Source organism: Phocoena sinus, chromosome 8, assembly GCF_008692025.1.
Source record: "Phocoena sinus isolate mPhoSin1 chromosome 8, mPhoSin1.pri, whole genome shotgun sequence".
Taxonomy (NCBI): Eukaryota; Metazoa; Chordata; class Mammalia; order Artiodactyla; family Phocoenidae; genus Phocoena; species Phocoena sinus.
Genome location: NC_045770.1, coordinates 101652067 through 101713014, shown reverse-complemented (window position 1 = coordinate 101713014; position 60948 = coordinate 101652067). Strand labels below are relative to the sequence as shown.

The 60948-nt window shown below is 38.1% G+C and overlaps 1 protein-coding gene across 5 annotated transcripts; it reads right to left on the bottom strand.

Annotated features, from left to right (window-relative positions):
• Nucleotides 1-3228: 3228 nt before the first annotated feature.
• Nucleotides 3229-44049, bottom strand: LOC116757935 (solute carrier family 22 member 10-like). Of its 5 annotated transcripts, XM_032640440.1 has the most exons (10): nucleotides 43531-44049; nucleotides 42506-42609; nucleotides 14556-14710; nucleotides 14285-14453; nucleotides 12930-13053; nucleotides 12349-12464; nucleotides 9240-9454; nucleotides 6747-6855; nucleotides 5761-5964; nucleotides 3229-3393 (listed from the first exon to the last, which is right to left on the bottom strand). In XM_032640440.1, exons 1-10 carry the CDS (start codon nucleotides 43930-43932, stop codon nucleotides 3333-3335), a joined length of 1659 nt encoding a protein of 552 aa, XP_032496331.1. In that variant the 5' UTR covers nucleotides 43933-44049; the 3' UTR covers nucleotides 3229-3332. The 5 variants fall into 5 exon arrangements, with proteins under 5 accessions (XP_032496331.1, XP_032496333.1, XP_032496334.1 ...); XM_032640442.1 differs by lacking the exon at nucleotides 12349-12464 and having other exon boundaries at nucleotides 9379-9454; XM_032640443.1 differs by lacking the exons at nucleotides 5761-5964; nucleotides 6747-6855.
• Nucleotides 44050-60948: the final 16899 nt, after the last annotated feature.

Sequence of the window (60948 nt, the reverse complement as noted above, 5' to 3'; positions counted from 1 at the left end):
AAACTTGAGTCTCTTCTAATTCTTTTCTTAGTTAAGGCACTTAAAGTTTATTCACCCTATTTTGTTCACCTTTTCAAAGAATCGATTTGGTTTCACTGATTGTTCTCCATTGTTTTTCTATTATCTCTCTCTTTTTTATCTTTGTACTAATGTTATTACCTTCCTTCTGCTTTTTTTGGATTTAGTTTTCTCTTCTTTTTCAAGTTCAAAGATTGAAGGTTAGATTACTGATTTGTGCTCTTTCTTTTTCTTTAATATAGTCATTTTCTTCCATGTCTTTTCCCCTAAGAATTGCTTTAGTGCATCCTAAAAGTTTTGCTATGTTATGTTTTCCTGTTCATTCATCTTGAAAAGTTCTCTAATTTTCCATGTGATTTCTTCTTTAACTAATGGTTAGGTAGAAGTGTATAACTTAATTCCTCATATTTGTAAATTTCTCAAAATTTATATTGTTGATTTCTAATTTAATTCTATTGTGGTCAAAGAACATATTTTGCATTATTTCCGTCCTTTACTGTGTCTAAAGGCTTGCTTGATGGACTAATTTATGGTCTATTCTGGAGAATGTTCCATGAGCTCTTGAGAAGAATATGTACTGTGATGTTTTAGGTGAAGTATTCTATACTTGTTAGGTCTTCTTTGTTTATAGCATTGTTCAAATCTTCTTTACACTTCCTGACCTTCTAACAAAGGTTCTATCCATTATATTTAGCAGGATATTGATGTTTCCAACTATTATTGTTTGAATTTTCTATTTCTACCTTCAGTTCTGTCAGTTTTTGCTTCATCTATTTTAGGGTTCTGTTGTTACATTTATGCACATTTATAATTCTTATATCTTCTCGATTAATTGACCTATTTATCATCCTAAAATGTGCAGATTTTGCTTTAGTCACAGTTGTTGTCTGAAAGTCTATTTTGTATGATATTTATATAGTCACGCCAGCTATCTTGCAGTTACGGTCTGAGTGGTATTTCTTTTTCTATCCTTTTACTTTCAACCTATTGGTATCAGGTCTAAAGTACATTTCCTCTAGACAACATAGAGTTGGATATTTTTGTTTCTCATCCAGCCAGTCTCTGCTTTTAATTAGATTGTAAATATTATTATTGATACAGTTGGAATCACATCAATTATTTTGATTTTATTTTTCTTTCTGTCTCATGACTATTTCATTCCTCTAGTCCTCTTTTGATACCACCTTTAAAGTAAATATTTTCTAGTGTATCATTTAATTTATTTAAGTATTTTAAACTCTTTTTTTTCTCAGTGGTTTCTCAGTAGTTGCTCTAGAGGTTATAATACACAGCATAAGCTATCAGAACCTACTTCATATTTATACTCACTGAATTCCATAATATATAGAAACTTTACTCCTATAGAGTTCTATTTCCTCCCCCATCCACTTTGTGCTATTATTTTTAAGACATGTTAATATATTACTATATATACTTTCACAGTCTAGAATAGTTGCCCCATGAGTTCTTTCATGGTGCATTTAGTCAAAAGAGAACAGATTCAGTATGCTTACTTTATCTTCTTCAGGATCAGAACCCTCCTCCTTTTTTAAGGGAAGCTCTGTACCACAGCAAACTAGTCATATATGTTTAATTTTGGTATATATGGTGTATATATGTGTCTTTTAAAAACTGTTTTCTGGGGCTTCCCTGGTGGCGCAGTGGTTGAGAGTCCGCCTGCCGATGCAGGGGACACGGGTTCGTGCCCCGGTCCGGGAGGATCCCACATGCCGCGGAGCGGCTAGGCCCGTGAGCCATGGTCGCTGAGCCTGCGCGTCCGGAGCCTGTGCTCTGCAGCGGGAGAGGCCACAGCAGTGAGAGGCCCACATACCGCAAAAAAAAAAAAAAAAAAAAAACAAAAAAACTGTTTTCTGTAGATAATTAAGTTCCGTAATTAAAATTTTTTTAAAGAAAAAATAAAGAATAGGACAAAAGGGAAATTAACAGGAAGCAGAGAAACACATAAAGTTTGGTAGCAAGAGAGAGAAAGATGATGAAGAGGGAGAAATTATGAAACCATGCTCCATAGGATTAATGGAAGCTGGTGTTTAACAGAAATCATTGAATGCGTCTAACAGAGCAGCAGATAAGGGAACAGTTTCTTAGAAAACCCTCTGCTTGTAACCTGCCTTTACTGATTAAGCCTACTTCTTTTGTATTTTTTCCCCTTTCTCTAAATACAAACCCTCCAAACTTCATGAACCCTACATAATTTATCATCAGACTTCTAACCACCCCTATAGATAATACTTCTGATGTATGAGTCACTGTAGTAATGGGGGCTTAAGTTGTTTTCCAAAAATTTGGAGTCAGCTCCTGCCCAATACACCTGGCTAAGACTAGTTGAGCCCACTGACCCTAAAGCTGGGCCTGCACAGAAATGAGTTACTTCATCTTTCCCCAATCTCCAATCACCTTTCCAAATGCCTGAGACCACTCTGCTTCTTTATATCATAAATATCTCAAGCCTCTGGCCTTTGGAGATGCATATCTGAGATTTATTCTCCTGTGTCCTCACTTGGCTACCTCACAAATAACACTTTCTCTGTTGCAAACGTCAGTGACTCAGTGTTTGGCTTGTTGTTCTACGGGCAAATAAACCTGGTTTGGTTACATATTTGGTGAGCAAACCAGGAGATAACTCCAGACAGTCCTTTTGCCCATGGTTCTTCAGCCCCTTACCAGTATTGATAGCCCGTGGATGAGTCCAAACAGCTGCCTGGTAGACACTCCACAGGATTTCCCCCAGACCCAAAAAGATCAGTGTTTTCAAGTCACTTAGGCATATCCCAAACAACTCAATAATATTTTTAGGAATAAAAAGTATCTAGCATCCAAGAAGTTAAGACACAGTACTTGGCATCCATCAAAAATTAGGTAAGTAAAGTTATAGGAAAATAAAATCCATGATAAGGAGAGAAACTATTAATGAAGAAAAAGATAAACTAAATAGCCCTATATCTATTACATGAAATAAATTTATAGTTAAACATTCTCCCACAAAGAAAACTACAGGTATCTTCACTGAAAATTTTACCAAATATTTAAGGAAGACATATTACCCATTTTACGCCAACTCCTTCAGGAATAGAAGAGGAAAAAAATGTTTCCTAACATTCTATGTGGGCACCATTTTTCTGATCATGGAATTACATGTTCCAAGACATCATATGTTTAATTGCAAATTAATGCCATGATTGTAAATGAGATTCATGTTCCAGTATACTTTCTTGCTAGTATGTAAAGATAAAGGAAAACTCCCATTTTCTTCTTCATATTTTTATTTTCCTCACCAGTCATCTCATGAAATCCACTTAAAATTTTGTCACTTTAATGTAGAAATCTTTTTCATGTGCTTCTCTCGAGAAATTTTTGCTGGAAAAACAAAACAGAAAAAACCAAATCAACCAACGAGTTAGCAAATAAAAACACACATTAAAAAATAGAAAATAATAAAAGTAAGTTTGGATGCCATCCGTGCACAAGTACAAACTGATCCTTAACCATCAGCTTTTTATAATCCAGTAAAATCCGTGAGAGATTGACACATCCTGCAAAAGGCTCTGCTGACTGTGCAGACCCAAGAAAGCAGTTAGAAAGTGCTACTCTCACTTGGTCTTTTTAGACCTCTGACCAAAGACACCTTTGGAAAGTCAAGGGGTGAGCTGAAAATCTTAGCCCCATTTGTTATGCAGTGAAATGTGTCCCTTCAAAAATTCATATGCTGGGGCTTCCTAGGTGGCGCAGTGGTTGGGAGTCCGCCTGCCGATGCAGGGGACGCGGGTTCGTGCCCTTGTCCGGGAAGATCCCACATGCCGCGGAGTGGGTGGGCCCGTGAGCCATGGCTGCTGAGCCTGCGCGTCCGGAGCCTGTGCTCCGCAACGGGAGAGGCCACAACAGTGAGAGGCCCGCGTACCGCAAAAAAAAAAAAAAAAATTCATATGCTGAAGCCTTAACTCTCAGTATCTCAGAATATGAGATTGCCATATTTAGAAACATGGTTCTTGCAGATATAATTAATTAAGATGAAGTCATACTGGAGTAGGTTGGGCCCCTAAACCAATTTGATTGGTGTCATTATACAAAGGGGATATTTGGATGTAGAGACATGCCAGGGAGATGCCATGTGGAGATTGGAGTTAAGCTGCCACAAGCCAAGGAACTACCAGAAACCAGGACAGACCTGGAACAGACCCTTCTCTAGAGCCTTCAGAGGGAGCATGGCCCTGCCAACAACTTCAGCTCAGACTTCCAGGCTCCAGAACTGTGAGACAATACATTTCTGTTGTTTAATTCACTCAGTTTGTGGAACTTTATTATTGAGGCCCTAGGTTACGAAGATAGCATATTTCTCATATTAAAAGACTTTTACTAGTTTCTTTTTTCCCCTATCCTTGATACTTTCCATTACTTGTAGTGACAAAATTTGCCTGAATCTTACAAGCACCTACACAAGATTTATTTCTTTATTATCTTTTCAAAGAGAGTCTTTATATTTTTTCTTTAAAAAATTTTTTTAGCATCTTTAATGGAGTATAATTGCTTTACAATGGTGTGTTAGTTTCTGCTGTAGGACAAAGTGAATCAGCTATATATACACATATATCCCCATATCTCCTCCCTCTTGTGTCTCCCTCTCACCCTCCCTATCCCATCTCTTTAGGTGGTCACAAAGCACCGAGCTGATCTTCCTGTGCTGTGTGGCTACTTCCCACTAGCTATCTATTTAACATTTGGTAGTGTATACATGTCCATGCCACTCTCTCACTTCGTCCCAGCTTACCCTTCCCCCTTCCCGTGTCCTCAAGTCCATTTTCTACATCTGCATCTTTGTTCCTGTCCTGCCCCTAGGTTCTTCAGAACCTTTTTTTTTTTTAGATTTCATATACATGTGTTAGCGTACGGTATTTGTTTTCCTCTTTCTGACTTACTTAACTCTGTGTGACAGACTCTAGGTCCATCCACCTCACTACAAATAACTCAATTTCATTTCTTTTTATAGCTGAGTAATATTCCATTGTATATATGTGACACATCTTCTTTATCCATTCATCTGTCGATGGACACTTAGGTGGCTTCCATGTCCTGGCTATTGTAAACAGTGCTGCAATGAACATTGTGGTACATGACTCTTTGAATTATGGTGTTCTCAGAGTATATGCCCAGTAGTGGGATTGCTGGGTCATATGGTAGCTCTATTTTTAGTTTTTTAAGGAACCTCCAGACTGTTCTCCATAGTGGCTGTATCAATTTACATTCCCACCAACAGTGCAGGAGGGTTCCCTTTTCTCCACACCCTCTCCAGCATTTGTTGTTTGTAGATTTTCAGAATGGCCATCATCAAAGAGTCTGTAACTCAGCATGATCTTCCTAACATTGTTCCTTCACTGGTCATCCCATTTCTTTTCCCTTTATATCCCCTGCTCTTAAGGATCTGAGGATCATGAAATACTATCATAAGGGCAGGTAGGATATGCCCTCACAGTAGAGCTAATTACTGTCTCTTCAGCACTAAAACTACCAATGAGAACAGGGCAGAGAGGAATCTCTGCAGTCTAGACTGGGACTCACAATGGTTAGAAATGACCTTGCCACTTGTGAAGGCCATGGCCCAAGATGGAAGTATCCCAGCAGGCTCAGCCTTTCCCGTGATCTAAGGGACCCACCCTGTGTTTTGTCTTTCTCACTCACAGATCCAAAGCACACAGTCTCTCCCAGGGGATGGCTAGAAGCATTACTCACTTATTTTCCACATCCTGGATGGTGTCAAGCAGAGGCAGATTTCTGGTTTCAGGTTGGAAAGGGACAACAAGACTCGCAATAATGGGACATACTCCATAGATGATCCAGGGCAGAGTGGGTAGATACACCACCAGGGTCATCAAGAGGGGAGCCAGTGCTGACCCACACCTACTAGCCATTACATCTAATCCCAAAGCTTTTGCCCTGAAAGATAAACAAGAATACATAATAATCCAGTAAAAATCCACACATGTAACTTATGATCTATTATTTTGATGTGATTATGGAACACACTAAAACACAATTATTACATATGTGGGCTTTACGAAACACTTGTTTTTGTGATTTGCTCTGTGATTTTCTAGCTGTCTTTGAAAGAGTCAAAATGTGTTAAGACCCATTTTCATCATTTTAATAAAAACAGATGTATTGAAGTACTGCTTAGCACGGTACATGGCACCAAGTCAGCTTTTCTGATAAACTTTGGTGATAATTGTTTTTTAGTATATTGTTACTATTACTATTACAAATAATTGCTTTATAATTAACATTTCTTATTATGTTATTCCACAATAAGCATCAATTAGCTGGGAAAGTCCTATTTTTTTGGCCCTGGAGGGATATTCAAAGTTCTTTGTTTTTGATTTTTCATTTTCTATTCTAGTAGTACAGTTTACAGTTATTAGATGATAAACAATAAAAAGTCACTTTTTAGAAAATCCATATCCAGAGTCAACCTCAAGTACACAGTAATTAACGTTAAATCCACTTTTTTTGTTTGTTTTTATCTTCTAATATGTTTGGTGCTTTATATTTCTGTTTTACACTCATAATTGGAACTTACAAATGGGCAACTACTACCTTATTATTAGTGGAATTAGAACATTTTCCTGGTCCCTTTCCTAAATCACAAATTATATTAAACTACTGGACACTATATATCAATCTTTACTCAGGCGTTGGAAGGATATAAAAAATCCTCATACCTGAGGAGAGTGGGGATGAGTTCATTACAGTGGACAGAATAACTGGTGATAGAAGCGGCACCACAGCTGATTCCCACACTTGCCAAAGTCACACACAGGGTCTGCATTTCTAGAGAGAGGAAGACCAGTGAGATTAAGAAAGCTGTGTTGGGCTTCCCTGGTGGCGCAGTGGTTGAGAACCTGCCTGCCAATGCAGGGGACACGGGTTCGAGCCCTGGTCTGGGAAGATCCCACATGCCGCAGAGCAACTGGGCCCGTGAGCCACAGCTACTGAGCCTGCGCGTCTGGAGCCTGTGCTCCGCAACAAGAGAGGCTGCGATAGTGAGAGGTCCGCGCACCGCGATGAAGAGTGGCCCCCGCTCGCCACAACTAGAGAAAGCCCTCGGACAGAAACGAAGACCCAACGCAGCCAAAAATAAATAAATAAAATTTAAAAAAAAAAAAAAAAAAGAAAGCTGTGTTAAAGGAATCAGCAACCACCAAATTTATTCAGGACAAACAACTCTACAGGTTATTTGTATGTTTGAAATAGATTGTAGAAAATATTACAGTAGCAGGATCATGGAGTCTTTTATAAACTGAGAAAGATAAAGTTATCAACAGAGGTTGTAAAATGTACATAAAATTATCTCGGTTAATTGTAGCAAATCTCTCTGTATATCTGAGATTTGCCAGAGAAGAAGAAGAAAAGGTGAGTGTGGCAGAAATTTGCTTTTAGTTATTCTGTCCAGTACTTGCTCTATGCTTATTATAGAAGGTAGGACTGTCATGTGGACAATTACTGTGTCTAAGCCTCAGCTTTAACCTTGAGGACTTTACAATTAAAGAGCAGAATTTAAAGTGACCAGTCATCCTGGTTTTCGTGGGAATTAGGAGGTTTTAGCAATGTGAGATTTTCATTAATAAAACCTGGAAAGTCCCAGACAAACCTCAATGAGTCAGTCAACCTAGTGTAGATACAGCATTGCCATGGGGTGAGTATGGTACAAGAGAGTAACAGAAGGACAGGGCTCTTCTGTTAGTGGACAGGCTGAAGAGAAGCTGGATCTACATCAATGTTAGACATGAGGAACCAAGAATGGAAACTTCTATTTGGAAAAAAAGAATTTGGAACCACTAAAAAAAAATTCAGAGAAACAGTTTTCTGCACAGTATAAAAAGAAATCTAATTATAGCTTTATAATATTGGAAAGAACTCTCGTGTAAGGGAGTAAGCCTGCATCATTAATGATATTCTAAAGAGCAGAGTCCACCCACCTGTAATGCTGTGAAGCATATTCTTGCATTGGGAGATGGTAAAGCATAGAGCTCACTAAGGTTCTACTAATCATTACATATCATTTTTCTATTAACTTGTAAAGTAATCTAACAGGGAATGGACAAGGATTTTTTTAATACCTATTTTAATTAATTTATTTATTTTTGGCTGTGTTGGGTCTTCGTTTCTGTGCGAGGGCTTTCTCTAGTTGCGGCAAGCGGGGGCCACTCTTCATCGCGGTGCGCGGGCCTCTCACTATCGCAGCCTCTCTTGTTGCGGAGCACAGGCTCCAGACGCGCAGGCTCAGTAGTTGTGGCTCACGGGCCTAGTGGGATGTGGGATTTCCCAGATCAGGGCTCGAACCCGTGTCCCCTGCATTGGCAGGCAGATTCTCAACCACTGCGCCACCAGGGAAGCCCCGGACAAGGATTTTAATCTGCTTAAATTCTATTCCTACTGTTCACTCCTTCATTCCTTGAAAAAGGGGGATTTTTTTCATTTTCATTTTTTCATTTTCTGGGAGACTCTCATGAGCAAGAGCTGCAGTCATGGTGACTTAACACCACACTCATATGTGGGTATGTAGAGACGGGGAAGTGACTAGTCATCAAAGCTGGTAATGAAGAACCCAAACAGAGGGAGGGACCATGCTGTGTCCTCACCTGGGGGATCATTGCAAGGCCTCACCCCTCCATGTTTGTTATTTGAAGTGTGAATGGACAAAAGGCAGGTAAACAATTGCTGTCCTAGAGAAATAATCTGGGATAAATTGTACCAGTTTAAGACACTTCACAATGTGATGAGATGAACATATGCCTGATTTGCCCCTCGCTGACCTTTGGTTTTTTTCCCAAAAAATTTTTAGCAGAATTTCTCATAAACCATCAGATTGGTTTGGGGGAATACTTAGCACATAACTGGTACCTCTTTTTTTTTTTTTTCGGTACACGGGCCTCTCACTGTTGTGGCCTCTCCTGTTGCGGAGCACAGGCTCCAGACGCGCAGGCTCAGCGGCCATGGCTCACGGGCGTAGCTGCTCCGCGACATGTGGGATCTTCCCGGACCGGGGCACGCACCCGTGTCCCCTGCAGCGGCAGGCTGACTCTCAACCACTGCGCCACCAGGGAAGCCTCTGGTACCTCTTTTTAAACCTGACTTCAGACAAGTGTGACCAATACAATCCCTGAAGGGTGGGAAAAAGAGACTTTTTTCCCCAAAGTCCAGTCTTCTCTCACCTTGGGGCACAAACGTGTTGGTCAAAATGGAAAGTCCCACCAGGAACATGAAAAGCATCTGGGTTGGTCGACGGCCCATATAATTCAATACTAGAAGTGCAAGACATCGGGCTAAGGCAGTGAGAACTCCAAAGATTACCTGGAACAGGAAAATATTGCTCCCAAAGTGCTGTAGATTGATAAAGATGCCAAAAACGGGTATTGTGCTTGCAAATCTGTAGTGAACAAAAGAGGAAAGACACAAGCTGTAAGATTTAGAGCCAACATGTTGCAGTCGATTATTATATTGACCCAGGCAGCCAATGATCAATGTTTAACAATTAAGGTGTAGTCTGATTTGTATAACACTTCCTTTTAGGGTGATGAAGTTACCATTAAAATAACATGGTTATAAAGGAAAATGATATTCCTTTTGTCCTTCTTTTTTTTGAGTCCCTAAGCATAGAGTTAGCAGTGACGGGCAAACATAACCTGACTCAATCACCAAACTGGATGGTACAGAGAATTTGAATATATAAGCATTAAAACTTAAAATTTAGGGAAATCATTTCTTTTTGAGAGTTGTCTGTATGCTGTGAGTCCTCCCTCTATTCCGCCAACCCCAATACTGTAAAGCATTTCCCTTTTCTCAGCTAGTGACTGAAACTGCAAAGAAACTACCTGTGTCCCCTTGACTGGGAGCATAGTATCCTGGTTTCAAACACAGTTCTGGGAAATTTAAAGTTCATATCAGAGTTCTTGGGGCTAAAAGAAAATGTAAGAATTCAGGAAAGCAAACATATACCAACTGTACCATCAGAAATGGAATCAAAGATTCCCACTGAGGATCTACCTTCTACCCAAAGAGCATCTAAGGGAAAGGAGCCCACATAAAAGATCTATTTCACCCAGAGAGAGACAGATTTAGGTATTGCAATAGAAGAAACCATCACACTAAACAGACATTTCTCCAAAGAAGATATACAGACTGCCAACAAACACATGAAAGAATGCTCAACATCGTTAATCATTAGAGAAATGCAAATCAAAACTACAATGAGAAAAAAAAAAAAAAAAAACTACAATGAGGTATCATCTCACACCAGTCAGAATGGCCATCATCAAAAAATCTACAAACAAACAAAAAAAAAAAATCTACAAACAATAAATGCTGGAGAGGGTGTGGAGAAAAGGGAACCCTCTTGCACTGTTGGTGAGAATGTAAATTGATACAGCCACTGTGGAGAACAGTATGGAGGTTCCTTAGAAAACTACAAATAGAACTACCATATGACCCAGCAATCCCACTACTGGGCATATACCCTGAGAAAACCACAATTCAAAAATAGTCATGTACCAAAACATTCACTGCAGTTCTATTTACAATATCCAGGACATGGAAGCAACCTAAGTGTCCATCAACAGATGAATGGATAAAGAAGATGTGGCACATATACACAATGGAATATTACTCAGCCATAAAAAGGAACAAAACTGAGTTATTTGTAGTGAGGTGGATGGATCTAGAGACTGTCATACAGAGTGAAGTAAGTCAGAAAGAGAGAAACAAATACCATATGCTAACACATATATATGGAATGTAAAAAAAGAAAAAGAAAAAAAAAGGTCAAAAGAACCTAGGGACAAGACAGGAATAAAGATGCAGACCTACTAGAGAGTGGACTTGAGGATATGGGGAGGGGGAAAGGTAAGCTGGGACAAAGTGAAAGAGTGGCATGGACAGATATACACTACCAAACGTAAAATAGATAGCTAGTGGGAAGCAGCCGCATAGCACAGGGAGATCAGCTTGGTGCTTTGTGACCACCTAGAGGGGTGGGATAAGGAGGGTGGAAGGGAGGGAGATGCAAGAGGGAAGAGCTATGGGAACATATGTATATGTATAACTGATTCACTTTGTTATAAAGCAGAAACTAACACACCATTGTAAAGCAATTATACTCCAATAAAGATGTTTAAAAAGAAAATAGAAGAAACCATCACAGAACACAGCAATTGCAAACAGGTCTTCTCTTTATCATTGTATGTACTTTTTTCCTTCCACTCTGATTATCTAGAATTCAGAAACGTACGTCTGTGTCCTAGTGGATATGAAAAGGTCAAAAAGCACAATGTAGTTAAATGAATACGCAGTCTACTAGGATATGTCCGGGAAGGATAAATTATACTATTCAGTAGTCACTTTCTTAAGCTTGGCAGTGGGTGTTTATCGTCCTGTGTGCTTTTCGTCCATGTGTGTAAATCTTCAAAAATTCAGAATTTAAAATTTCTCCTCCTGACGATACCAAAGTAAATACTTATATCCCCTCAAGAGATAGAGCGCGACTTTAACAGAAGCCCTTGTGCTAACACACAAAAAAACTGTATCCAAATTGGAAAGAAATAAAAGTCCATCAGTATTGAAGTACATAAAGAAGTTGTCGTGTATTCATCCAATGGAGACTAAAGCACTAGGGAGGAGAACAACCTACTGTCACGCAACAGAATGGATGAATCTTCATGAATGGGCATGAGGAGAGACGGCCTGTCACAGAACCCTTCTATCATTTATATTATGTGAAGGTCAAGGTCAGGCAACACTCATCTCCAGTGAAGGAGATCAGAACCACTGTTAGGTTTTATTTGGCACGGGAGAGGGCGGTGAGCAGAGAACAGAGTCGGGCAAAGGTGTGGAGGCGGTGAATATTGCTGAACCAGAGAGCTGAGGGGAAGTCTTGGGGAATTAGGATTTTCTATCTTGATCTGTGTGTTGGCTACCTTTTTACATACTGACATATTCATTGCTTTGTAGATATTTCTGACCTCTTCATGTTTCTGTTTGCAACGTTTGCTGCAATTAAAATTGAAAGAAAAATGCAGAAAATTGAGTGCCCAAATCTGTACTGTGATGGAAGTTCTCAACATCAATCTCCAGAGAAAAGACTGATAGTGTGATATGACTAACTAACTTTTCATCATATAATCAGTTTCATGTGAGTGTTATTTGGTGTGATTTCCTCATTTTTTCTCCAAATCAGCGCCTCCCTCTCACAGCACTGTTAAGACCTATGAAATACCTAGATTCATGTCCCCACTCTTTGAATGTCGTCATGCACTGCATGGCGCCCACCTCACACAGAGCAGGAGACAGATCCTCTTACGCAGGTTGGGTGTGCGGAACAAGTCAAATACAGTGGTTTTGGTCTGTGCGGCCTCCAGCTCCTCCTGCATGGTCGCTCTCAAACCCTTCAAGAAGGACAAACGTGTCATTTGCCAACACAGTGCCAGGTATCGCGATGAGCACTGGCGCCCGATAGGAGAGGAGAGATGTGTTCCCTTTCTCTATAACACAACATATTACACATGCAATCACAGGAGTGAACATGGTATGAAGAAGGATGCAGGGAGTTAAGGGAGACTCCAGGAAATTAAACGGCAACAATGATATTTTGAAAATGAGGCCACAGAGGTGGGCAGGGCACCCAGAAGAGTACATAGGGTATAGAGTCAGATCAGGAACTGAGCTATAGGAAGAAGTTCTGTACAGTGCTCACAGCTTCTTTTCTATGAGATGGCCATGAAAGACCAGGGAATTTGCATTCTCAACTAGCTGCCCTTGTTAGAAAAGCAGTTTGTCTATAATAAGGAGAAGGCACGTGTCAATTTGTATCTTCTCTCCAACCCAATAACCACCTTCCCCTTCCTGCTCACCTCCATGTTCAGGGCTGCTTCAGCATTCTTTATTCCATTTCTGTGTGCAACTTTTTTAAGTTCCTTTAAGCCCTTGTCTGGTTTATTGGTGATAATCAGCCACCGAGCAGATTCCACCAGCCACCTGATGAAAGAAGGGCACACTCGTGTGGTCAGCTATCTCTTGCTTATTTGTCCTATGGTTAATTACAACATACGCTTTTTGCCTTCCATCCAATATCCACCACCAACTGAAGTGGTGGATATTAGATGGAAGGCAAAAAATGTACTACATGCATAGGATCACAGACCTTGTTTTCAAATTGCCCCTCTGCTTATTCACCAGGAGATTTTCCAAGAGGCTTATGAAGCTTAAGTTTGAGAGCCCCTCACTTGCATAATTCCCTTCCAAAGCTTAGCATGAGATCTGGCAAATTTGTGCCATAGTATATATTCTATATATAGTATATATAATGTATATTATATATATATTATTATATATAGTGTATATAATGTATATTATTTTGAAAAAAGAAGTCCCCAAATTATGTAAACTTTTAGGCCAATAAATATTGCGAATACTCCTGCCACTACCAGAAGTGTTGGTAACTAACTACATAAATGAGTCACTTATTTACATCTGCTTTAGTTTTCTTATAACTAAATGGAAACAATAAGCACATCTTCCTTGTTATGAGAATAGAATGACTTAGCAGATGAGTCTGACATGGATTACACTCTTCTTTCTCTCTGTACTCATCTCACTGTATAAATCCTGTAGTCATCTTTCTGCGATCTACTAAAGCTAATTCTCCCTAGAGTGGTTTTAAGTGTAGGGATGGAATTATCCATAAATAAATATTTGTTAAAATTATTTAAGGGAAGAGGGAGTGTTGAACACGTAACGTAAGTCATCCAATCTGCGTGTCATTTTCACTTCTGGAGAAATTCTGTTGCTATTTTGTTAAATTGCTCTATGAATAAATTTTCTGCCTCTTCCTTTATCCAATTGCATCTGCAACATAGAAAATCATGGAAAACTTTATTGTACCTTATTCATTCCAAAGCCAAAAAATTGAAGGTATATCTTCAAGTCTATAAGAAAAATAATATTGGAATAACTCAAGGACCACAATACTGGGTAAGACTTAGGAAGAAAATGGCAGAAAATACCTCGAGCTCCCTGGAAGGAAGATCACTGTTACTCCCTATTCTACTTCTCAAATCTCAAATTGATCAGAGTGAACAGATGAGAAATGCTGGTTTAGGTCAAAACAACAGGAAATGGTCCAGGGAATAAGAAAATCAGTACATCCCAATTCAATATGCATTTTCATCCTAGGTTCCCTTAAGTGGAGTGAGAGAGAGGCTCATACCTTGAGGAGAAAAAGAAGACAAAGAATGGTATAGACACCACCAGCTGCAGGGTATGCCAGTCTCGAAAGACAAAAGCCAGTCCTCCCAGCATTATCTGTCCAATACTAATGGCACAGGTTATCAATGTTATTACCATGGCTTTTGACTGGGACCTTGTCCACTCTACAACTGAAAGAAAACCCAGTTGGGATATTAATGTCACGTGAGGGTGAAATTTCAAGGTTAAATTCAAGGCTTGGAAAATCAAGAAAATCAAAACTGTTGACTTACTGAGCATCCAGTTATTTGTTATGATGACCACAGCAGAACAACCTGACCAGAAGCGTAGTGAGCAGTAAATGAGGAAGGTGGGAGCAAAGGCTGCACAGGTCCCAGAGATGGCGAGCTGGAGCAAACACCACCTGAGAATCAACTTTCTCCCAAACCTAAGAAACAGAGAGGCAGGTTAGATTATGGGAGCAATGATAATTTGTGGTAAAAAAAAAATTAAGAAAACAAAGCATACATTGAAATTTAGACAATGTTTTAGCAAGTGATTCTTTGTACCTGAAACCTTGAGTAAACAAGAGCTAAATCAACAACGGAAATCGCTTCATATTAACACTCTGGTTTACAGACTAACATGACTAAAACTTCATCATCCAATCCCCAGGAGGACTCTGACAGGAAGTGATACCATACGAAAGAAACTACAATGTTGGAAATTGGAATATATCATGAGCATTCATTGTACTAACATATGTATTTACCATAGTGGAGAGTCTGTATAGTGAGCTAAAAGTGTACTTTGGTCTCTAGCACCAGACAGGTGAAGATGCAACTGATACAAATGATCAGTGAAGGAATGCATCAAAGTTGTTGAAGATTTATGTAAGAGTCACTCTTTGTTGAATCTGTATTTATAAACCTCAAGTAATGTGCTTTCCTAGAATAGAATATAGGAGCGCCATAACCCAGACAGTGACTATTATATCAACCTCTCACAGGAAAGAATTATGTAAAATGGAGAATGAAGAGAAAAAGAATGTGAAAGACAAATAAGGAAAAGTGAATTTTGTCTTTCATTGGGCATCAAGAAAAGAGGGTCTTAGTAGAGACAACGTGGACTAAACGAGATGTGGTAATGTAAATATAAGCCCATTGTCTGTAATAAAAACAGACAGTGTTTGGTATTAGGAATTCCTCTGCAATATTTTAAAATAGAATCAGATAATTTCCCCCCAAACAGAAAATGGGATACATAAGAACAAACACAACACCAAATAATCATGTTCATAATCACTATCATCATCAAGAAAATAATCTAGAAAGCAAAAAATGAAATGGTAGATGGAAAGAAAATCCCAAAACAATCACATCAAACTAATTGCTAATGACCTAAACACTCCATCGAATGATAGAGATTACCAGAGTGAGTTAAAAAACAGATGTACTGGGCCTCCCTGGTGGCGCAGTGGTTGAGAGTCCGCCTGCCGAGGCAGGGGACACGGGTTCGTGCCCCGGTCCGGGAAGATCCCACGTCCCGCGGAGCGGCTGGGCCTGTGAGCCATGGCCACTGAGCCTGCGCGCCCGGAGCCTGTGCTCCGCAACGGGAGGGGCCACAGCAGTGAGAGGACCGCGTACCGCAAAAAAAAACAAAACAAAACAGATGTACTTTTTAAAACATCTTTATTGGAGTATAATTGCTTTACAATGTTGTGTTAGTTTCTGCTGTATCACAAAGTGAATTAGCTATATGGATACATATATCCCCATAAACCCTCCCTCTTGCATCTCCCTGCCATGCTCCCTATACCAGCCCTCTAGGTGATCACAAAGCACTGAGCTGATCTGCCCATGGGATGCAACCGCTTCCCACTATTTATTTTACATTTGGTAGTGTATATATGTCCTTTCCACTCTCTCACTTCTTCCCAGCTTACCCTTCCCCCTCCCCGTGTCCTCAAGTCCATTTTCTACGTCTGTGTCTTTATTCCTGTCCTTCCCCTAGGTTCTTCAGAATGATTTTTTTTTTTAGCTTCCATATATATGTGTTAGCATATGGTATTTGTTTTTCTCTTTCTGACTTACTTCAGTCTGTATAACAGACGCTAGGTCCATCCACCTCACTACAAATAACTCCATTTCGTTTCTTTTTATGGCTGAGTAATATTCCATTGTATGTATGTGCAACATCTTCTTTATCCATTCATCTGTCGATGGACACTTAGGTTGCTTCCATGTCCTGGATATTGTAAATAGTGCTGCAATGAACATCGTGGTACATGACTCTTTTTGAATTATGGTTTTCTCAGGGTATATGCCCAGTACTGGGATTGCTGGGTCCTATGGTAGTTCTATTTTTAGTTTTTTAAGGAACCTCCAGACTGTTCTCCATAGTGGCTGTGTCAATTTACATTCCCACCAACAGTGCAAGAGTGTTCCCTTTTCCCCACACCCACACCAGCTTTTATTGTTTATAGATTTTTTGATGATGGCCATTCTGACCAGTGTGAGGTGATATGTCATTGTAGTTTTGATTTGCATTTCTCTAATGATTAATGATGTTGAGCATCCTTTCATGTGTTTGTTGGCCATCCATATGTCTTCTTTGGAGAAATGTCTATTTAGGTCTTCTGCCCATGTTTGGATTGGGTTGTTTGTTTTTTTGATATTGAGCTGGATGAGCTTCTTGTATGTTTTGGAGATTAATCCTTTGTCAGTTGCTTCATTTGCAAATATTTTCTCCCATTCTGAGGGTTGTCTTTTCGTCTTGCTTATGGTTTCCTTTGCTGTGCAAAAGCTTTTAAGTTTCATATGGTCCCACTTGTTTATTTTTGTTTTTATTTCCATTTCTCTAGGATGTGGGTCAAAAAGGATCTTGCTGTGATTTATGTCAAGCACTGTTTTTCCTGTTTTCTTCTAAGAGTTTTATAGTGTCTGCATTTACATTCAGGTCTTTAATCCATTTTGAGTTTATTTTTGTGTATGGTGTTAGGAAGTTTTAATTTCATTCTTTTACATGTAGCTGTACAGTTTTCCCAGCACTTCTTATTGAAGAGGCTGTCTTTTCTGCATTGTATATTCTTGCCTCCTTTATCAAATATAAGGTGGCCATATGTGCATGGGTTTATCTCTGAGCTTTCTATCCTGTTCCATTGATCTATATTTCTGTTTTTGTGCCAGTACAATACTGTCCTGTTTAGTGTAGCTTTGTAGTATAGTCTGAAGCCAGGCAACATGATTCCTCCAGCTCCATTTTTCTTCTCAAGATTGCTTTGGTGATTTGGGGTCTTTTGTGTTTCCATACAAATTGTGAAATTTTTTGTTCTAGTTCAGTGAAAAATGCCATTGGTAGTTTGATAGGGATTGCATTGAATCTGTAGATTGCTTTGCATAGTATAGTCATTTTCACAATGTTGATTCTTCCAATCCAAGAACATGGTATATCTCTCCATCTGTTTGTATCATCTTTAATTTCTTTCATCAGTGTCTTATAGTTTTCTGCATACAGGTCTATTGTCCCCGTAGATAGGTTTATTCCTAGGTATTTTTTTCTTTTTCTTGCAGTGGTAAATGGGAGTATTTCCTTAATTTCTCTTTCAGACTTTTCATCATTAGTGTATAGGAATGCCAGAGTTTTCTGTGCATTCATTTTGTATCATGCTACTTTACCAAATTCATTGATTAGCTCTGGTAGTTTCCTGGTAGCATCTTTAGGATTTTCTATGTATAGTATCAGGTCATCTGCAAACAGTGAGTTTGCTTCTTCTTTTCCAATTTGGATTCCTTTTATTTCTTTGTCGTTTCTGATTGCTGTGGCTAAAACTTCCAAAACTATGTTGAATAATAGTGGTGAGAGTGAGCATCCTTGTCTTGTTCCTGATTTTAGGGGAAATGGTTTCAGTTTTTCACCATTGAGAATGATGTTGGCTGTGGGTTTTTCATATATGACCTTTATTATGTTGAGATAAGTTCCCTCCCCGCTTACTCTCTGGAGGTTTTTTTTGATCATAAATCAGTGTTGAATTTTGTCAAAAGCTTTTTCTGCATCTATTGAGATGATCATATGGTTTTTCTCCTTCAATTTGTTAATATGGTGTATCACGTTGATTGATTTGTGTATATTGAAGAATCCTTAGATTCCTGGGGTAAACTCCACTTGATCATGGTGTATGATCCTTTTAATGTGCTGTTGGATTCTGCTTGCTAATATTTTGTTGAAGATTTTTGCATGTTTGTTCATCAGTGATATTGGCCTGTAGTGGTCTTTCTTTGTGACATCTTTGTCTGGTTTTGGTATCAGGGTGATTGTGGCCTCGTTGAATAAGTTTGGGAGTGTTCCCCTCTTTGCTACATTTTGGAAGATTTTGAGAGGGATACGTGTTAGCTCTTCTCTAAATGTTTGATAGAATTCACCTGTGAACCCATCTTGTCATGGGCTTTTATTTGTTGGAAGATTTTAAATCACAGTTTCAATTTCAATGCTTGTCATTGGTCTGTTTATATTTTCTATTTCTTCCTGGTTCAGTCTCTGAAGGTTGTGATTTTCTAAGAATTTTTCCATTTCTTCCAGGTTTTCCATTTTATTGGCATATGGTTTCTTGTAGTGATCAAAAAGGTGATGTACTTTTATACTGCCCACCGTAGTACTTAAAATATTGTCAGTTGAAAGATGGACCTAGAGTCTGTCATACAGAGTGAAGTAAGTCAGAATGAGAAAAAAAAATACCGTATGCTAACACACTTATATGGAATCTAAAAAAACCAAAAAACGGTACTGATGAACCTAGTGGCAGGGCAGGAATAAAGATGCAGACGTAGAGAAAGGACTTGAGGACACAGACGGATGAAGGGAAAGCTGGGACGAAGCGAGAGAGTAGCATTGACATATATACACTACCAAATGTAAAATGGATGGCTAGTGGGAAGCTGCTGCATAGCACGGGGAGATCAGCTCGATGCTTTGTGAGGACCTAGAGGGGTGGGATAGGGAGGGTGGGAGGGAGGGGATATGGGGTTATATGTATACATATAGCTGATTCACCCTTTTATACAGCAGAAACTAACACAACATTGTAAAGCAATTATACTCCAATAAAGAGGTAAAAAAATGTAAATTGACAGAAAAAGATATAGAATTAAAATAGTAATAATAATGTGGGAGTCTTTATATTAATATCAAATAAAATAAATTTCAAAACAAAATACATTACCAGAAAAGATAACGCTGGAAATGTCAAATGTACCTTAACTTAAAACAAGTTTGAAATACATGAAACAATGTTGACAGAATTAGACACATAATTCACAATGATATTTGGAGATATATTTGAATGTTTTTAATGTCATATGATAGATACAATACTTGTCATTTTAATCTTTTCTAGATGTACAAACCTGTGATTAATTACATTCATCATGTTGTGCTACCATCGTCTTTTTTCTGAGACATTTACCTCAACACAAAGAGAAATTCTATCACCATCAAGCAGTAATTTCCCATTCACTCCTGCCCTCTTATTCTTCTGATATCACTAATCTACTTTCTGTCACCATTAATTTGCCTATTCTAGATATATTTCATATAAGTGGATGCCTACACCATTTGTTCTTTTGTGTCGGGTTTATTTCATTTAGCATAATTTTTTCAAGGTTCATTCATGTTGTACCATGTACCAGAACTTCATTCTTTTTTGCTGTATTTGATATACAGCTGTCTAAGTCCCTGTGTTTAGAGTATACACCTAGGAGTGGAATTGCTGGTTCAGATGGCAATTACATGTTTAGATTTTTGAGGATCTGTCAAACTGCTTTCCACAGTGGTTTCACCAATTTATATTCCCACCATCAATGGACAAGAGTTTCAATTTCTCCACATGCTCACCAACACTTGAAATTTCTAATTTTTTTTGAAGTACTGTTGATTTACAATATTATATTAGTTTCTGGTGTACAGCACAGTGATTCAGTATTTTTGCAGATTATATTCCATTATAAGTTATTATAAGATAATGGATATAATTCCCTGTGCTTTAAAATATATCCTTGTTGCTCTTCTGTTCTATGCACAATAGTCTTATCTATCTCTTAATATCATACCTCTAATATCTTCCTCCCCACTTCCTGCCTTTTGTAACCACTAGTTTGTTTTCTGTATCTGTAAGCCTGTTTTTTTTTTTTGCATACATTCATTGGTATTATTTTTTAAGATTCCACATATAAGTGATGTTATAGAGTATTTGTCTTTCTCTCTCTGACTTATTTCACTAGCACAATATTTTCTAGGTCCATCCACATTGCTGCAAGAATTTCATTTTTATCATGGCTGAGTAGTATTCCATTTTAAATATATACTACATCTTCTTTATTAGTCTGTTAATTGCTCCCATGTCTCAGCTATTATAAATAGTGCTGCTATGAATATTGGGGTGCATGTATCTTTTTGAATTAGTGTTTTCATTTTTTTCTAGATATTATCCCAGGAATGGAATTGCTGTGTCATATGGTAGCTCTATTTTTAGTTTTTTGAGAACCTTCCATACTGTCTTCCACAGGGGTTGCATCAATTTACATTCTCACCAATAGTGTACAAGGGTTCCCTTTTGTCCACATTCTCACCAATATTTGTTATTTGTATTCTTGTTGATAGCCATTTTGACAGGTATGAGGTGATATCGCATTGTCTTTTTAATTAACATTTCTCTAATGATTAAAGATGTTGAGCATCTGTTCATGTGCCTATTGATCATCTGTATGTATTCTTTGGAGAAATGTCTATTTAGATATTCCTATTTTTTTATCTAGTTGTTTGGTTTTTTTGATGTTGGTGTGTATGAGTTATTTACATGTTTGGATATTAACCCCTTATCAGTCATATCATTTGCAAATATTTTCTCCCATTCAGCAGGTTGTCATTTCATTTTGTTGATGATTTCCTTTACTGTGTGAAAGCTGTTAAGTTTAATTTTGTCCCAACTGTTTATTTTGGGGTTTATTTCCTTTACTTTAGGAGACAGATCCAATAAAAACATTGCTTTGATTTATGTCAGAGTGTTCCACATATATTTACTTCTAGAAGTTTTATGGTTTCTAGTTGTACATTTAGGTCTTTAATCCATTTTCTTTTTTTATTTAAGTGTATATGGTTTTAGAGAATGTTCTAATTTCCTTCTTTTACATGAAGCTGTCCAGTTTTCTGAGCACCACCTATTGAAGTGACTGTCTTTCCTCCATTCTATATCCTTGCTTCCTTTGTTGATCATAAGTGTATGGGTTTATTTCTTGGCTCTCTATTCTGGTCCATTGATCTATATGTCTGTTCTTGTGCCAGTACCACATTGTTTTGATTACTGTAGTTTTGTAGTATACTCTGAAGGCAGGGATCATGATTCCTCCAGCTCCGTTCTTTCTCAAGATCATTTTGGCTATTGATGGTCTTTTCTGATTCCATTCAAAATTTAAAATTATTTGCTCTAATTCTGTGAAAAATGTTCTTGGTATTTTTATAGGGATTACTTTGAATCTGTAGATTCCCTTGGGTAGTATGGTCATTTTAACATTAATTCTTCCAGTCCACGAACACAGTATATCTTTGCATCTGTTTGTGTCCTCTTCAATTTCTTTCATCAGTGTCTTGTAGTTTTCCAAGAACAGGTCTTTCATCTCCTTAGGTAGGTTTATTCCTAGGTATTTTATTCTTTTTGATTGATTGGAAATTGAATTTTTTTTTTTTTTTTGTGGTATGTGGGCCTCTCACTGTTGTGGCCTCTCCCGTTGCAGAGCACAGGCTCCGGTCGCGCAGGCTCAGCGGCCATGGCTCACGGGCCCAGCCGCTCTGGGGCATGTGGGATCCTCCTGGACCGGGGCACGAACCCATGTCCCCTGCATCAGCAGGCGGACTCTCAACCACTGTGCCACCAGGGAAGCCCTTGGAAATTGAATTTTGTGTTTGATTTCTCTTTCCAATAGTTTTTTGTTAGTGTATAGAAATGCAACAGATTTCTGTATGTTAATTTTGTATCCTGCAACATTGGTGAATTCATTGGTGAGCTCTGGTAGTTTTCTGGTGGCATCATCGGATTTTCTATGAATAGTATGACATCAGCAAACAATGACAGTTTTTTTAAAAAAAGTTTTCTTTTATTTCTTTTTATTGTATTTGCATAGTTAGGACTTCCAATACTATTTTGAATAAACGTGGCAAGAATGAGCACCCTTTTCTTGTTCCTGAACTTATAAGAAATGCTTTCAGTTTTTCACCAGTGATTATGATGTTAGCTATGTGCTTGTCATATATGGCTATTATGATGTTGAGGTATCTTTCCTCTATGCCCACCTTCTGAAGATTTTTTACTGTAAATGAATGTTGAATTTTATCAAAATCTTTTTCTCCATCTATTTAGATGACCATATGGTTTTTCTTAATTCTTCAGTTTCTTAATGTGGTATATCACATTGATTTGTTTGCAGAAACTGAAAAATACTTGCATCCATGCAATAAAGCACACTTGATTATTGTGTATGATCCTTCTGATATATTGTTGGATTCAGTTTCCTAATAACAACATGTTATTCAGGATTTTTGCAACTATGTTCTTCAGTGATATTTGCCTCTAATTCCTTTTTTTGTGACAGCTTTGTCTGGTTTTGGTATCAGGGTGATGATGACCTCATAGAATATGTTCAGAAGTGCTCCTTCCTCTGAAATTTTTTGGAATAGTTTGAGAAGTATAGATGTTTTTGTTTTTTATTTTATTTTATTAAGGTATAATTGTTTTACAATGTAGTGTTAATTTCTGCTGTACAGCAAAGTGATTAGTCATATATATATGACTATATATATGAATATATATATTCATTCCTTTTCATATTCTTGTCTTTTTTTGTTTATTACAGGACATTGAGTATAGTTCCCTGTGCTATACTGTAGGAACTTGTTTGTCCATTCAGTATACAATAGTTTGGATCTGCTAATCCCAAACTCCCAATCTATCCCTCCCCCACCACTCCTCCTGCTTGGCAACCACAAGTCTGTTCTCTGTATCTGTGAACCTGTTTCTGTTTTGTAGATAAGTTCTTTTGCATCTTATTCTAGATTCCATATATAAGTGATATCATATGCTGTTTGTCTTTCTCTTTCTGACTTACTTCACTTAGTATGATAATCTCTAGGTCCATCCAAGTTGCTGCAAATGGCATTATTTCATTCTTTTTTGTGGCTTAGTAGTATTCCACTGTATATATGTACCACTGTATATATTTACCTTCTTTAGGGAAGGATAGATATTAACTGTTCTCTACATGTTTGGTAGAATTCCCCTTTGAAGCCATTTGACCCTGGATTTTTGTTTGCAGGAAGTTTTTAAATGAAAGATTCTATCTCACTTCTACTGATCAGTCTGTTCAAATTGTCTGTTTCTTCTTGACTCAGTATTGACAGGCTGCATGCTTTTAGAAATTTGTTAATTTCTTCTAGGTTGTCCAATATTTTGATGTATAACTAGTCATAGTATTCTTTTATGATTTTTTTGTTTCTCTGTGGTATCAGTTGTTATTTCCCTTCTTTCATTTCTTATATTGTTTATTTGGGTCCTCTCTCTTTTCTTCTTAGTGAGCCTGGCTACAGGTTTATCAATTTTGTTTATATTTTCAAAAAACTAACTCTTGGTTCCATTGATCTTTTCTATTTTTTTTAATCTATATTTATTTATTTTCTTTCTGAACTTTATTACTTCCTTCCTTCTAGTGACTTGTGTTTTGTTTGTCTTTCTTTTTCTAATTATGTTTAGGTGATTTATTTGAGAATTTTCTTGTTTTGCGGGGAAGACCTGTATTGCTATAAACTTCCCTCTTAGAACTGCTTTTGATGCATCTCACAGTTTATGGAAAGTGTGCTTCATTTTCACTTGTCTCAGGGTATATTCTGATTTCCTCTTTGATTTTGTCATTGACCCAGTGGTTTCTTAGTAGCATGTTATTTAGTCTCCACATGTTTGTTCTTTTCCCATTTTTCTTCCTGTGGTTGATTTCTGGATTCATACTGCTGTGGTAGGAAAAAATGTTTTATATTATTTCTATCTTAAATTTGTTGAGACTTGTTTTGTGATCCAATATGTGATCTATCCTGGAGAACATTCCATATGCACTTGAAGAGAATGTGTATTCTGATTTTGGGGGGAGGGGGATGTAATGTCCTGTAGATATCAACCAAGTCCAACTGGTCTATTGTGTCTTTAAGACCACTTTTGCCTTACTGATTTTCTGTCTGGATGATCTGTCCACTGATGTCAGTGGAATATTAAATTTTCCTACTATTATTGTATTATTGTCAATTTCTCCCTTTATGTTTGCTAGTGTTTGCTTTATATATTTAGGTGTTCCTCTATTGAGTGCATATATGTTAGCTAGTGTAATATCCTGTTCTTGTATTTATCCCTGTATTATTATATAAAGCCTTCTTTGTCTTTTTCTATAGGCTTTGTTATAAAATCTATTATGTTTCATATGAGTACTGCTACTTCTGATTTCTTGTCGTTTCCCTTTGAAATATCTTTTTCTATCCCTTCACTTTCAGACTCACTCTCAAGTTGTCTCATGTGGGCAGCATACTGAATGTCTTGGTTTCTTTTCCCAATTAGCTACTCTATATCTTTTGATTGGAGCAGTTAGTTAATTGATATTTAAAGTAATTATTGATAGTGGTGTACTTTTGCAATTTTATTACATATTTTCTGGTTGTTTTTATAGATCTGCTTTCTTCATTTTATCTTCTTTTAGTTCCTACTATTGTGATTTGATAATTTTCTTTTTTAAATATTTTTCTTAATTTTTATTGGAGTATAGTTGATGTACAATGTTGTGTTGGTTTCAGGTGTACACACCTACTATATATAAAATGATGATTTTCTTTAGTAGTGTGCTTGGCTTTCTCTTTTTGATTTTTGTGTATTCTTTTTATAAATTTATTTATTTTTGGCTGCGTTGGGTATTCCTTGTTGCATGCAGGCTTTCTCTAGTTGCAGCGAGCAGGGGCTGCTCTTCCTTGCACTGCACGGGTTTCTCATCACGGTGGCTTCTCTTGTTGCAGAGCATGGGCTCCAGTCATGTGGGCTTCAGTAGTTGTGGTGCATGGGCTTAGTTGGTCCGTGGCATGTGGGATCTTCCCCGACCAGGGCTCGAACCTGTGCCCTCTGCCTTGGCAGACGGATTCTTAACCACTGTGCCACCAGAGAAGCCCTAAAAATATTTATTTATTTATTTGGTTGCACCCTGTCAGTTGCGGCAGACGGGTTCCTTAGTTGTGGCATGCATGTGGGATCTAGCTCCCTGACCAGGGATTGAACCCAGGCCCCCTGCATTGGAAGCATGGAATCTTAACCACTGCACCACCAGGGAAGTCTTGATTTTTGTGTATTTACTATAGGCTTCTGATTTATTTTTACCATGGGGTTCATGTATGTTGACTCATAATTATACCCACTTGTTTTAAACTGGCTGTTAATTTAAGTTCAAACACATTCTAAGACATACACATTTTTATTCCCCTCCCCCACATTCCCCTCCCCGACATTTGTGGTTTTGATGTCATATTTTACATATTCATGTTTATCTCTTAACTGTTTATCTCATAGTAGTTATGGTTGTTTTTACAATTTTTTGACTTTTAATGTACAGCTGGCACACTTAGTGATCTTAAATTCTTTCTATATATTTGTGTTTCCTAATGGGATTTTCCCTTTCTTATAGATCCTTACTTCTTTTCTATTTGGAGAAGAATATTCAACATTTCCTTTACGATATGTTTAGTATTGATTAATTCTTTCAGTTTTGCTTTTCTAAGAAGTTCTTTATTTCTCTTTCTATCCTAAATGGTACTCTTGCTTGGTAGAGTATCCTGGGTTGCTGTTTTTTTCCTTTCAGCACTTTGAATATGTCATGGCACTCCATTCTGGCTTGCAAATTTTCTGCAGAAAAATCAGTTGATAGCCTTATGGGAATTCTCTTGTATATAACTCATTGTTTTTCTCTTGCTGCCTTTAGAATCCTTTCTTTATCTTTCACTTTTATCATTTTAATTATGATATATCTTGTTGTGGGTCTGTTTGGTTTAATCTTTTCTAGGACCCTCTGTGCTTCCTGTGTCTGGATATCTGTTTCTTTCTCCAGGTTTGGGAAATTTTCAGACATAATTTCCTTATATCCATTTTCAATCTACTTATCTTTCTCTTCTCCCTCTGGAACCCAATAATGCAAATGTTGTCATGCTTCATGTTATCTCAGAGATCTTATAGATTGTGATCATTTTTTTTTTTATGTGTCCGGAGCCTGTGCTCCGCAACGGGAGAGGCCACAACAGTGAGAGGCCTGCGTACTGCAAAAAAAAAAAAAAAAGACAGTTGGCTATAAATGTATGGGTTTATTTCTGAACTCTCAGTTCTGTTACATTTGTCTGTATGTCAATCCTTATACCAGTACCATAACATTTGGTAACTGTAGCTTTATTGTAGTTCTGAAACCGAGATGCATGAGTCCCCTGAATTTACTCTTCTTTTTCAAAATTGTTTGGCTATTTGGAGCCCTGATTTCATATGAATATAAGTTTCAGCTTTTCTGTTTCTAGAAAAACATTACATTGGAGTTTTGATTGTGACTTCATTGAAACTGTAGCTGCATTAAATATGATTGACTTCATTGATAATATTAGGTCTTCCTACCTCATTAACATGGGATACTTTCCATTTATTTAGGTCTTCTCTAATTTCTTTCAACAACGCTGTATAGTTTTCAATGTGCAAGTCTTTCACATCCTAGGTTAAATTTATTTCTAAGCATTTTATTCCTTTAGAAGATGATGTATGGGTAATAAATTTCCTAATTTCTTTTCAAATTGTTCACTTCAAATATATAGAAAAACAACTGATTTTTGTGTGTTCGTTTTGTACTCTGCAACTTTCTTAAATTCGTTTATTAGTTCTAATGAATTTCTTGGGCATTCTTTGGAATTTTCTGTATCTATATGATCATGTCATCTATATATATATATATATATATATGATTATTATTATTCCTTTTTACTTTGGGTAAATTTTATTTCTCTTTCTCTCTAATTGCTCTACATAGGTTTACAGTATGATGTCAAATAGCAGCAGTGAAAGCAGACATCTTTATCTTTCTCCTTACCTTAGTGTGAAAGTTAATATTCTTTCACCATTGACTGTAGTGATAGTTGTAGCTTTATTCCTAAACACCCTTTAAAATATTGAGGAAGTTACATTTAATTCCTATATTATTTTCACCAAGAAAATTGTTTGATTTTATAAAATGTCTCCTAAGCATCAGTTGACATTATATAGGTTTTTTTCCTTCATTGTATTGATGTGGTATATTATATTGGATTATTATCTTATGATGAAGCACTTTGCATTTCTGTGATAAATCCTATTTTTTTTACAGTATATAAACATTTTAATATGCAGTTGGATTCAGTTTGCTTGCATTTTGTTGAATATTTTTAGGTCTATATTCAGAGGGGATATGGCTCTGTAATTTTCATTTTCCTGAAGTCATTATCTAGCTTTGATATCATAAGAACACTGGTCTTATAGTATGAGTTAGGAAGTTTTCCTACTCTTCTGCTTTATGGAAGAGTTCAAGAAGTATTGGCATTGGATTTGAGATAGTGGAGTAAAAGGACGTGCACTCACTCCCTCTTGCAAGAGCACTGGAATCACAACTAACTGCTGAACAATCATCAACAGGGATACACTGAAACTCATCAAAAAATATACCTCACATCCAAAGACAAAGGAGAAGCTGCAATGAGATGGTAGGAGGGACACAATCACAATAAAATCAAATCCCATAACCACAGGGTGCATGACTCGCAAACTGGAGAACAATTATACCACAGAAGTCTGTGCACTGGAGTGAAGGTTCTGAGCCCCATGTCAGGCTTCCCAACCTGGGGGTCTGGCAATGGGAGGAGGAATGCTCAGAGAATCAAACTTTGAAAGCTAGCAGGATTTGATTGCAGGACTTTGACAGGACTTGGGGAAACAGAGACTCCGCTCTTGGAGGGCACACACAAAGTAGTGTGCACATCAGGACCCAGGGGGAAGGAACTGTGACCCCAGAGGAAATTGAACCAGACATACCTGCTAGTGTTGGAGGGTCTCCTGCAGAGGACAGGGCTGTGGCTTACAGCAGGGACAAGGACACTGGCAGCAGAAATTCTGGGAAGTACTCCTTGGCATGAGCCCTCTCAGTGTCTGCCATTAGCCCCACCAAAGAGCCTGTAGCCTCCAATGCTATGTCATCACAGGCCAACCAACCAACAGGGAGGGGACTCAGCCCCACTGATCAGCAGACAAGCAGATTAAAGTTTTACTGAGCTCTGCCCAAAAGAGCAACATCCAGCTCTACCCACACTAGCCCCTACCATTGGGAAGCTTCCACAAGCCTCTTAGATAGCCTCATCCACCAGAGGGCAGACAGCAGAAGCAAGAACTACAATCCTGCAGCCTGTGGAACAAAAACCACATTCACAGAAGAACGGACAAAATGAAAATGCAGAGGGCTACATACCAGATGAAGGAACAAGGTAAAACCCCTGAAAAACAATTAAATGGAGATAGGCAACCTTCCAGAAAAAGAATTCAGAATAACGATAGTGAAGATGATCCAGGACCTCAGAAAAAGAATGGAGGCAAAGATCGAGAAGATGTAAGGAATGTTTAACAAAGACCTAGAAGAATTAAAGGACAAACACCTAGAAGAATTAAAGAACAAACAAACAGAGATGAACAATACAATAACTGAAATGAAAAAAATACACTAGAAGGAATCAATAGCAGAATAACTGAGGCAGAAGGACGGACAAGTGACCTGGAAGATAGAATGGTGGAAATCACTGCCATGGAAAGAATAAAGAAAAAAGAATGAAAAGAAATGAAGACAGCCTAAGAGACATCTGGGACAACATTAATAAACCAGCATTCACATTATAGGGGTCCCCAAAGGAGAAGAGAAAGAGAAAGGATGCAAGAAAATATTTGAAGAGATTATAGTCGAAAACTTCCCTAACCTGGGAAAGGAAACAGCCATCCAAGTCCAGGAAGCACTTGGATGATTGTTCATCCAAGCCAGAGACTCCCAGGCGGGATAAACCCAAGGAGAAACATGCCAAGACACACAGTAATCAAATCGAAAAAATTAAAGACAAAGAAAAATTATTGAAAGCAACAAGGGAAAAGTGACAAATAACATACAAGGGAACTCCTATAAGGTAGTGGCTGATTTCTTAGCAGAAAATCTACCAGGCAGAAGGGAGTGGCATGATATATTTAAAGTGATGAAAGGGAAGAACCTACAACTAAGATTACTCTAGCCAGCAAGGATCTCATTCAGATTCAACAGAGTAATCGAAAGGTTTACAGACAAACAAAAACTAAAAGAACTCAGCACAGCCAAAGCAGCTCTACAACAAATGTTAAAGGAACTTCTTTAAGTGGGAAACACAAGAGAAGAAACGGACCTACAAAAACAAAACCAAAATAATTTTTAACATGGTAATAGGAACATACATACTGATAATTACTTTCATTGTGAATGGATTAAATGATACAGCCAAAAGACACAGGCTGCCTGAATGGATACATAAAGAAGACCCATATATATGCTGTCTACAAGAGACCCACCTCAGACCTAGGGACACATAGTCTGAAAGTGAGGGGATGGAAAAAGGTATTCCATGCAAATGGAAATCAAAAGAAAGCTGGAGTAGCAATACTCATATCAGACATAATACTCTTTAAAATAAAGAATGTTATAAGAAACAAGGAAGGACACTATCTAATGGTCAAGAGATTAATCCAACAAGAAGATATAACAATTATAAATATATATGCATCCAACATAGGAGCACCTCAATACATAAGGCAAATGCTAACTGCTATAAAAGAGGAAATCTACAGTAACAAAATAATAGTTGGGGACTTTAACACCTCACATAAAACAAAGGACAGATCATCCAAACAGAAAATTAATAAGGAAACAAAAGCTTTAAATGACACAATAGACCAGATAGATTTCACTGATATCTATAGGACATTCCATCCGAAAACAACAGATTTCACTTTCTTCTCAGGTGCACACGGAACATTCTCCAGGTGAGATGACATCTTGGGTCACAAATCAAGCTTCAGTAAATTTAAGAAAGTTGAAATCATATCAAGCATCTTTCTGACCAAAACTCTATGAAATTAGAAATAAATTGCAGGGGGAAAAAAGTAAAATACACAAACACATGGAGGGTAAACCATATGTTACTAAATAACCAAGAGATCACTGAAGAAATCAAAGAGGAAATCAAAAAATACCTAGAGACAAATTACAAAGAAAACACGATGATCCAAAACCTATGGGAAGCAGCAAAAGCAGTTCTAAGAGGGAAGTTTATAGTAAATATAATCCTACCTCAAGAAACAAGAAAAGTCTCAGATAAACAATCTAACCTTATACCTAAAGGAACTAGAGAAAGAACAAACAAAACCCAAAGTTAGTAGAAGGAAAGAAATCATAAAGATCAGAGCAGAAATAAATGAAATAGAAACAAAGAAAACAATAGCAAAGATCAATAAAACTAAAAGCTGGTTCTGTGAGAAGATAAACAAAATTGATAAATATTTAGCCAGACTCATCAAGAAAAGGAGGCAGAGGACTCAAATCAATAAAATTACAAATGAAAAAGGAGGAGTTACAACAGACACTGCAGAAATACAAAGCATCATAAGAAACTACAACAATCAATTCTATGCCAATAAACTGGACAACCAGGAAGAAATGGACTAATTCTTAGAAAGGTATCACCTTCCAAGACTGAACCATGAGGAAATAGAAAATATAAACAGGCAAACACTACAAAAAAAGAAAATTGCAGACCAATATCACTGATGAATATAGATGCAAAAATCCTCAACAAAATACTTGCAAACAGAATCCAACAACACATTAAAAGCATCATAGACCATGATCAAGTGGGATTCATCCCAGTGATGCAAGTATTCTTCAATATGCACAAATAAATCAGTGTGATTCACCGTATTAACAAATTGAAAAATAAAAACCATATGATCATCTCAGTAGATGCAGAAAAAGCTTTTGACAAAATTCAACAAAAATTTATGATAAAAGCTCTCCAGAAACTGGGCATAGAGGGAACCTACCTCAACATAATAAAGGCCATATGTGACAAACCCATAGCAAACATCATTCTCAATGGTGAAAAATTGAAAGCATTTCCTCTAAGACCAGGAACAAGACAAGGATGTGTACTCTCGCCATTATCATTCAACATAGTTTTGGAAGTCCTAGCCACGACAATCAGAGAAGAAAAAGAAATAAAAGGAATACAAATTGGAAAAGAAGAAGTAAAACTATCACTGTTTGCAGTTGACATGATACTATACTTAGAGAATCCTAAGATGCTACCAGAAAACTACTAGAGCTAATCAATGAATTTGGTAAAATTGCAGGATACAAAATTAATGCACAGAAATCTCTTGCATTACAATACACTAACAATGAAAGATCAGAAAGAGAAATTAAGGAAACAATCCCATTCACCTCTGCAACAATAAGAATAAAATACCTAGGAATAAACCTAGCTAAGGAGGTAAAAGACGTGTACTCAGGAAACTGTAGGACACTGATGAAAGAAATCAAAGATGATACAGATGGAGAGATATACCATGTTCTTGCAATGGAATAACCAATATTGTGAAAATGACTATACTACCCAAAGCAATCTACAGATTCAATGCAATCCTATCAAATTACCAACGGAATTCTTTACAGAACTAGAACAAAAAAATCTTAAAATTTGTATGGAGACACAAAGGCCCCATATAGCCAAAGCAATCTTCAGGGGAAAAAACGGAGCCAGAGGAATAATACTCCCTGGCCTCAGACTATACTACAAAGCTACAGTAATTATGACAATTTAGTACTGGCACAAAAACAGAAATATAGATCAATGGTACAGGATAGAAAGCCCAGAGATAAACTCACACACATATGGTCAACTAATCTATGACAAAGGAGGCAAGGATATACAATGGAGAAAAGACACACTCCTCAATAAGTGATGTTGGGAAAACTGGACAGCTACATGTAAAATGATGAAATTAGAACACTCCCTAACACCATACACACACACACAAAAAAAACTCAAAGTGGATTAAAGACTTAAATGTAACACCAGACACTATAAAACTCTTACAGGAAAACATAGGAAGAACACTGTTTGACATAAATCACAGCAAGATCTTTTTTGACCCACATCCTAGAGTAATGGAAACAAAAATAAACAAATGGACCTAACAAAACTTAAAAGCTTTTGCACAGCAAAGCAAACTATAAACAAGACAAAAAGACAACCCTCAGAATGGGAGAAAATATTTGCAAAAGAAGCAACAGACAATGGATTAATCTCCAAAATATATATACAGCTCATGCAGCTCAATATTAAAAAAACAAACAACCCAATCCAAAAATGGGCAGAAGACCTAAATAGACATTTATCCAAAGAAGACATACAGATGGCCAAGAGACATATGAAAACCTGCTCAACATCACTAATTATTAGAGAAATGCAATACAAAAACAATGAGGAATCACTTCACTCCAGTTAGAATGGACATCATTAGAAAGTCTACAAACCACAAATACTGGAGAGGGTGTGGAGAAAAGGGAACCCTCTTGCATCTATTGGTGGGAATGTAAATTGATACAGCCACTATGGAGAATAGCATGGAGGTTCCTTAAAAAACTAAAAATAGAATTACCATATGATACAGCAATCCCACTACTGGGCACATACCCAGAGAAAAACCTAATTCAAAAAGTCATATGCACTCCAATGTTCATTGCAGCACTATTTAAAATAGCCAGATCATGGAAGCAACCTACATGCCCATTGACAGATGAGTGGATAAAGAAGTTGTGGTACATATACACAATGGAATATTACTCAGCCTTAAAAAGGAACGAAATTGGGTCATTTATAAAGACGTGGATGGACCTAGCAACTGTCATACAGATTTAAGTAAGTCAGAAAGTGAGAAACAAAAATAGTATGTTGACACATATATGTGGAATCTAGAAAAATGGTACAGATGAACCAGTTTGCAAAGCAGAAATAAAGACACAGATGTAGAGAACAAATGTATGGACACCAAGAGGGGAAAGTGGACGGGTGTGTGGTGGGATGAATTGGGAGATTGGGATTGACATATATACACTGATATGTATAAAATAGATAACTAGAGGGGGACCTTCAAGAAGGCAGACTAGTAAGAGGTGGAGATCACCTTCTTCCCAACAAATACATCAAAAATGCATCTACATGTGGAACAACTCCTACAGAACACCTACTGAGCGCTGGAAGAAGACCTCAGATTTCCCAACAGGCAAGAAAATCCACTCATACCTGGGTAGGGCATAAGAAAAAGAAAAAACAGAGACAAAATAATAGGGATGGAACCTGCACCCCTGGGAGGGAGCTGTGAAGGAGGAAAAGTTTCCAACACTAAGAAGCCTCTTCACTGGCAGAGACGGGGAGTGGGTGGGGGAGAAGCTTCAGAGACCCAGAGGAGAGCTTAGCAACAAGGGTGCAGAGGGCAAAACAGAGAGATTCCCACACAGAGGATCAGTGTTGACCAGCACTCATCAGCCTGAGAGGCTTGTCTGCTCACCCCCCAGGGCGGGTGGGGGCTGGGAACTGAGGCTTGGGCTTCAGAGGTCAGATCCCAGGGAGAGGACTGGGGTTGGTTGCATGAACACAGCTTGAAGAGGGCTAGTGCACCACAGCTAGCTGGGAGGGAGTCTGGGAAAAAGTCTGGACCTGCCAAAGAGGCAAGAGACCATTGTTTCAGGGTGCGTGAGGAGAGGGGATCCCTTCCCTGTCTGCCCACAGAAGGCAGAGCACTGCCTAAACGAGCTCCCGAGACAGAAAAGAAATGCTAACACTGCTGCTGCAGCCACAAAGAATCCTGTGTGCAAGCACAGGTCACTATCCACACACACTCCCCCAGGAACATGTGCAGCACGCCACTGCCAGGTCTCGTGATCCAGGGACAACTTCCCGAGGAGAAAACACTACACACCTCAGGCTGTTGCAACATCACGGTGACCTCTGCCACCACAGGCTCGCCTCGCATTCCACTTAAAACTACCGCACCCCTCTCTGTTCCTGGCATGAGTAAGCAAGAGCCCCCTAATCAGCCACTGCTTTAACCCCTTCCTTCCTGTGGGGAACAGATGCCTGAGAGCGACCTGCATCCAGAGGTGTGGCCAAAACCAAAGCTGAACCCCAGGAGCTGTGCGAACAAAGAAGAGAAAGGGAAATTTCTCTGTGCAGCCTCAGGAGCAGTGGACTAAATCCCCACAATCAAGTTGATGAACCCTGCATCAATCAATAGCAGAAAAATTGAGGCAGAAGAACGGATAAGTGACCTGGAAGATAAAATAGTGGAAATAACTACCACAGAGCAGAATAAAGAAAAAACAATGAAAAGAATTGAGGACAGTATCAGAGACCTCTGGGGCAACATTAAATGCACTACTATTTGAATTATAGGGGTCCCAGAAGTAGTAAACAAAAAGAAAGGGTCTGAGAAAATATTTGAAGAGATTATAGTTGAAAATTTCCCTAATATGGAAAAGGAACTAGTCAATCAAGTCCAGGAAGTGCAGAGACTCCATACAGGATAATTCCAAGGAGAAACATGCCAAGACACATATTAATCTAACTATCAAAAATTAAATACCAAGAAAAAATATTAAAAGCAGCAAGGGAAAAGCAACAAATAATGTACAAGGGAATCCCCATAAGTTGAACAGGTGATCTTTCAGCAGAAATTCTGCAAGCCAGGAGGAAGTGGTAGGATATACTTAACGTGATGAAAGGGGAAAATCTACAACCAAGATTAATCTACCCAGCAAGGATCTCATTCAGATTCAACAGAGAAATTAAACCTTTAGAGACAAGCAAAAAATTAACAGAATTTGGCACCACCAAACCAGCTGTACAAATGCTAAAGGAATTTCTCTAGGCAGGAAACACAAGGGAAGGAAAAGACCTACAAGGACAAATGCAAAACAATTAAGAAGATGGTAATAGGAACATACATATCGATAATTACTTAAAATGTAAAAGGATTAAATGCTCCAATCAAAAGATATAAACTGGCTGAATGGATATGAAAATAAGACCCGTATATATGCGGTCTACAAGAGACCCACTTCAGACCTAGGGACACATTCAGACTGAAAGTGAGGAGATAGAAAAAGATATTTCATGCAAATGGAAATCAAAAGAAAGCTGGAGTAGCCATTCTCATATCAGACAAAATAGATTTTAAAGTAAAGAGTATTATAAGAGACGAAGAAGGACAGTACATAATGATCAAGGGATCAATCAAAGAAGAAGATATATCAAGTGTAACTATTTATGCACCCAACATAGCAGCACCTCAATACATAAGGCAAATGCTAACAGCCATGAAAGGGGAAATCAGCAGTAACACATTCATAGTAGGGGACTTTAACACCCCACTATCACCAATGAACAGATCATCCAAAATGAAAACAAGGAAACACAAGCTTTAGATGATACATTAAACAAGATGGACTTAATAGATATTTATAGGACATGCCATGCAAAAACAACAAAATACACTTTCTTCTCAAGTGCTAATGGAACATTCTCCAGGATAGATCATATCCTGGGTGCAAATCAAGCCTTAGTAAATTTAAGAAAATTGAAACTGTATCAAGTATCTTTTCCAACCACAACGCTATGAGACAAGATATCAATTACATGAAAAAATCCATAAAAAGTACAAACACATGGAGGGTAAACAATACACTACTAAACACCCAAGAGATCACTGAAGAAATCAAAGAGGAAATCAAAAAATACCTAGAAAAAATGGGCCCGCATACTACCGCCCACCAAAAAAAAAAAAACTACAATGAGATATCATCTCACACCAATCGGCATGGCCATCATCAAAAAATCTAGAAACAATAAATGCTGGAGAGGGTGTGGAGAAAAGGGAATCCTCTTGAACTGTTGGTGGGAATGTAAATTGATACAGCCACTATGGAGAACAGTATAGAGTTTCCTTTAAAAACTACAAATAGAACTACCATACGACCCAGCAATCCCACTACTGGGCATATACCCTGAGAAGACCATAATTCAAAAAGAGTCATGTACCAAAATGTTCACTGCAGCTCTATTTACAATAGCCAGGACATGGAAGTAACCTAACTGTCCATCATCAGATGAATGGATAAGGAAGATGTGGCACATATATACAATGGAATATTACTCAGCCATAAAAATAAATGAAATTGAGATATTTGTAGTGAGGTGGATGGACCTAGAATCTGTCATACAGAGTGAATTAAGTCAGAAAGAGAAAAACAAATACCGTATGCTAACACATATATATACGGAATCTAAGAAAAAAAATGGGCAGAAGAACCTAGGGGCAAGACAGGAATAAAGATGCAGACCTACTAGAGAATTGACTTGAGGATACGGGGAGGGGGAAGGGTAAGCTGGGACAAAGTGAGAGAGTGGCATGAACCTATATACACCACCAAATGTAAAACAAATAGCTAGTGGGAAGCAGCCACATAGCACAGGGAGATCAGCTCGGTGCTTTGTGACCACCTAGAGGGGTGGGATAGGTAGAGTGGGAGGGAGGGAGATGCAAGAGGGAAGAGATATGGGGACATATGTATATGTATAACTGACTCACTTTGTTATAAAGCAGAAAGTGAACACACCATTGTAAAGCAATTATACTCCAATAAAGATGTTAAAAAAAAAAAGAAGATATACAGATTGCCAACAAACACATGAAAGGATACTCAACATCACTAATCATTAGAGAAATGCAAATCAAAACTACAATGATGTATCACCTCACACCAGTCAGGTGTGAGGCCAACATCAAAAAATCTACAAACAATGCTGGAGAAGGTGTGGAGACAAGGGAACCCTCTTGCACTGTTGGTGGGAATGTAAATTGATACAGCCACTATGGAAAACAGTATGGAGGTTCCTTAAAAAACTAAAAATAAAAAAAATTTTTTAAATAAACTAAAAATAAAACTACCATATGATCCAGCAATCCCACTATTGGGGATACACTATGAGAAAACCATAATTCAGTGAGTCATGTACCACAATGTTCATTGCAGCACTATTTACAGTAGCCAGGACATGGAAGCAACCTAAGTGTCCATTGACAGATGAATGGATAAATGGGATGTGGCACATATATACAATGGAATGTTACTCAGCCATCAAAAGAAATGAAAATGAGTTATTTGTAGTGATGTGGATGGACCTAGAATCTGTCATACAGAGTGAAGTAAATCAGAAAGAGAAAAACAAATACCGTAGGCTAACACATATATTTGGAATCTAAAAAAACCAAATGGTTCTGAAGAACCTGGGGCCAGGACAGGAATAAAGACGGAGATGTAGAGAATGAACTTGAGGTCATGGTGAGGGGGAGGGGTAAACTGGGAAGAAGTGACAGAGTAGCTTGACATATATACACTATCAAATGTTAAACAGATAGCTAGTCGGAAGCAGCTGCATAACACAGGGAGATCAGCTCAGTGCTTTGTGTCCACCTAAAGGGGTGGGATAGGGAGGGTGGGAGGAAGACGAAGAGGGAGGGGATTTGGGGATATATGTATATGTATAGCTGATTCACTTTTTTATACAGCAGAAACTAACGCAACAATGTAAAGCAATTATAGTTCAATAAAGATGTTTTAAAAAAAGAAAGCTCTCAAATAACTTTAATTTACACCTGAAGGAACTGGCAAAGAGGAGAAACTAAGCCCAATGTTAGCAGAAGAAAAGAAATAACTAATAGCAGTTCAGAAATAAATAAAATAGAAACTAGGAAAACAATAGAAACCATCAACAAAACCAAGTCGCGATTTTTTGAAAAAGCAAACAAAATTGAGAAACTTATTTGACTAAGAAAATGAGAGAATATTTAAATTAAAAATTTTTAAATGAAAGCAGATAGATTACAGCTGATACTACAGAGATACAAAGAGGCTACTGCAGATATTTATAAGTGACAACGTGTATAACCTAGAATAAAGGGGAAAATTTCTAGAAACATACAATCTACCAAGACAGAAACATTAGCAAGTTCAGTATCTGAACACACCAATAATGATGAAAGATATTGAATCACTAATCAAAACCTCACCCATCCTCAAAAGAAAATATCCAAAATATTTAAACAACATATATAACTCAATATCAAGAAAAGTAAACAACCCTACATAAAAATGGGCAGAAGAACTGATTAGACATTTTTCCAAATACAAAAACAGATGACCAACTGGCACATGAAAAGATACTCAACACTAGGAATCATCAGATAATGCAAATCCAAATCACAATGAGATATCACTTCAAAGCTATCAAATACTTATCGTGAAACAGACCACAAACAACAACTCTTGGTGAAAATACGGAGAAAAGGGAACTTTTATACATTGTTGGTGGGAATGTGAATTGGTGCAGAAACTATGTAAAACAGTATGGAGTTTCCTCAAAAAACTAGAAATAGACTACTGTATGATCCAGCAATACCACTTCTGGATACATATCTGAAAAGAAAAAATACACCATTCAAAAAGATAAGTGCATACAAATGTTCATAGCAGCATTATTTACAATAGAAAAGATATGGAAGCAACCTAAGTGTCCATCAACAGACGAATGAATGAAGAAGATATTATATATATTTATATATATATACACATATATCTACATACAATGGAATATTACTCAATGATAAAAAAGAAGGAGGGGCTTCCCTGGTGGCACAGTGGTAGAGAGTCTGCCTGCCGATGCAGGGGACACGGGTTCGTGCCCCAGTCCGGGAGGATCCCACATGTCGCTGAGCAGCTGGGCCCGTGAGCCATGGCCGCTGAGCCTGCGCATCTGGAGCCTGTGCTCCGCAACGGGAGAGGCCACAACAGTGAGAGGTCTGCATACCGCAAAAAAAAAAAAGAAGGAAATTCTAAAATTTGCAACACCATGGATGGGCCTACAGAGTATTATGCTTAGAGAAAAAAGTCAGACAGAAAAAGACAAATACTCTGTGCTTTCATTTATATGTGGAATCTAAAAAATAATACAAATGAATTATGTAATTATACAGAAACAGACTCACAAACTAGTGGTTACCAATGGGGAAAGGGAAGGGCGGGGGAGGCAAGATAGGGGATGAGATTAAGAGACATAAACTACTATGAATAAAATAGATAAGCCACAAGGATAAATTGTAGAGCACAGGTAAATGTAGCTGTTAATTTGTAATAACTTTAAATGGAATATAATCTATAAAAATATTGAATCACAATGTTATGTACTTGAAACTAATACAATACTATAAATTGACTATATTTAAATTTTTTAAAAAGACCTGATAATTTCACAGATGAATTCTTACAAATATTTGAAGAATAAACACCAACTCTTCTCAAACATTTCCAAAACACTAAAGAGGAGAATACAGTCTCAAACTCATTTTATTTATTTATTTATTTATTTAATATCTTTATTGAAGTATAATTGCTGTACAATGTTGTGTTAGTTTCTGCTGTACAACAAAGTGAATCAGCTATATGTATACATATATCCCCCATCCCTTCCCTCTTGAGCCTCCCTCCCACCCTCCCTATCCCACCCCTCTATGTCATCACCAAGCACCAAGCTGACCTCCCTGTGCTATGAGGCTGCTTCCCACTAGCTGTCTATTTTACATTTGGTAGTGTATATATGTCAGTGCCACTCTCTCACTTCGTCCCAGCTTCCCCTTCCCCCTGTGTCCTCAAGTCCGTTCTCTACGTCTGCGTCTTTATTCCTGCCCTGCCACTAGGTTCATCAGTACCATTTTTTTAGTTTCCATACATGTGTGCTAGCATACATTTTCCTGTTGTTTTTCTGACTTACTTTACTGTGTATGACAGACTCTAGGTCCATCCACCTTACAAATAACTCAATTTCGTTCCTTTTCATGGCTGAGTAATATTTCATTGTATATATGTGCCACATATTCTTCATCCATTCATCTGTCAATGGACATTTAGGTTGCTGCCATGTCCTGGCTATTGTAAATAGTGCTTCAATGAACTTTGTGGTACATGTATCTTTTTGAATTATGGTCAAACTCATTTTAGAAGACCACCATTTTCAAGATATCAAAATCAGATAAGGACACAACAAGAAAACTACAGTCCAACATCTCTGATGAATATAGATGCAAAAAATTTCTCATCAAAATAATAGCAAACCAAATTTAACAGCACATTAAAAGGGTCATACAATATGATGAAGTGTGATTCATTCCTAAGATGCAAGGAGTTCAACATATGGAAATCAATATACGTGATACACTATATTAATGGAATGAAAGTTAAAAATCATATGATCATTTCAAAAGATAAAGAAAAATCCATTTATATAATACAATATCCTTTCATGATAAAAATGCTCAATTAATTGGGTGTAGAAGGAACATACCTCAACACAATAAAAGTGATATATGACAAGCCTTCAGATAACATCGTACTCAGTAGTAACAATTTGCAAGATTTTCCTCTAAGTTCAAGGGAATAAAGGGAGCCCACTCACACCACTCTTATCAGCATAATCCTGGAAGTCCTAATCAGAGCTATCAGACAAGAAAAAGAAGTAAAATATATTCAAATGGGAAAGAAGGAATTATATTCTTTTTGTTACAGATGATATGAACTTGTATATAGAAAACCCGGAAGACTCAACCAAAAACTTTGTTAGAACTTATCTACAAATTCAGTACAGTTGCAGGAAACAAAATCAAACACATTTCTATATACCAACAATGAAATATCTGAAAACGGTAATAAAAGAAACAATCCCATTTACTATAGCATCAGAAACAATAAAATGATTAAGGAGATGAAAGATCTGGACACTGAAAAAAACAAGATGATGAAAGAAATTGAAGTGGACAAAAATAAATGGAAAGAACTCATGTTCATGGATGAGAAAAATTAATATTTTTAAAATGTTCACACTACCCAGAGCCATCTATAGATTCAGTGCAATATCTATCAAAATTCCAGTGGCATCTTTCACAGAAACAGAAAAAAACTGTCCAAAAATTTATATGAAATCACAAATGAACCCAAATAGTCAAAGCAATCCTGACAAAGAAGATCCAAGCTAGAAGCAGAACACTGTCTATTTCAAGCTATATTACAAAGCTATAATAATCAAAAGAGTATGGTACTGGCATATAAAGAGACAGATAAACCAATAGAACAGAATCATGATTCGAGAGGTGACACATTCAGAGTCCACAATTTTCAGCCGTAAGATTAAACGACGTTAGGCTTACAGATGACAAGGGGTACTTTAAGCCTCCCATTTCCCCTATGGGAGACTTGAGTATGTGGCAGCCATTGCTGGTCCTCTTACTTTTGGATGACCCCTGCCAGGCACAGGATAACCCAAACTTCTGACTCCAAAAATTATGACTCCTGAGTTCTATAGATTAGTTACCTTATATTGTTGAAAGTATGACCTCTAATGAGGCTTTTTTTCTCTTACAAAATTAAACATACAGGTTATAGCCACAATTATTTCTAATTCAACTTCAGTACCATCTCACTGAGCACATAAATTTTATAGAAATCAATACTAATTACAGTGGGTAACCATGATATGAGGACTAATGTGAGAACCCACAAACATTTAGCTCACTGAATCCTTGGGAAAGGCCTACAATGCTGTTTCTTCAAACAGGCAGAACCTTCCTCTCACTTCCCATTGGTAACTCCTTCTCACCTTTATAAATGAAGTTTATGGTAACTCACCTCAAACTACTATTCTGAAATGCACCTAGATCTCATGAAGAGGTCATTTCTGTGTCCAGTACAGAGAGCTCTGTGGCAACAAAATGACATTCATCACAATGATTCTAATTCTGCATTTCCATCTATAGTTCCCTTGGAACCAAGGCAACCCACAACAGTATAAATTGTATATTGGTACTCAATAAAGAATCTTTATGAAGCAATTAATCATAAACTGTGAGAACACCACAGAGGAATGGCAGCAGTGATCTGGAGACACTCACCTGTCTGAGAGATGGCCATATATGAGGCCCCCCACCAGCATTCCAGCCATGAATAGGGATTGAACCACTGGTTTCTGTGACTGATGATCACATACGAGGTCCCACTGGAAGAGAAGGAAACCAGCACAGAGAAGCTTCACAGCATCTTTTACCATTCGATGCGCACTCACTCCAATAGCCCTCAGTGAACACGCCCTCTGGTTTCCTTTACTACATCTACTCATCTGTGTCATTCATGTCTCAGCTTAAGCATGGCTTTCGCTAGATCCTCAGCTCACTCTCCCAGGTTATACCAGGGACAATCTTCATATTGACTGAGCACTGCATACCTCAGTGGTTCTCAATCTTTGTCACACATTGGAAAAATTAAGGTTTGTTTATTTTTTTTAATCACTGATGCCTGGATCACACCTATAGTGAAATACATTCTGATTTGTTTCTCTGACAATTAGTCAGGAAATGGAATTTTTTTAAGTTAATACAAATATTTCCAATTGCAACTAGACTGAGAACGAGTGACCAAGAATAATTTTTCAGGGCTTCCCTGGTGGCGCAGCGGTTGGGAGTCCGCCTGCCGATGCAGGGGACGCGGGTTCGTGCCCCGGTCCGGGAGGATCCCTCATGCCACGGAGAGGCTGGGCCCGTGAGCCATGGCTGCTGGGCCTGTGCGTCCAGAGCCTGTGCTCCGCAACGGGAGAGGCCACAACAGTGAGAGGCCCGCGTACCACAAGAAAAAAAGAAAGAATAATTTTTCACACATTATATCAAGTATGTCCTTGTCTAAACATCAATCTTCACATTAAATTTTAAGCTTTGTGATAGTAAAATTCATAACCAGTTTGTTGATTTCATCATCCTCAGTTGTAATGTGAGTGTTTGCACTTAAAAAGATAAACAATCACTGAAAGAATAAAAGAGAGCTGGTTATACCAGCTACTCAGCAACTGAACGGTTGAACTGTGTTTATTTTATGCTATTCTAAACACCCACACCATGTACTCAGAAGAGGTAGATGGGGCCTTTACCTCAGTCACGATGGTGGAGGAGAAGGAGCTTCGGTCATATACCCAGCCGTCCACACAGGGCTCCGTGTCCAGGTCAGTCATGTTGGGGAAGGTCCCGTTCAGTTGAAGGAGCTGCCACTGGGGGAGGAGGAAGCGATGACATTTCTCTGGTTTCAAGTTAGAATCCAATGGGATGAAGATTCTCAGGAGGACATCAGGGCTGAAGATCCCAGTGTCATTATCAGAGACAGTGTCATTATCAAGGATGGGGACCCAGCAGCGATGACCAGGAATGGCTGCAGTGAAGTTTTCCAGCAGTATGTGACAGGCTGCTATCATGACCGGAGGAAGAACGAAAACCATCTGAAGGATCTGGAATTTTCCCAGGCCACCAACTTCATTCAGAAGCTCCTCAAAAGCCATTGTGAAGAGGCAATTTTCAAGAAAACTCACAATGAATTTGCAGAGGTAAGTTCAAAGGGAGAAAACTGTTTCCTTTCATTAACTCACACTAAATCTATGTGACCTCACATCAGTTTCTCATCAGTGCTTCTCGTCACTTCGCTACTGCACCAGAACATTGGAAGCAGTTTCCCCAATCTGTCTGGAACCACGAGGTATTAGTTTTTTAAGTAAAGTCATAGAGAAAATTATTTACCAAAGATACTTCTATCTGATGAACATTAAATCTGTTTAAAGGTTTACTCACTTAACGTGCTTCTTCTCAGTGATTCTGTAAAATCAACATTGGACTTTGGCATGTACATGGTCGCTAAATAATCTAAAATATGCCTGCTACAGTCTTTAGTCATTTCCAGAAAATGGAATTTGAGAGACCCAGAAGTGAATGCTTTATGATTTTTCTGGGGAAAGAACAGAAAGCAAGTGTTTTTCTTGTTTATACTGACTTTAAGTTACAATAATTAACAAAATATAATCCTTTGTTTCTAATTAAAGCATAGTGGGATATGGTGCGATTACTACCTTTTAGCAACTGATACGTGCTTCAGTTTCAGTCACACCCAGAACTCAAAATAATTTTAAATTCCTTCAAATAAAGACAGTGGAGAAAGAGAGGTGAGCTCACCTAAGGATTTATCTTCTGAGGTTTTCCCTTACAGAATATATTAAGGATCTTTTATGCGTTACTGGTCAGAATCCTGATGAATTGGTCACTATCAAGATGCTCCTGGCCTCTTTACGTCTAGTAATGCTTCTCGATTTCCAGTATGTATTTTACTTATATTAATATAACATTCCAGGTTTCTTATACTTACAATTTACATGCTACAACTTCCAGTCTGGTATACTTTTAATTGAAGTGTTTATTGGTATTATTGAAGATTCACACGCAGTAGCAAGAAAAAATATAATGAGAATCTGCGTGCACTTCACTCGGTTTCCCCCAACAATAATATTTATAAAACTATAGTATAATAATCACAGCGAAGATATTGAGAGTGACACAGTCTACTGATCTTCTTCAGATTTCCCCAGTCAGGTTTTCCTGTACTTGTGTTTGTGTGTGCATGTAATTAGAACTGTATAGTGTTATCACCCGTAGCTTCCTGTGCCCACCGCCATAGCCCAGATACTAAATAATTCCCTCTCCACAGGAAATCCTGTTTTAGTACTCTTATAAATGTACCAGCAACCCTTGCTCCTGTCATTCCCTTTCCTACCTTTGGCATCTAGTGATCTGTTTTCCATTATTTAAAAGTTGTTATATAGAGGGGAGGGATCGAAAGGGTGCAGTGGGAGGATGTGGAGCTCACCAATCCTTACACACGTGAAAAATACATCAACATGTGGAATAATTCTCACTGAATACTGAATGCAAATTGTCAGAAGAACCCTTAAACAAACAAAGCTTCAAGAAAGATTTCCACATAACAGAGGAGGACAGAAAAAAATGCCTATGGTCAGGATCCCAGCCCTGGAAAGGGATCTTCAAGTAAGAGAGAAATTTTGCAGGGGCAGACCCTCACCCTGAGGAGCTATCTGGTTGAGTCACAGCCTGGACATCCCAATCTGGGTTCCTGCGTGGAGACAAGACCTCTTGGTGGCTGGGAGAACCTCTGGGACAGATAGATGAGCTGGAGGAGCCTTGACCCTACACACAAGGAGATCACACATTTTGGCTCCAATAATCAGGGTGGACAGAACTTTGAACTGGCAGCTACCGCCTTGCTGCACTCCCCAATCTGAGGGGGCAAACATCCCACCCCCACTCACTCCACAGCACATCTTACTGCTGCATCTGGGGCAGAGAGGTCCTGGGAGAATACTGCCAGTGAGGCAGCCCATATACCTGACAGAAGTGCAGCCACCTCAATTCCTGCAGCCATAGCACCCTGACCCCAAGCCCCAGTCTAGTGAACGTGCCAGCCTGGCCACTCCACACCACAGCCTTGCACTAGATCTGGGATGAACACATCAGGGAAAAGGATGGGGTGCATCTGAGTGGAGCTGTGGACACCAACACAGGCAGCGCTTCAGTTCTCTGTGAGCACACGGACCTCTATTGCTTCCATACTCCCCTCTTTTTGGGCAGGGCATGCACTCAAGGGGAAAGAAACCAGATGGAACCTGACTTTCAGAGCTTCTACTCCAAAAACTGGGGACCAGACCTGCCCATGAGAGCATGGTGATAGGCATGGAGCAGAGAGGAATTCCTGCCTCACTCTGGACTGGCGTTAGATCCCCCAAAACCAACCGCACCAACCTGAGAGAAGACATGGCTAGCATCTATTACAAACCAGCCTTTGAACCAAAGATATTGGACACACAGGGTCTACACCAGTATGCTCCCATCTAAAACACCTCTTCAACAGCACAATATATAACTGTTTCCCCTAAATTCATAGAGAGAGAGAAAGTTAAGTAAAATGAAAATTCAGAGGAACTACTCCTAATTAAAAGAACATGAGAGATCCTCTGAAAGAAAAAATAACAAAGCAGACCTCACCAGTCTATTACAACCTAGTTCTAAAAGGAGGTAATAAAGATGCTAAAGGAATTAAGAAAATATATCAGTAGAAACACAGATCACTGTAACAAGGGACTAGAAACTATATAATAACACTTATCTGTTATTACAGAATATTGAATATAGTTCCCGGTGCTATAGAGTAGGTCCTTGTTTGTTATCTATTTCATATATAGTAGTGTGTATATGTTAATCCCAACCTCCTAATTTATCTCTCCCCCCACCCCCTTTCCCCTTTGGTAACCATAAGTTTGTGTTCTATGTCTGTGAGTCTCTTTCCATTTTGGAAATAAGTTCATTTGTATCTCTTTTTTTAGATTACACATATAAACGATGTCATATGATATTTATCTTTCTCTGTCCAGTTTACTGCACTTAGTATGACAATTTCTAGGTCCATCCATTTTGCTGCAAATGGTATTATTTCATTCTTTTTTATGGTTGAGTAATATTCCATTAAATATATGTTTATATACATGCATATATATATATATGTTTATACACATACATATCCTTTCATATGTTGATGGACATTTGCTTCCATGTCTTGCCTATTGTAAATAGTACTGCTATTTACATGGGGTGCATGTATTTTTTCAAATTATGATTTTCTCCAGATATATGCCCAGGAGTGGGATCGCAGGATAATATCGTAGCTCTATATTAGTTCCTTGCAGAACCTCCATACTGTTCTCCATAGTGGCTGTACTAATTTACAATCCCACCCACAGTGTAGGAGGGTTTCTTTTTCTCAACATTTGCTACTTGTAGGCTTTTTTGATGATGGCCATTCTGAATGGTGTGAGGTGATACCTCATTGTACTTTTGATTTGCAGTTCTCTAATAATTATCGATGTGGAGCATCTCTTCATGTGCCTTTTGGCCATCTGTATGTCTTCTTTGGAGAAATGTCCATTTAGATCATGTGCTCATTCTTTTGATTGGGTTGTTTGTTTTTTGATATTGAGCTATATGTGTTGTTTGTATATTTTGGAGATTAATCCCTTGTTGGCTGCATAATTTGCAAAAATTTTCTCCCACTATGTATGTTGTCTTTTTATTTTGTTTATGGTTTCCTTTGCTGTGCAAAACCTTTTAAGTTTAATTTGGTCCCATTTGTTTATTTTTGTTTTTAAATCCATTACTCTAGGAGGTGGACCCAAAAAGATATTGCAACAATTTATGTCAAAGGGTGTCCTACCTATATTTTCCTCTAGGAGTTTTGTGGTATCCTGTTTTACATTTAGGTCTTCAATCCATTTTGAGTTTACTTTTGTGTATGGTGTTAGAGAATGTTCTAATTTCATTCTTTTACATGTAACTGTCCAGTTTTCCCAGCACCACTTATTGAAGAGATTGTCTTTCCACCATTGTATAGTCTTGCCTCCTTTGTCTTAGATTAATTGACCATAGGTGCGTGGGTTTATCTCTGGGCTTTCTATCCTGTTCCATTGATCTATATTTCTGTTTTGGTGTGCATGCCATACTGTTTTGATTGCTGTATCTTTGTAGTATAGTCTGAAGTCAGGAAGCCTGATTCCTCCAGCTCTGTTTTTCTTTCTCAAGATTGCTTTGGTTGTTGGTGGTCTCTTGTGTTTCCATATAAATTTTAAAATATTTTGTTCTTGTTCTGTGAAAAATGCCATTGGTAGTTTGATAAGTATTGCATTGAGTCTGTAGGTTGCTTTGGGTAGTATAGTCATTCTGACAATATTGATTCTTTCGATCCAAGAACACCATATATCTTTCCATCTGTTTGTGTCATCTTTGATTTCCTTCATCAGTGTCTTATAGTTTTCAGAGTACAGGTCTTTTGCCTCCTTAGGTGGGTTTATTCCTAGGTATTTTATTCTTTTTGATGTGATGGTAAATGGGATTGTTTCCTTAATTTCTAATCTTTCATAGTTAGTGTATAAAAATGCAACAGATTTCTCTGCATTAATTTTGTATCCTGCTGCATTACCGAATTCATTGATGAGCTCTAGTGGTTTTATGGTACATCTTTAGGATTGTCTATGTATAGTATCATGTCATTTGCAAATAGTGACAGTTTTACTTCTTCTTTTCCAGTCTGAATCCCTTTTATTTCTTTTCCTTCTCTGATTGCTATGGTTAGGACTTCCAAAACTATGTTGAATAATATTGGCAAGAGTGGACATCCTTTTCTTGTTCCTGATCATAAAGGTAATGCTTTCAGCTTTTCACCATTGAGTATGATATTAGCTGTGGGTTTGTCATATACGGCCTTTATTATGTTGAGGTTGCTTCTCTCTATGCCCACTTTCTAGAGAGTTTTTTTATCATAAACAGATGTTGAATTTTATCAAGAGCTTTTTCTGCCTCTATTGAGATGATCATATGGCTTTTATTCTTCAGTTTGTTAATGTAGAGTATCACACTGATTGATTTGTTGATATTGAAAACTCCTTGCATCCCTAGGATAAATCCCACTAGATTATGGTGTTTGATCCTTATATTGTATTGTTGAATTTGATTTGCTAGTATTTTGTGGAGGATTTGTATATCTATATTAATCAGTGATATCCGCCTGTCATTTCCTTTTTTTTGTGGTATCTTTGTCTGATTTTGGTATCAGGGTGATGGGGACCTCACAGAATGAGTTTAAAAGTGTTCCTTCCCCTGCAATTTTTAAAACTGATTTCAGAAGGATAGGTGTTAATTCTTCTCCAAATGTTTGATAGAATTCACCTGCCAGCTTGTCCTGGACTTTTGTTTATTGGGAGTTTTAAAATCACAGATTCAATTTCAATACTTGTAATTTGCCTATTCATATTTTCTATTTCTTCCTAGTTCTGTCTTGGGAGAGTGTACCTTTCTAAAAATTGGTCCATTTCTTCTAGGTTTTCCATTCTATTGGCATGTGGTTGCCTGTAGTACTCTGTTATGGTCTTTTGTATTTCTGTGGTGTCTGTTGTAAGTTCTCATTTTTCATTTCTAATTTTACTGATTTGGGCTGTCTTTCTTTTTTTTCTTGATGTGTCTGGCTAAAGGTTTTTCAATTTTGTTTATCTTTTCAAAGAACCAGCTTTTGGTTTCATTGATCTTTTCTATTGTTTTCTTAGTCTTTCATTTATTTCTGCTCTGATTTTTATGATTTCTTTCCTTCTACTAACACTGGGTTTTGTTTTCATTTCTCTATTTGCTTTAGGTGTAAGGTTAGGATGGTTATTTGAGATTTTTCTTTTTTCCTAAGGTAAACTTGTATCACTATAAAGTTCCCTCTTAGAACTGCTTTTGCTGTGTCCCATAGGTGGCAGATTGTCATGTTTTTGTTTTCATTCGTCTCTAGGTATTTTTTAATTTCCTCTTTGATTTCCAAGTGACCCATTTGTTGTTTAGTAGCATATTGTTTAGGCTACATGTGTTTGTGTTTTTCACAATTTTTTTCTTGTAGTTGACTCCTAACCTCATAGCCTTGTGGTTGGAGAAGTTGCTTAATATGATTTCAATTTTCTTAAATTTACCAAGACTTCCTTTGTGGCCCAGCATGTGACCAATTCTGAAGAATGTTCTATTTGCACTTGAAAAGAATGTGTATTCTGCTGCTTTTGGATGGAATGCTCTATAAATATCAAGTCTATCTGGTCTAATGTGTCACTTAAGGCCTGTTTCCTTATTGATTTTTTGTTTTTTGTCTAGATGAACTTCCATTGATGTAAGTGGGGTGTTAAAGTCCCCCACTATTATTGTGTTACTGTCAATGTCTCCTTTTATGACTGTTTGTGTTTGCCTTATATATTGAGGTGCTCCTATGTTGGGTGCATATATATTTACAATTGTTATATCCTCTTCTTGTACTGATCCCTTGATCATTTTGTCATGTCTTCCTTTGTCTTTAGTTTTAACAGTCTTCATTTTAAAGTCTATTTCGTCTGATATAAGTATTGCTACTCCACCTTACTTTTGATTTCCAATTGCATGGAATACCATTTTCCATCCCCTTACTTTCAGTCCGTTTGTGTCTCTAGATCTGAAGTGGGTCTCTTGTAGACAACATATATATGGGTCTTGTTTTGTATCCATTCAGCCAGACTATCTCTTTTATTTGGAGCATTTCATCTGTTTACATTTAAGGTAATTATCCATATATATATTCTTATTGTTGTTTTGTTACTTGTTTCAGATTTGTTTTTGTATGCCTTTTTTTCCCCTTTCCTCTTGTGTTCTCGTCTCTTGTGATTTGCTTGGATTCACTTTTCTTTTTTGCATGTATATTATGGATTTTTCGTTTGCAGTTACCATGAGGTTTTGATATAGCAGTCTATATGTATACAAGATTGTTTTACATTGCTGATCTCTTCATTTGAAATGCATTTCCAGTATCCTGCATTTGTACTCTCCTCCTCTCATGTTTACTGGTTTTGATATCATATTTGTGTGTGGATGATTGCCTACCTTTACTGTATGTTTGCCTTTATTGGTGAGCTTCCCCATTTTGTAATTTTCTTGTTTTGAACTGTGGCCTTTTGTATTTCACTTAGAGAAGTTCCTTTAGGATTTGTTGTAAAACTGGTCTGGTGGTACCGAATTCTCTTAGCTTTTGTTTATCTGTAAAGCTTTTGATTTCTCTGTCAAATCCGAATGAGAGTCATGCTGGGCAGAGTATTCTTGGTTGTAGTTTCTTCCCTTTCATTACTTTAACTAAATTGTGCAACTTCCTTCTGGCCTGCAGAGTTCCTGCTGAAAAATCAGCTGATAGTCTTATGAGTATTCTGTTGGGTGTTATTTGTTGCTTTTCCCTTATTGCTTTTAATATTTTCTCTTTGTCTTTCATTTTTGTCAGTTTAATTGCTATGTGTCTTGACGTGTTGCTCCTTGGGTTAATCCTGTATGGGACTCTGTGCTTTCTGGACTTGGGTGACTGTTTCTTTTCCCATGTTAGGGAAGTTTCCAGCTATTATCTCTTCAAATATTTTCTCAGGCCCTTCTCTCTCTCTTCTCCTTCTGTGACCCCTATAATTCTAATGTTGTTGTGTTTGACATTGTACCAGAGGTCTCTTAAACTATCCTCATTTCTTTTCAACTTTTTTCTTTATTCTGTTCTGTGGCAGTCTTTCCACCACTCCGTCTTCCAGCTCATTGATTTGGTCTTCTGCCTCATTTATTCTGTGATTGATTCCTTCTAGTGTATTCTAAATTTCAGTTATTGTATTCTTCATCTCTGGTTATTCTTTGTATTTTCTAACTCTTTGCTAAAAACTTCTTGTAACTTCTCACTCTTTGCATTCATTCTTTTCCTGAGTTCTTGGATCATCTTTGATCGTTATTCTGAACTCTTTCTCAGGTAGATTGCCTATCTGCACTTCACTTTGTTGTTCTTCTGGTGTTTTATCTTGTTCCTTCATCTGGAACATATCCTTTAGGCGTCTCATTTTGTTTAAAATTGTATTTGCATTTTGTGTATGTAGTAGCTTAGTTACATTTCTCGACTTGGAGAAGTGGCCCTCTCTAGCGGATGTCCTATATGTCCCAGGAGTACACTCCTTTCTCGTCAACCTAGGGCCAGGGACCAGCTGGCCCCAGGGTCATCTCTGACCTGTGTTTGCAAACTCAGTGCTATAGGCTGAAGGATTGTAGTTTTCTTGCTTCTGGTGTTTGCCTCCTGGTGGGTGAGACTGGTCTAGAGGCTTGTACAAGCTTCCTGGTGGGAGGGGCTGGTACCTACCCACTGGTGGGTGGAGCTGGGTCTTGGCCCTCTGGTGGACAGGGCTGTGTCAAGTGGCGTGTTTAGAAGTGGCTGTGGGCTCAGGAAGTCTTTAAGCAGCCTATTTGCTGATGGGTGAGGCCTTGTGCTGACCCTGTGATTTGTTTAGCCTGGGGCATTCCTGCACTGCTTTCTTTCAGGTTTCAAGGTGCATTTAGTCAAAGAGACCAGAGCCAGTATGCTTAGTCTATCATCCCCAGCATCAGAGCCTTCCTCCTTCCTCCTTTCTTAAGGAAAGCTCTGTACTATGAACTAGTAATACTTGTTTAATTTTTGTGCATATGGTGTATATATGAGTGTCTTTTTAAAAATTGTTTTCTGTAGATAAGTAAGTTCTATAATTAAATTTTTAAAAAAAGAAAAGCAAAAACTTGGACAAGATGGAGATGAACAAAACTCATAAAGTTTAGTAACCAGGGAAAGAGGGATGTTGAAGAGAGAACAGAGATATTCATAGAAGCCAAGTCTTTGAGTAGATGTGGGGAAATGAGATTCCTTTAAAAATGAAGTGTTTGGCTTTGTCAGGAGAAGGTCATGCTGTGCAAATGAAAAAATGCAGAGTTTGTGGGTAAAGATATGAGTAAAAATGAGGTCTCCTCTGTTATTTTTCCCCTTATCGAGATAACTAACTGGATGCCCATCAGGTAGTACACTTGTAGGAGAAGCAGTGTTGTAAGTCTGAGGAGAGAGGACTGGGTACATAAACTGGAAGACTGGTCCTGCTCTAAAGTTGGAGTTAAAACATCCTGCAAATATAGTAGAATTGTCAGGGAATTCCAAGGATTTACTTTGTAGTTACAGTCTCACATTTACTGGGAAAAGTGAGCAACCACATTCAGTGACTTGAGTCCAAAGTGCAAAATGGAGTGAAGTTACCTCAAACCACATACCTAAGTTCACTGAGTTGTGTAGGTGACACGTGGCAGTTTCAAGGAGCACAGATGGGATGGGATTGACATCTTTATCAGCAACCTCTTCCCCTGCCTGCACAACTCCATGCACTTCCCAGTCTCACAGAGAAGGGTCCTGTGTAGGGAAAGGCCAGTCTATTCAGAATTTTTTTTTCAGGGAGGAGGGATATTCAGGGAGCCTTTGGGTGATCCCTGGCCTTAGAGTAGATGTCCCCAGAGGGGCACCTTGGCAGGATAAGGAATGGGAGCTTGATTCAAGGGGGGGGGTCTGATGAGTGCCTAAGGAAGAGGGGTCAGGGTTAGGAGGGGCTGCTGAGCCTCCACAAGCTGAAATGAGTAGTTGTTGGAAGAAGTGGGTCTATGGCCAGCTTGGCCAGGACTTGCCATAAATTGGGTTCTGGAAGGTCCCAGCTTTAGATTCATAGAGGCAGGAAAGGGTGGTGAGATGGGCCTCCTGTAAGTCGCACAGCCCCATTATAGAAAACTACGACTTCTTTCCTCAAGGATAAGGAAAATGGCAAATATACACAAATAATCTTTTCTTTCCACTATGGAAAATAGTTCTTTCATTTTCTATCACTATAGAATTAAAAATTCTTCACAGAAAAAGTTGGAAATAAAATTTTACTCCACAAAAGATCTAGGCTGTATTAACACACATAGATACTAATGTTAATATTTTGGCTAAATATATAGAACTTTATTTCTGGCCATAAGAATAGTGTCCCATATAGGATAAATCCAAGGAGAAACACTCCAAGACACATATTAATCAAACTATCAAAACTCAAATACAAAGAAAAAATATTAAAGCAGCAAGGGAAAAACAACAAATAACCTACAAGGGAATCCCCATGAGGTTAACAGCTGACCTTTCAGCAGAAATTCTGCAAGCCAGAAGGGAGTAGCAGGACATAGTAAAATTGATGAAAGGGAAAAACCGACAACCAAGATTCTACCTAGCAAGGATCTGATTCAGATTCGATAGAGAAATTAAACCTTTACAGACAAGCGAAAGCTAAAAGAATTCAGCACCACCAAACCAACTTTACAAAAAATGCTAAAGGAACATCTCTAGGCAGGAAAAACAAGAGAAGGAAAAGACCAACAAAATAAACCCAAAACAATTAAGAAAATGGTAATAGGAACATATATATCAATAATTACTTTAAATGTAAAAGGATTAAGTGCTCCAATCAAAAGATATAAACTAGCTGGATGGATACAAAAACAAGACCCGTATATATGCTGTCTATAAGAGACTCACTTCACACCTAGGGGCACATTCAGACTGAAAATGAGGGGATGGAAAAAGATATTCCATGCAAAAGGAAATCAAAAGAAAGCTGGAGTAGCAATTCTCATATCAGACAAAATAGATTTTAAAGTAAAGAGTATTACAAGAGACAAAGAAGGACACTACATAATGATCAAGGGATCAATCCAAGAAGAAGATATAACAATTGTAAATATTTATGCACCCAACATAGGAGAACCTCAATACATAAGGCAAATGCTAACAGCCATAAAAGGGGAAATCGACAGTAACACAATCATAGTAGGGCATTTAAAGACCCCACTCTCACCAATGGACAGATCATCCAACATGAAAATAAATAAGGCAACACAAGTTTTAAATGATACATTAAACAAGATGAATTTAATTGATATTTATAGAACATTCCATCCAGAAACAACAGAGTACACTATTCGCAAATGCTCTCGCAACATTCTCCAGGATAGATCATATCAAGGGTCAGAAATCAAGCCTTTAAATTTAAGAAAATTGAAATCGCATCAAGTATGTTTTCCAACCAAAACGCTATGAGACTAGATATCAATTACAAGAAAAAAATCTGTAAAAACTACAAACACAAGGAGGCTAAACAATACACTATTTAACAACCAAGAGATCACTGAAGAAATCAAATAGTAAATTTTTAAAAACCTAGAAAAAAATGACAATGAAAACATGACGACCCAAAATCTATGGGATGAAGTAAAAGCAGTTCTAACAGGGAAGCTTATAGCAATACAATCCTACCTTAAGAAACAAGAAACATCACAAATAAACAACCTAACCTTACACCTAAAGCAACTAAAGAAAGAAGAACAAAAAAACCCCAAAGTTAGCAGAAGGAAACAAAACAGTAATATCAGATCAGAAAGAAATGAAAAAGAAATGAAAGAAGCAATAGCAAAGATCAATAAAACTAAAAGCTGGTTCTTTGAGAAGGTAAGTAAAATTGATAAACCATTAGCCAGACTCAACAAGAAAAAAAGGGAGAAGATTCGAACAAGAGAACTAGACGTGAAAAAGAAGAAGTAACAACTGACACTGCAGAAATACAAAGGATAATGAGAGATTACTACAAGCAAATATATGCCCATAATATGGGCAACCTGGAAGAAATGGATAAATTCTTAGAAAAGCACAACCTTCCAAGACTGAATCAGGAAGAAATAGAAAATATAAACAGACCAATCACAAGCACTGAAATTGAGACTGTGATTAAAAATCTTCCAACAAACAAAAGTCCAAGAGCAGACGGCTTCACGGGTGAATTCTATCAAACATTTGGAGAAGAGCTAACACCTATCCTTCTCAAACTCTTCCAAAATATAGCAGAGAGAGGAACACTCCCAAACCCATTCTATGAGGCCACCATCACCTTGATACAAAACCAGACAAAGATGTAACAAAGAAAGAAAACTACAGGCAATAACAATGATGAACATAGATGCAAAAGTCCTCAACAAAATACTAGCAAACAGAATCAAACAGCACATTAAAAGGATCATACACCATGATCAAGTGGGGTTTATCCCAGGAGTGCAAGGATTCTTCAATATACGTAAATCAATCAATGTGATACAGCATATTAACAAATTGAAGGAGAAAAACAACTTGATCATCAAAATAGATGCAGAAAAAGCTTTTGACAAAATTCAACACCGATTTATGATAAAAACCCTCCAGAAAGTAGCCAAAGAGGGAGGATACCTCAACATAACAAAGGCCATATATGGAAAACCCGCAGCCAACATTGTTCTCAATGGTGAAAAACTGAAAGCATTTCCACTAAGATCAGGAACAAGACAACGCTGCCGACACTTACCACTATTATTCAACATAGGTTTGGAAGTTTTAGCCACAGCAATCAGAGGAGAAAAAGAAATAAAAGGAATCCAAATCAGGAAAGAAGTAAAGTTGTCACTGTCTGCAGATGACATGATACTGTACATGGAGAATCCTAAAGATGCTATCAGAAAACTACTAGAGCTAATCAATGAATTTGGTAAAGTAACAGGATACAAAATTAATGCACAGAAATCTCTGGCATTCCTCTACACTAATGATGAAAAATCCAAAAGAGAAATTAAGGAAACACTCCCATTTACCATTGCAACAAAAAAAGAATAAAATACCTAGAAATAAACCTACATAAGGAGATAAAAGACCTGTATACAGAAAACTATGCCACTGATGAAAGAAATTAAATATAATACGAACAGATGGAGAGATAGACCATGTTCTTGGATTGGAAAATCATCACAGTGAAAATGACTCTACTACCCAAAGCAATCTACAGATTCAGTGCAACCCCCATCAAACTACCAATGGCATTTTTCACAGAACTAGAATAAAAAATTTCACAATTTGTATGGAAACACAAAAGACCCCAAATAGCCAAAGCAATCTTGAGAAAGAAAATTGGAGCTGGAGGAATCAGGCTCCCTGACTTCACAGTATACTACAAAGGTACAGTAATCGAGACAGTATGGTACTGGCACAAAAACAGAATTACAGATCAATGGAAAAGGATAGAAAGCCCAGAGATAAACCCAAACACATATGGTCACCTTAATTTTGATAAAGGAGGCAAGAATATACAATGGAGAAAAGACAGCCTCTTCAATAAGTGGTGATGCAACAACTGGACAGCTCCATGTAAAAAAAATGAAATTAGAACCCTCCCTAACACCATGTGCAAAAATAAACTCAAAAAATAAAATAAAATAAAATAAACTCAAGATGGATTAAAGACCTAAATGTAAGGCCAGACACTCTAAAACTCTTAGAGGAAAACATGGACAGAACACTCTATGACATAAATCACAGCAAGATCCTTTCTGACCCACCTCCTAGAGAAATGGAAATAAAACCAAAAATAAACAAATGGGACCTAATGAAACTTAAAAGCTTTTGCACAGCAAAGGAAACCATAAACAAGATGAAAAGACAACCTGCAGAACGGGGGAAAATATTTGTAAACAAAGCAATGGACAAAGGATTAATCTCCAAAATATACAAGCAGCTCATGCAGCTCAATATCAAAAAAGCAAACAAGCCAATCCAAAAATGCGCAGAAGACCTAAATAGACATTTCTCCAAAGAAGATATACAGATTGCCAACAAACATGTGAAAGAATGCTCAACATCACTAATCATTAGAGAAATGCAAATCAAAACTACAATGAGATATCAGTTCACACCAGTCAGAATGGTCATCATCAAAGCGAGAGAGAGGCATGGACACATATACACTACCAAACGTAAGGTAGATAGCTAGTGGGAAGCAGCCGCATAGCACAGGGAGATCAGCTCGGTGCTTTGTGACCGCCTGGAGGGGTGGGATAGGGAGGGTGGGAGGGAGACGCAAGAGGGAAGAGATATGGGAACATATGTATATGTATAACTGATTTACTTTGTTATAGCAGAAACTAACACGCCATTGTAAAGCAATTATACCCCAATAAAGATGTTAAAAATAAATAAATAACAAAAAAAGCATTAATTTATGTCATAGCCTTAAAGAAAAAAAAGATGGTAAAAAAGTAGAAATAATAATAAATTAATAAATAAATAAAAATGAGATGGAAATCAGGAATACACTGGCCATCCAGGGGTTAGGACTCTGCACTTTCACTGCCAGGGGCTCGGGTTTGATCCGTGGTCAGGGAACCAGGATCCCACAAGCTTTGTAGCTAGCCAAAAAAAAAAACAGAGAGAGAGATGAAAATCACAAAAAGAGAGAGAGAGAGAGAGATGAAGATCACAAAGAAAGGACACACGGATTCTAGAAATGAGGAATACAGCGCATGGAATGAAAATTGCAAGAGAGAGCATCAACAGCAGAATGGATCTTGCAGAAAAAAGAATCTGTGGCTAAAAGACAATAACTTTGAAATTATCTAATCAGAAGAGAACAAAGAAAAAAGAATAAAAAAGAGTAAAGAAAGCCTACATGGGGCTTCCCTGGTGGCACAGTGGTTGAGAGTCTGCCTGCCGATGCAGGGGACACGGGTTCGTGCCCCGGTCCGGGAAGATCCCACATGCCGCAGAGCGGCTGGACCCGTGAGCCATGGCCGCTGAGCCTGTGCGTCCGGAGCCTGTGCTCCACAACCGGAGAGGCCACAACAGTGAGAGGCCCGCGTACTGCAAATAATAATAATAATAATAATGCTAAGAGACCATCTCAGCATAATCGTAGTGACAGGACACCAGCCAAAGAGGATTCTAAAAGAACATCACTGGGGTTGCATCCAGGTTGTAATATCCAAAAATCTTCTTGATGTGACAAATTAAGTTAAAATACAAACAAAAGAAGGAAGCTAAGCCAGAAACTTGGATCTCAGTCACCTTGGAAGTCTCCTTCTCTAACCAAAAATCAGTCCATTTATAATCCAGGTTAATTAACCTAAGCTGGTTTGAGGATTTGTGGTCGAAACTGCTAATTAACTGCCAATATCCATTTTCCCCTTCTTCCATAACACAGGATTTTGGCCACCCAGAGGAAAGGTTACATTTCACAGCCTCTCTTGCGGAAGAGTCTGGCCATATGAATCCTTAGCAGCAGTGTTTTCTGGACGGTGGGATGCGAGCAGAAGTAATGTGCACGGCCTCTAGGCTGTCTTTAAAGGGAAGAGATGTGTCCTTTCCCTCCACTTTTGAACCCAGGCAGCCTACCTCCAAAACCAAACAAACAAAAATCTAAGTTCTTTTTTTTAATTTATTGTATTGAAGTATAGTTGATTTACATTGTTGTGTTAGTTTCCGCTGTACAGCAAAGTGAGTCAGTTATACATAGATGTACATCCTTTTTCAGATTCTTTTCTTTATGGTTTACCACAGGATACTGAAGATAGTTCCCTGTGCTATACAGTAGGACCTTGTTGTTTATCCATTCTGTACACAATAGTTTGCATCTGCTAATCCCAAACTCCCAACCCATCCGTCCCCCTCCTCCCCTCCATGCCGGGCAACCATAAGTCTGTTCTCTCTGAGTCTAAAAACCTGTTCTTAACCGTCGTGTTGTATGTGTTATATTGCTACTGGCCCCAACTTGCTCCTCCACTATCCCTAGGATGTTGTCTTCATCATCATCATCCAAAATGATTCACTCTCCTGTCTGCATTCTACTCACCTGGAAGGGAAGAGACAAACTTAAAGAACTGCCTTCCGATCCCCAACTCCTAACACTGTGCTCTACGGCCCTCTAGTGGAATAATCTGGTACTTGACATAATTGTTGAGTCAAAGCACTGACAGGGCTGGAGGGAGGGTAGAGAGGGAAGAGAAAGTGTCCACAGCGTTCCAGCACCCTCCAGGCATGTAGGTGCCATCAGTCCCTCATCCCAAAAGGCCACTACCCAAGAGGCTTTAGAGCCACCTTGGAATAAGTCATCCCCAGGAGTCCTAGGGACATCCCCTCCTCCCAGCATGCCCAGGCAACAGCTCGGTATTTTGTGACAGGAACAACTACTAAAGGAATTGCCCCTCCAGCTTTAAGGGCCAAGAAGGGCCCAGGTGGAATGACTGCCATGTGTGGCAGCCCAATTAAATCCCTCCTATGGCTAAAACTGGGAGAGCCTTTAACCTGTCAGGCAAACCCTAGAGTCAAAAGTGTTTGAAAACGTCAAGCTGAATCAGCAACTTCAAATCCCTCCTTTATTTGGTAAAACACAAGTCGGTTTTCTAACTAACCTGAGCCCAGGGATCCTAAATGCTACTCTTTTCCATTCACTGGGAGTCCATTATGTAGAATTATATCCTCCCAAAATAAGATAGGCTGAAATCTTATCCCCAGTACTGCAGAATGTGACCTTACTTGGAAAAAGGGTCATTGCAGATGTATTTAGTTAACATGAGGTCCTACTGGAGTAAGGTGGGCCCCCAACCCTCTATGACTGGTGTTGTTATAAGAAGACACAGACACACAGGGAGAATGTCACGTGAAGACGGAGGATGGGAGTGATCCATCTACAAGCCAAGGAGTGTCTGGGGCTAAAAGGAGCTAGGAGAGAGAACAGACCCTCCCTAAGAACTTTCAGAAGGAACCAACCCTGCTGACACCTTGATTTTGGACTTCTAGCCTCCAAAACTGTGAGACAATTTCTGTTGTTTCAAAGCACACAGTTTGTGATACTTTGTTAATAGTGGCCCTGGGAAACTAACACAGGAGTCAACGGAGTGGACAAGAAGCTGAGGGTCCCTCATACAATCTTCTCTCCCCTCAAGAATCATCATGGCCCAATGGAAAGGGCACATCTAGGAGGTGGAACTGTGTAGAACCGAGTTTGAATGCTGGCTTACTGTCTGTGTTTACTTAAGAAACGTTTTTAACTTCTCCAAACCCTATTTCATCTAGAAAAACAAAGGGAGGAGGGGATAATGCCATCTAACTCAAAACCCTGCTGAGGCACTTGATGTCTGTTTAATCCCTCTCTCTCTCTCCCTCCCTCTCTCTCTCTCTCCCTCTCTCTCTCACTCATTGTGGAGGAAGCCGCCTGCCATGTTGTGAGGTGACCATG

Coding starts and splice junctions, on each gene's coding strand:
- LOC116757935 (XM_032640440.1), bottom strand. CDS start 43,932: ATGGCTTTTGAGGAGCTTCTGAATGAAGTTGGTGGCCTGGGAAAATTC. Junction 12,465..12,929: donor AAGCAGCCCTGAACATGGAG/GTGAGCAGGAAG, acceptor TCCTTCTTGAAG/GGTTTGAGAGCGACCATGCA. Junction 9,455..12,348: donor TGTCTCCTGCTCTGTGTGAG/GTGGGCGCCATG, acceptor TGTTCACTACAG/ATTTGCAAGCACAATACCCG.